Below are 72,089 nucleotides of genomic sequence, written 5' to 3' on the forward strand. Positions count from 1 at the left end.
GGTATTGGCACTCACAACATGGCTGTGATGTCTGTTCCAATCATTCACCACTATCTATCCTTGTATATCTGCAGATGGCTTACATGTTTGTATGTGTGCATACTTGTTATGTGTTCTCAATGTTGGTACCTAAAGGCTGTTCACTTAACTCTGAGCCGTGGAGCCGAGCCTCATTTGTAACGAGGCCGCTGATTGGCTGGCTGGCTCTCTCGCTCACCCTGTGTTGAAAGGCTGCATAATGAATGCTCGCGTGGCACATGTCTATGTTTTATTCGTTATATCTTGTCTCATACATAACAGACAGACCATTTTTGTTGGTACCGTTGCACTCAGCAGTGAATGCAGAAGCTTCGATACTCAGGGAAAAACTATTACTAAGCAATAATAAAGAAGTTTTAGCGAGTTGAAGCGGAAATTTTCTTGCGATATCTTTGTAACACTGTTTATTTATTATCATTTCCTGTGTAAATATTTAAAGGAATGCTGTTATAAACGATTGCGTTTCATAAAAGAATGTCTCCTGAACGGAATGCAATCATCAAATTATAGTTAGATGATAATATAGTTAGAAGGTAATGTAAGTGAATTACAAAATAATTTATGGGAAGGTATGACTCGCCACCCTTGATCCAGTCACAACTGGACTTAATTCCTGATCCAGTCACAACTGGATTATGCTCCCACCGTGACTTAATTCCTTCACCTATACCTAACCTTCTCTCTCTCTCTCTCTCTCTCTCTCTCTCTCTCTCTCTCTCTCTCTCTCTCTCTCTCTCTCTCTCTCTCTCTCTCTCTCTCTCTCTCAGAAGTAGCATTTCCTAAACGCGGGACATGACATGCTTTGAAGCATTTTCTAATTTCACGGTTCAAGGTAGGCTATATTACACACATTTTTTTTGTTTTACTCACAATACCACACCGTCCAGGCATTTAAGAAAAGAAATGGGGGGTAAAGTGTTCATGGCGTGATTTTATTTCATGTAGCTATATATGGTAACTCTTGCCTTATATGCACCTATATCACTGGAACCATATCCCACACAACCATGCTTTCCTTTAGAATTATGTAAAGTGGCACCTCCTTCCTAAAGCTGTGTGTGTGTGTGTGTGTGTGTGTGTGTGGCCTCGCAAACCTTAGCGGGAAGAAGTCTTATCTTCATGGCGTGATTTTATTTCATGTAGCTATATAACCTATATGTTCCACAGGAAAAACTATCAATCCAGTGTCAATAATCGTCAGATTAGCACCATTACTTTCATGTTGTGCCAAAGGATGCATCGTATCTATAAGTAAAATCAAGTAAGTAAAATAATAAATAATGCATGCAGGACACCCGGCCTATATATTTTCTGCTTTCCCCCCTCACTGCTGTGCTGTCTTCACTGCCTGAGCCTCCCCTCCCCCTCACCTGCAGCATGAGTCTGCCGCCTGGCCGGCCGCACTCCGCCGCTCGCCCTTTCCCGCGAGTCATACCTTCCCATAAATTATTTTGTAATTCACTTACATTACCTTCTAACTATAAGTTGACAATTGTATTGCGTTCAGGAGACATCCCTCAATGAAATGCAATAGTTTATAGCAGCATACCTTTGAATATTTATTCAGGAAATGATGATAAATAAACAGCGTTATAAAGATATCGGAAGAAAGCTTTCACTTCAACTCGCCAAAATTTCTTTATAGTTGCTTATTGCTATCTTTTTCCTGAGTATCGAAAGTTCCCCATTCATTGCCGAGTCTAAAGGTACCAACAGAAATTATCTGTCACGTACATGAGACAAGATATAACGAATAAAACATAAACATATACCATTATACACTGCCTCTCAACACGGTGAGTGAGAGAGGCCGCCAATAATCAGCGCTCTCCTTACCCCGTCCTCACCTCCCTACAGCCTTGTGTCGCTGCTCCCTCTTCCCGGCGAGTGACACATGCTCATAAATAATTCAGTAATCCGCTTATATTATCATCTAACTATAATTTGATGATTGCATTCCGTTCAGGAGACATTCTTTTATGAAACACAATCGTTTATAACAGCATTCCTTTAAATATTTACACAGGAAATGATAATAAATAAACAGTGTTATAAAGATATCGCAAGAAAATTTCCGCTTCAACTCGCTAAAACTTCTTTATTATTGCTTAGTAAAAGTTTTTCCCTGAGTATCGAAGCTTCTGCATTCACTGCTGAGTGCAACGGTACCAACAAAAATGGTCTGTTATGTGTATGAGACAAGATATAACGAATAAAACATAGACATGTGCCACGCGAGCATTCATTATGCAGCCTTTCAACACAGGGTGAGCGAGAGAGCCAGCCAGCCAATCAGCGGCCTCGTTACAAATGAGGCTCGGCTCCACGGCTCAGAGTTAAGTGAACAGCCTTTAATAATATTGTTTTGTCTTAATTTCAGATAACATTGCTTCAGTTCCTTTTCTACCTATATGTGATGCCTGTTACTAAGAACTCCCCTCATTAGGGGATGGCCACATCAGCAGTCTCCGCTTATTCCTATCCTTGCATGCTCTAATTCTCTCATTCTCTCCTTGCATTCTCTAATCCTCTCTCTCTCTCTCTCTCTCTCTCTCTCTCTCTCTCTCTCTCTCTCTCTCTCTCTCTCTCTCTCTAGCATTCTGTCCTGCCATTTCAGTTTCTTTCACTTTAAAACAGTCTTTATATATGATACTGTATTCATTCTTAGTTAACTATCCCTCATAATTCAATATAAAAGCTCTGTAGTAAAGTCATGGCTTACTATAAAAGGTACCGGAAATTACAGCGTCAACTGCAAGAGCTCTTTTCTAGTAGTGAAGATGAAGAAAACTATACTTCTTCTAAAGTCAGTAAACTTCATGATGCTAAGGAGAATACTGATATGCCTTACACTTTACCTTATCAACAATTGATTGATGACAATATAATATGCTCTTCAGAAGAAGAATCTGGCACCGACAGTGATAGTCAACCTGAACTTAAAGATAGCATCAATGATGATTCTGTTCTGGAGGAATTAGCTAAGTGGGCCTCTGAGAATAATATAAAACATCAAGCAATTGGTCAGCTTTTAGAAATATACTTGACAAAAGAGGGCTTAATCTTCCTAAAGATGCACGGACATTACTGCAAACGCCAAGGCACGTAACAACAGTTGAAAAATGTGGCGGACGCTATTCTTATTTTGGAATGGCCTCATGTTTACAAATTATATTGAATCGCAACAAAGATTTCACAGAAAACAATGATTTCATTAAATTAAGTGTAAATGTAGATGGAATTCCATTGTATAAGTCAAGTAATGAACAGTTCTGGCCAATACTGATAAAGTTTAGCAATTTCAGGCCAGCATTAGTAGCTCTGTATTGTGGGAAGACAAAGCCAGAACCGGTAGAAAGTTTTCTAGAAGATTTTTTAGGAGAATACATGAAACTTTCAAAAGATGGTTTATTTGTGGATGGGAAAAGATTAGGAGTGGAGATTATTTCGTTCATATGTGACGCTCCTGCACGAGCCTTTCTGAAATGCATTAAAGGCCACACCGGGTATTATGCTTGTGAAAGGTGTGAGATTAAAGGAACCTGGGACTCTAATGTTGTCATACTAGACTCCAAAGATAAATGTAGAGAAAGAACTGATGAAAAATTTAATCTAGGTCATTATGAAGGAACTCATCAACGGGGAATAAGTCCTCTCATTCAGTATGGAATATCCTGTGTTAAAGGATTCCCTCTTGATTACATGCATCTAATTTGCCTTGGTGTCACAAGAAGAATGTTACTTTTTCTTATGAGAGGTCCGAGAGTGTGTAAACTCTCCCAGCATCAGTTAAGCTTGGTGTCTGCTGCTTTAAAGGGCATGTCAAATAGACTTCCAAGTGAGTTTGCAAGGCAGCCAAGATCTCTTGCCTTAATTGATCGCTGGAAGGCTACTGAATTCAGGCAATTCATCTTGTATACAAGTATCATTGCAATGAAAGATATTGTTTCAGCTGAAATCTACAAAACAAGCCTGTCACTAACTGTAGCTCTTAGTATCTTATTGAATTCAAATAACTATATAAGGAATGGCTACTTGTCATATGCCCGAGAACTACTGGAGTATTTTGTGCAACAATGTCATGATGTATTTGGTCCTCATTTTGTTGTATATAATGTACATAATGTCATCCATTTAGCTGATGATGTGGAAAGCTATCAATGCTCACTGAATTCTTTAAGTGCATTCCCCTTTGAGAATCATTTATATAAAATAAAAAAGTTAGTGCGGTCAACAAATAACCCCATCTCACAAGTATTCAAAAGGCTTGCTGAAAAGGAAAGATACAGTGCAACCAAAGACACTTCTCTAGAAACATGCATTTCCACAAAGTACAAGGATAATTGTTTCCTGTTGGAAAGTGAGGACTTTGTTTTCCTGAAAGAGGTAAAGGACAATGGATACTATACATGTGATGTTTTAAGCCAAAGCCTTACTGAAAATTTTTTAACTGAACATTGAGATTCAAAACTCATCAATATTGTGTTCATGAAAATACTTCGAGGACAAAATTAAAGTTATTCATTCCAAGCAATTGTTCAGAAAAGTTGTGAAATTACCCTACAAAGACGGAGTAGTATTGATACCATTTTTGCATGACAAAACTGAATAAAGTATGTAAGATATTTAAATTAGTTTTGCCTTTGCTGTCTTGTCATCTGCTTAAAAAAATTATTTTGATAATATGAATACAGTATCTCTAATGTCTCCTTTTTCATACTGAACTTTTGAGTCTTATATTCTGGATATTCTGGCCTCAATTTTTTTTTTTTTTTTTTTTTCATGTGTGCTACATCTACTCCCTCCTGTTCTCATTTCACATCTTTATTCCCTCCTGTTCTCATTTCACATCTAAAGATGGCTGTAACACCTAGTGGAAGTCTTTATACGAGAAGATAATCATCAATGGTGAGACTATTTACTTTTGACAGGGTGTGACAAGTTTCATTTTGTAGCATTTATAAATTACTGATTTTGTTAAAGATATAATAGCTTATTTAGAATTGAGGTAAATATGTTTGCCAGCATTGTCATATTTCTATTTACACATCTATTTTTGACATAAGATTGTTTGAACCTAATCTCCCACCATTTGATGCTGCAGGGTTGTTTTACCTCTGTGATGGTATGTAAAATATATATATATATATATATATATATATATATATATATATATATATATATATATATATATATAAATATATATATATATATATATATATATATATATATATATATATATATATATATATATATGATACAGGTTATGTCTTCAAATGAAATAAAAACATCTTATTACAATAGGTTCTGAATTACTAACTCTGGTATAAATTGTCAGGATGTGGAAACGAGCAGTCTGGCTTGAGGGAAAACGAGAAGAGGAGCATACTGTACCATGTAGCTGGATCGATGAGGAAGAGCAAGTCTTATATTGGCCTCAAGGTGTAAATGCAGAGAAGGCATTGAGGTCTCAACAACACCCGGACTTAAAATCTTGGAGGAAATTCCGTTTGGTTAAAGTGAAAATATCATCAGGTAGGTGTTAATCTTCTTATATTTTTCTGCTTTTCATGTATAGCTACAGCTGAGAGTGCATAGACTCTGTTATTATATATTAATCTGAATGCAGGTGGAGAAGTTTAGGTACTTGGATGTGGACATTGAACCTGGGGGAACCGTATGGAGGTAGAGATAAGTCATAGGCTTGGAGCTATTGTTTTGGGAGCACTGAGGGGCATTTGGTGTAATCATAGCACACTTGGCTTACAACCGAGAGAGCCAGTTTCGATTCCCCGGGCGTAGAGGAAAAATTTGTGCATTTTTTCTGATACCCCACGCCCCTGTCCACAAGCAGTGAGTGAGTACCATGTATTAATGGGGGGTTGTGACCCATGTCCAGGGCTCCTAGCCACTGGCTAGCTCAGTGGTAGCATGTGCCTGCCATTTTGGTACGAGCGTGTAGTATGATCGAGTCCTGCTCAGACCGATAAAAAATATCGCTGACAACTAGAGATTACCCCCCTGTGAGCAAGATGTGGGGGGTTTTGAGTCATCCGATATGGCCTCCCAGTGTCAGCAGCCATAGCCAAGGCTGGCTTGGGTCTCAGTGGGTGAAGATGGGCCCTGGGCAATCCACCATATATGTAGTGGTTGTTACAGTGTGCATTCACACTGTTTGTGCACTGTCCCTTTGCTCTGCCACTCATTGGCAACCTTTAAACATTCAAGAGGGACCTGGCTGTGTAGGCAAAAATTCAAATGTTTGAAGGAATCATATTACCAACTTTTGTATGGAGCATGTATGTGTGAAAGTAGTTTAAGTAAATTTGGAGTTCGTGTCATGCATTTCTGCTTTTCAAGTGCCACCCCACATGTTTGGTAGAGTTCTGCATGTATGGTAAAATAATTTATTGTTTTCTGTTCATATTTCAGGTAGTTACCAAGACTGTGAAGATTACCTGCACACATCTACAGTTGAGGATACTCTGAGCAGTGCTGACTCTGATGGTGATAGTAATGGTGTATCAAGGATCAAGAGAAAACGTCCTAAGAAGATCCTTCCAGATGGCTTTGTCAGTAGCCAGGATATGCGTGGTACGTAGGCAAAGATGCAAATACTGTTGACCCTCGCTAACTCAGACTCCTCACTAACTTGGACTCTGACCGACCCAGGGACTAAAGTCCAAGTGTAAGTACAGGAAATCCCCTATATACGAAAGGGTTAGGGACTGAAAAAACCTTTCGTTTATCGATTTTTCGTATATCGAAGCCATTTCCCCCATAGGATTGTTAATAAATAGGGGGGTTAGGGACCAGCGCCAGCAAAAAAAAAAAAAAAAAAAAAAGTTAAATATAACTATGCTTAAAAGCAATTTACTACTCACAATACAATGAAACGCAAGGCTCATAAATAATTAAAAACAATTACCATTTCCTGTTCCTTTACTGTTATAGAAATGCATTACATATGTTAGGACAATCCCCTCTAACTCGTCACTACAACTCATCACTTAACATTGCCAATGTTTACTTCCCAAGCTGTGAAAGGCCAGTTTCGACTCTCGTGCCCGAAACACGTGCCAAACAGTACACCACCGCACCACTCCAAGCCCCCCCCCAACCCCTCCATCACCCTCACGTTTCCTCACGCTGGCTGGGATGTGTTTCGGATTCGAGAGTCAGCAAGGGGTTCACAAACTGGCAACGCTAAGTGATGAGCGTTGAAGTGGAGGGGACTGGACATGGACACTTGCTGCCTAATCACTGCGAGTGTGCGTGAGGCTGTTGACGGCGCGCGGCGACCGATATAGACATCGGGTACGAAACAGTGGGCGCGGAAACTGTCGTACTTTTCGTATATGCGAAGCATGTCTTTCGTGAACCGAAAATTGTCCTATATTTTTCACTTTCGTATATCCGAATTTTCGTACATCGAGCTTTCGTATATCGGGGATTTCCTGTACCTGCTTTTTTTTTTTTTCTTCTCCTTTGGAGGGGGGGGGTAAATTCATCTGTCGGACATTTGCATTTGTCAGACCAACCTTTCCCCTATTAGTCTGGAGTTAGCATGGGTCAACAGTATACTAATTTAACCCATCTGCTACCGCCCTGTGGGAAATAAAAGATGCGCTCTATACCGCCCATTGGCCAATTTTTTTTTCTTTTTGGGGGGCTAAAATTACTTAATATAGCCAAAACCAATACGAAAAGTTGTTCATTCCACTCACCGTCCCCTAGAAGTGCTGCACTCAAGTGAACGCCGAAATGCGCATGAAAGCATTCTTTCTATTGCGATTTATTACGATAATTTTCTGACGCGTCAGCGGTATATAGGAGTGGTTTAGCTTTGAACGCGTGAGACGCGTCAGCGGTAGCAGACAGGTTACAAAGCAAGTGCTGCTTTTCTTATTGTTATAATTATGTGAAATCTGGTTTACTAAATAGATATTTTTTTCCTTCAGTGTTGCAGGAAGTTACTCCAGCCAAGACAAAGAAAGGATTTCACCTCTGAACAAGGTTCCAGATCCTCCTCAACCGCTGCCTTCACTACCAAATGGGGCCACACCATCACCTCAGTCTCAAACGTCATCTACCAGAAGCAGAAGTGTAACTTCTACTTCATTTCTAAGAAGGTCAAGTTCTTCTGATTGTGATTGGTAAGTAATTCTCTATTTTCTCCTAATAAACCCTTTCAGGGTTTTCATACTAATTGAGATGCATGTGAAAAATTTGGTTAGAAGTAATTCCTACCACACAATCTGTATATCAGGTAGTAATACAATCCTCGTTATAAACATCGTTGCTGTGACTTTCCTGAGCGTCTTGAGTGTTTAAAAGAGTTCATGCTCCCACTGGTCTGTTGCAGTCACGTTAAACCAAATTATCACACATACGGCAACTAAATGAGTGTGCGTGACGAAATTTTAGTGGCAAATTGTCATTTACCCGCTCACAGCTGACACAAGGGAGAAATTTTCATGCAAACCTCCTCTCACAACCTACCCCAGACAGGCTTTCAGTCACTTACTGTTTCCGTGTATAACTTGACAATGGCTAACTGCATGACCTTGTCAAGGGAGGACACCACAACCACTACCTCCCTTTACAAGACTGAACAAACCACTCTTAAGTTATTTTCTTTTATTTTTTGGCTTGGACCCCATTTCATGGTGCACCAGTCACAGAGTTCTACTAGATATCTTGTGGGGCTTGCCAGGAATTTTTTTCTTATGTTTTGTTGTCTCCAGTGTCATGGCATACAACTGAATTTGGTGAACACTGACACCCATTTACTTAGAGGTGGCCCGAATGGTTCATCTGGCCTTGTAAGGAATGTAATGGCTGTGATGTCCTCCCTTGACAAGGTCATGCAGTGAGCCAATGTCAAGGTATGCATGGAAACAGTGAGTGACTGCAGGCCAGTCTGGGGTAGGTAGTGAGAGAAGGTACACATGAAGATTGCTCCTTTATGTCAGTTGTGAGCGGGTAAGTGACAATTTACTGCTAAAATGTCACCTCACACTCTCTGAGTTGCCAGATGTTTGATAATTTTGGTTTAATGTAACTGCAACGGATCAGCAGGAGCGTAAACTCTTAAGCATAACCCCTTCTTTACAGGATTTCAGAGATGCACACTAACATACAGAGAAAACAAAGCCTTATATTCTTATGTTGTAATATACAAATTCCAACGTTAAATTATAAAGTCATAACGCCAATATAAGCGTCACCGTAGTGAAGGGGTTAAGATGCTCAGGGAAGTTGCAGCGACAATGCTTATGATGAGGACTGTATATAAACATGAGTATGTCTATTTAAATTAATGAATTATCACACTTAAAAATCTGAATAATGGTGAATCTGTAATTAGTACTGGGCAAAATTTCAGGTTATTGAGGAAGGAACATTCTGGACAGATGAAGAAATTAATATAGACAAACTGTGTAATTGCTGTTTTAACAATGTTTGGTATGAGAATTATAAAAGAAGAAAAATCATCTGAATTCTTTGAATTAGTTTAGTGCAATTTAATATGTCAAGAAATATGCTTTTTAATATAAAAAAAATGTATTATTAGATATAGTAATCTCTGGCATTATATTCTCAGGGATGTGGATGAACGACATTCTCCAATGTCTGGATCTAGCCAAGATTATTACAAGTCTTGCAACCCTGGCCATACCAAGAAACTTAAGAATGACAGCCATAACAGCCTGGACCGACCTCAGCAACATTACAGTAAGAACCAAAAAGAACAACATGACATCAGGGACCAACAAGAACTACATGACAGCAGGAGCCAACAAGAACGCCGTTTCAGTAGGGACCAAGAACAGCATCACATCAGGGACCGACAAGAACAACATCACATCAGGGATCAACAAGAACATTACAGTAGGGACCAAGAACATCTCATCAGGGACCGACATGAACTACATGACATCAGGGATCAACAAGAACCACATTACAGTAGTGACCAAGAACATTACACCAGGGACCAACAAGAACTACATGAAATCAGGGACCAACAAGAACGACATTACAGTAGGGACCAAGAAAAACAACATCACATCAGGGACCGACAAGAACCACATTACAGTTGGGACCAACAAGAACGACGTGACATCAGGGATCAACGTACCAGACGTGATCAACATAACCCCTGCAGCCCACCCTATCACACTGGCAGGGATGAACGCCTCCAAATGCAGCTAGAACCAAAGGATCATAGTTTCCCCATGGATACAGCTAGTAAGTAGTCACATATTGTGTATACTGTATGTAAAATAACTTATATTGTAAGCATGATGATTCAGATACTGTAACAGTAGTAATTGTCAGACTTTTGATATCTTTCATGTAATACTTTTTATTGGTTAAAGTCTCATTATGATACTATAATGCGACTCCTTGAGAATCGTAGTATAGATGAACGTTTGTCACTTAAAATAATTAAAACTTTTGGGGGAGATAATAACATTTCTTTGAGAAAACAGCTGTAGTCATGCCAGCCTCCCCTTATAAGAATATATTATACAATAGCAGTACCCAAGTGTTGTCACACTGTCCGCTATGCTTCGTTCACCGGCTCCGACTTGAGAATATTTTTAGTAAAACAATATACTCATGACCTGTTCAAGCGTACAATTACTTACGAAATGTGATGAAATATTTTCAAGAATATAGATACACCCCCACGCCCACACCCACACTAACATACATTGACACGTACACGCATCACTCCCACTGAGAACGAACATCTGGCGCCCAAACATTTTGGAAACTGTGACAACACATATGTCCTACCACTGTACAAAAGACTTCAAAGAAGGTAAATTTTTCATACTTTTGTGCTGAACAGTTTCTGATTTTTTCGAGGCATCAGAGAGAAAGAAATAGAGACAATGATACGTGCCTTTAGATCAATCCACTTAACCCCTCTCGTGTTTCTCATTTGGTTATTTCCTCAATAGGGTTCCAGAAACGTGTTCTTCACCTGCTGTTAGATGTGAGGGATGAGATGAGAGATGTGAAGCACGAGGTGAGAGATGTGAAATCTGTCGACCGTGTTAGCTCATTTAGTGACAGTGGTATAGACCTGACTATCAAGCGGAGTAACACCTTAGAAGACGTTCAAACTGTAGAAAAGGAATTGGAAAATCTCACTTATTTTTTTAAAGAAATTCATAGTAAGTGTATTCGCATAGGTGATGTGAAGAAAAAAATATGGTATCAAAGTTGCTGTGTAGTTTTATGAGTAAAAGCCTTCTTTTTGCAAATATAATATGTATGGCCAAAGGGCCAAAATTGCATATAAAAACACAAAGCTGTTTACTCTCATTTGACAGTGTGCTTCAGAAATTCACAGATTCCAGTGCAGCTGAAGTAAATCATATGATTGCAACAAAACTGCGCAACGCCCCAAAAAGGAAGGAAACTGCTGAGTAGATCCTTTAGTTTGCTTCGACAGCACATCAGCTTCACAGTTCAGCCCCAGACCCAAACAGAGTAGCCAGTAATAATGCTTTTTAAGTCAGCTTATTCATTAACCATGCTTATGCATTATATGTTGCAAAGAAGATTAGTAATTGCATGTTATTCAATATCATGCATCTCCAGAGAAGATTATTAAGAGATGACAATGTTTTTCCTACTTTCATAAATCACTCTACTTATGTATTTTAGGTATTTTAAAACAATTGCAAGGCCATTGATATTGTTTCATACCTTTCCTTACATTCCATGTAATTTGATATATGTATGTTATGATTAAAATAAGATTTAATTTTTTCCCAGTATCCAAAGCCTTTTGTATACTATGTGCTTGATACCAAGTTATGTATTATTTGTCACAAAGAGGAGGATAATTGACTCTAGTTCATCATACCTCAGAAATGTGTTATAAGTTTTAATGAATGTAATGTTTTGTACAAGTATATGGCAGCTGCCATAAAGTTCACTATCATAGTTTTTTTAATTCCTTCCGTAATTTTGTGGGTTTGTTGTTACCCTAAAGACCATTAGAATTATGATGTTTACAGAAATTGTTATTTTCTTGATATTGTCATTCTTTACAGAACATGTTAATATTTTGCTGTAGTAGTCCAGCTATGTATGCATAATGTACAATACAGTATATATGCACATATATATGTTGCTTATACTGCATTGTAACTTGTGTATCAGTACATACTACAAAATATTAATATACTGGGCGGGGATGCAGAAAACAAATTGCACATTGAGGTTGGCAAGATACGGCCGCCCCACCTTGCATATATATTCTATGTTTTAAACACCAAAGCAAGTCGAAAACTCGTTGAAATTTCGCCAATAAGTGGATGTCCACTTATTGGTGAAATTTCGAGGAGTTTTAGACTTTCTTTGGTGTTTAAAACATAGAATATGCAAGGTCGGGTGGCAGTATCTTGCCAACCTTAATGCAATTTGTTCATCCCCGCCCGGATAATTAAGACAAAATCCCATCTAGATTAACACGGGTAATAGACACACAATATTCACGTCAAATACTCGTGAATCTTACACGTGTTTTAGGCGAGAATTACAACACGTGAAAATCACGTGTCACATTCACGTGAAATCATCTTGCAAAATGAACCAGATTTACTCTTCGTATCCACGTGTTGGATTCACGTGTTTTACTCGTGAATTACGCAAGCTGTGCTCGGGGGGCACCGGGCCAGGAAAAAGGAAGGGTTATGCAGGAGATACAGTTAACGGTGCAGGAGGTCAAGGAAAGCTTGAACAAGCTGGATGTAAGAAAGACGACAGGGCCGGATGGAGTATCAGGTTGGATCCTGAAAGAATGTAGTGAGCAACTTGCAGAGAAACTGCACTCTATAATGAGCGCCTCCCTGAGTGAAGGAAGGGTACCACAAGATTGGAAGAGAGCAAACATAGTGCCAATTTATATAGGAGGTAAGAGAGAGGACCCATTAAATTACAGAGCGGTATCACTCACTAGTGTGGTTGCGAAGATATGTGAGAGGCTGGTTAATACCAGGTGGTCAGATTTTTTGGAAAGTGAGAGAATTATCTCGGATTGCCAGTTTGGATTCAGGAGAGGGAGATCGTGTGTCACCAACTTGTGTTATTACTCAAGGGTGACGGATTTAATACAGGAGAGAGAAGGCTGGGGGATGGAGTGTACCTGGATTTGAAAAAGGCATTCGACAAAGTACCGCACAGAAGACTAATTTGGAAGATTAAAAATAAGGGTGGAGTTGGTCATGGACTGATTAAGTGGCTGGAGGACTTCCTAACTAACAGGGAAATGAGGACAATAATCAAGGATAAGTTTTCCAACTGGTGCCCAGTGAGGAGTGGGTCGCACAAGGTTCGGTGCTGGCGCCAATAATGTTTGCTGTTTGTATAAATGATATGGTGGACGGAGTGACCAGCTATGTGAGTTTGTTTGCAGATGATGCAAAGCTATTGAGACGAGTCAATGATGTGAAAGACTGTGAGGCATTGCAGAGGGACCTGGACAAAATATGGGAGTGGAGTGGTACATGGCAGATGGAATTCAACCTTGGGAAATGTAAAAAAAATAGTTAGGTAGGAGTGGTAGAAGATGTGAATATGATTATAAGATGGGAAGTGAGATAATATGCAGAGGAGTGGAAGAAAAAGATTTGGGAGTGACTGTCTCAGAGAACATGTCACCGGACAAACACATCAACAGGATAACGGGACAAACTATGAATTTGCTGAGGAACATAAGGACGGCATTTGTGTATTTGGACGAGGAGATGATGAAGAAATTAATAGTTACAATGATAAGGCCAAGGTTGGAGTATGCAGCAGTGGTCTGGTCTCCTCACGAAAAGAAAAATATAAGAAAGCTGGAAAGAGTACAGAGAATGGCAACCAAGATGGTACCGGAACTTAGGGATCGGACTTACGAGGAGAGACTCAATAGCATGGGGCTCACAACCCTGGAGAGAAGAAGAGAAAGAGGAGACCTGATAGCGGTGTACAGGGTAGCGAGCAGGGTGGAGAATCTGGAGTGTGTGTGGAGCGAGAGGGAAATGAGAGGACATGGAAAGAAGTTGAGGGCGACCACGTGTAGGCAAGATGTGAAAAAGTTTAGCTTCCCAAACAGAAGCATTGAGCTATGGAATGGAATGGAGGAGGAGGTGGTTTGTGCAAGAAACATTCATGATTTTAAGAAAAAGTTGGATAAGAGAGGATATGGAGACAGGACAGCGCGAGGGTAGCTCTTTTCCTGTATGTCACAACTAGGTGAATACACACACACACTCACACACACACTGCATGAGGCAATGGGACAAGCCATACAGTCAGCGACAATTAGAGGAGTTCTGTCCCCCCAAAATTGTCAGTGATCGCTAGCTACTTTAACTAAAACAGAGTCAAGGCCTGTTGATGCTATGAAGACTCGCACACTTTAAAATCTCTCACGTGATAAATCATGATGCACTGTGCCTATAGTCTACAAGACATTGATCCCAAGTGTTTATGCTAACATATTTCAGGTGAAGTGGTGAGAAACACTCTACCATTCAGTTATTACAAGCTAAATACTCGCACCCAAGCTTACACCATTCTCCCATTTTGTCTAATCTCCTGCGCATGTATAGCTTGAAACATTTTTCCAATAGATTCCACGAAGACTTACTTATGTTCAATCTGGAAAGTACCAAACAGAATCTAGTCAGTAGAACTCGTGATAATGAGATATTCAAAAGGCCGAAACCCACACAGTACCAAAAGGAGCCGCTGAGGGGCCGAACTCACTCTCACCAAGACTTCATACCTGTCAAGTCTTACGTTTTTTGCATAAGTCTTACGTAATTTCGGTGATTTTCAAGTTTTACGGCGTAAGTTGAAAATCTTACATTTTACTCCGCTGGCGATGTTTTTTTAACCCTCTCGCACACGATGACGCGTTTGCATCATCAAAGGTAAAGGTCCTGGCGCACGATGATGCGAAACACATCATAAAAGTTTAAAAAATTGATTAAAAATTAAGTTTTCAGTGGAAGTGCGTCAAATTTGGAGCGTCATTTGTTGGGATAAGTTTCTTAATGATAACATATGGCAACCTTTCTAAAGAGCATAAATGAGGAGCATGGAGCGATTTTTAGTTGTTAGGCTACTCTGATGGGAGAGGAAAAAATACAGTTTTGTTGGAGTAACTCAGGAACTAATAGGCGAATGAAGATTTTGAGGATACCATAAGAATCCTCACTTTATTCCGCTTCGAAACATATAATCGGGTGAAAAAGTTGGCCCACAAAATTTCGAGATAGCAAGTGGGGAAGAGTTGGTACTTAGGATTTATTGTCTACAATACTCTATACGGAGACTTGAAACGAGCTTCTATTGTTTATATATATTGTTTCCTCTATTTTTATTTGCCCATGTTCTAGTACAAGTCTTTATGAAGCCATTGATACCAAATTTATTGGGGTACGATATATCTGTGATGGTAAAATACATACTGAAAGGCAAGAGTTTCGCGGCGGCAAAAAAAGGCTGGTCGGGCCTGAGAGATGCATGGTGAGTGGAAGAGAAACTTACTGGAAACTTACTGTGCGCGAGAGGGTTAACATGTTTGTTTTAAACAATTTTAAATATATCGTACGCGCCATATTTAAATTCATGTGAGCATGCTGAGTAACGGTTACTATTACGATTAGTGTGTGTGTGTGGGGGGGGGGGGGGTATCTCGTGCACCCTGCTTGAGTCCGTCGGAAGTCTTTTCAACACAAACTTATGGTCTCTAACGCAAAATCTTATGGCAAGACACCACAGTAGCTTGACAGGTATGAGACTTAGCAACACAAAGGGCTGTAGCTGTCTAGGACACTGGGGAGAAAGAAACAGTGGAACACCTAATTGTAGAATGTAGCAACTACGAGAGGCAGAGAGGAGAGTTAGTACCAGAAGAAGTGATGGCCGTGATGAGCCGATGAAAAGCGATACAGGTCAAAAGAAGGTTTGTTTTGGTTTGGAATGCCAAGTGGTATAAATCTTCCTCCAAGGTATAAATACATAATGAACAAGTAAAGTCTGTGTTCATGATTTATTAATTGCTTTAGTGTATCAAGTGCCTAAAATTGAGAGTAAAGAAGTTTTTGTAGACCTCAAAACAACGAACAACAGGTCGTAGATTCAGGCTGCTTTGCAACCTAAGTTTCATAATTTCATTTATCATAACACTGCAACTCTGTCAAAGATTACTGAAGAAAATGTTCTTAATATTCATAACAATGTCACTCACCCTCTGGTTTATAGCCTTTGACTCTTTCCAGCAGGGCCTGTTTCTTGGCTTAATAATAATAATAATAATAATAATAATAATAATAATAATAATAATAATAATAATAATAACAATAATAATAATCAAGCAGTCCTACCTTAAGATGAAGCAGCTGTTGGGTGTGAGTGGCAAAGTCTGGGCAGGAGTGAAGCAGATGGTGTCTGGCTCCTGAGGTACAGCTGTGAGTGGCTGGAGCAGTGAGTGTGGCAGCCACCCTCCACAGCCTGGGTCACCACACACCTGCAGGCCATGACAGGGGTTACCAGGAGGCATATTCCCCAAGTCTGTACTCTTGAGCAGGGCAGGATAGGTGAGGTTAGGTTAGGGAAAGTTAGGTAAGGTTTGGTTGGAGTTACTTAAGGTAATTTTGGGAGGGAAGACCTTCAGAAAAATGGCTCCAATGTCGGGGTTGTAGAAATTGGTCACATGCAGATTGCACAACTGGAGTAGGCCTAGATCTGTATGTAAGTCAAAACTGCGAGTCTGATTAGGCATTACAGTATTGCTATAAATAAAAAAAATAGCAATACTGTAATGCCTAATCAGACTCGCAGTTTGTTTTGACATACAGATCTGGCCTACTCAATGCATTCATGTTTAAGTTTTTGAAAGGCATCCATAAGTGAACACTTTTGAGTTTGAGACTATAAGGAAGTTGGTGTTTTTAACTGTTTCAGATATCAATATTCATAGAAAGGACTATCTTATCACATTAATTTAATATTTAGTTCCATATATTTTTCATGAAAGTAGATGCTCCTTCTGTTACAAAAATTCAGAAGAAAGGGAAGCTAGTCTAATATTACTAGTCTAAAAGAAGGGGATACCTTTCAGAAAGGTAATTAATTGTAGTTTTACATTCTATTCATTAGGAGACACAAATATGACTGTGTTCCTATATTTCACATCGAGAGATTTATAGGCTATAGTTTTCAAAAAGGGAATACATTTTATATTTTTATAATGTGAAAAAATATTTTCCTTATGTTTCTGTGAGTTTTATTATTGTAAGCCAGAGTGGGGTAAACATAGCTGGGCGTTATCGCGATAACTTATCGCGATACTTTATCGCTGATAACAAAATCGGGTTATCGGCCATCCGCTACTTATTTAAATATATATCGGTATCTTCGTTACTTGTGTAACCAAACTAGCGATAATCGCTACTTTTTCCGCCTCAGAAAAAAAAAACGTTGTCTCCTTCCTACTGCACATGCGTGGCCCGGGCGCCTGGTGTTGTATGAAAAAACTTCGGTGAAGAGATTTCATACTTACAGCATCAACATTAAAACACTGGGTTTTTTTTATGTTAGACTCAAAAATCAATATATCAAAGAGAAAAATCATTTAACTTTGCCCCCAAAATTATTATTCACTGCCTTAAATTTGATACTCCATATTCGTTTGTGAGCATGCCATGGTATTGAAGGCTCCCGGTGTTGTGTTATTTGGTGTCCCACCGTCAAAAGCTGGCACTTTTGTTTACAAACACTGGTCTCTCGTGAACTGCACATGTTCAGACCAGTAAGCGTAGCCCTGTACAGTCTCACAAAGCTTTTTAACACATTTAGAGTTGCTGGAAGGCTGAATCATACATACAGTACCACCATCCTCGCTGTTTCTAGAACGACACTCTGTACATATAAATACAACTCGTACAGAGTGTCGTTCTAGAAACAGCTGTGGATAATGGTACCATGTCTGATTCAGCCTTCAAGCAACTCAAATTTGAGGCAAAGTTAAATTTTTAGTAAAGCTGATTTAAAAAAATATTGATTTTGTTGATGATTAGTGTTTTAGTGTTGATGATCTAATGTAGAAATCTCTTCACCGAAAGATATTTCATACCAGTTTTTTTCACAACACCAGTTGGGCCACGTGTAGGAGGAGACAATTTGTTTCTTCTGAGAAAATAGTAAAAATAGTAGCGATATCAAGTTTGGTTACCTAACTAAAAAGATACCGATATATATTTAAATAAGTAGCAACGATAACTCTGATTTTGTTATCAGCGATAAAATATAATGATAACTTAACTATGGTAGTAGTAGTAGTAGTAGTAGTATCCTTACCCTCACCCCTTCCTTCTTCTTTCCTTCCCTCCTCTTCCTTTTTTTTCCTTCTATCCTTTCCTCCTCCCTTCACTTCTTTCTTTCCTTCCTGTCTTCCTTCCTTCTCTTTCCCTCCTTTCATTCATCAATTTCTGCTTTCCTTTCTCCCTTTCTTCCTTTCCATCTCCTCTTTCCTTCCTTTCTTTCTATATAAAATTCATACAATGTCACTCACCCTCTGGTTTATAGCCTTTGACTCTTTCCAGCAGGGCCTGTTTCTTGGTTAATAATAATAATAATAATAATAATAATAATAATAATAATAATAATAATAATAATAATAATAATAATAATAATAATAATAATAATCAAGCAGTCCTACCTTAAGATGAAGCAGCTGTTGGGTGTGAGTGGCAAAGTCTGGGCAGGAGTGAAGCAGATGGTGTCTGGCTCCTGAGGTACAGCTGTGAGTGGCTGGAGCAGTGAGTGTGGCAGCCACCCTCCACAGCCTGGGTCACCACACACCTGCAGGCCATGACAGGGGTTACCAGGAGGCATATTCCCCAAGTCTGTACTCTTGAGCAGGGCAGGATAGGTGAGGTTAGGTTAGGGAAAGTTAGGTAAGGTTTGGTTGGAGTTACTTAAGGTAATTTTGGGAATGAATCACAATGAGAGTATTTTCCAGAACAGCCCGTGGTTAGCTGCCAAGTTACAGCCGAGCTTCTTCACTCAGGGACCACATGCCCGCAGACTTCAGGAACATGCGACCAGGAGTGCTCAACTAGCAGGGGACAAAACAGATGACCATTCTCTTCCTCTCAATCTTTATTTGAATATTCTCCTTCCTTCCTTTCTCTCTCTCTGTCTCCATCTTTATTTGTATATTCTACCTCCTCCTCCTCCTCCTCCTTTATTTATTTTCCTCTTGTTCCTAATCTTTTCTTTATATATATCTCTTTCCTTCCTTCTTTCCTTTCTCTCTCTGTCTCCATCTTGGTATTTGCATATTCTCCTTCCTCTTTATTTTCATTTCATTTCCAGTTTTTTCTTTATATTTCTTTCCTTCCCTTCTCTTCCTTTCTCTCTCACTCCATCCTTATCCATATTCTCCTTCCTTCCCTTCTCTAACTGACATTCCTTTTCCTTCTCTTCCTCCAAGTCCTGTCACTCTACACTTTCCCTGCTCTTAACATTGGCTGAAAAAAAGAAAGTTAACCCTTCCCTAAACTGCACCAGACACCTTAAGTTGACGGACATTCCAAACTGCATATCAAAAGTTCACTCGTTGGCAGCAGGGTAGAATAAACTGATGTAGCCTTACCTTGCTACATCATCATCCTTCTCTCTCAGCCCATCATACCCTACCATGAGATCCATCCATCAGGCTGAAGCAGTCATGGAGGGCATTACTTTGTCACCACCAACTTGTGGCACTGGCCAGCCAGCCAAGCAGTTCTGTGCAAGGCTGGACCCCATCTTGACCAGGCAGTCTTGCAGGGCAGACTGGCTTGACGGGTCCTGTGGAAGGGAGGGTTTGGGGGTCACTCATGCCATGGAAAAATAAAGAATTAAATGTTCTTAGGTCAATATTGTTATACATAATGATATCCCATTACAACTGTTTCCCAAGGCTACAGAGAAAATTATCCAGGATTTCATGGGTGATTTTCCCTTTCAAGGTGCAGGAGTCAGCTCAAACTATACCTAGCATCACAAAACAGTCCATGAAGGCCAGCAACTTATACGAGAGAGTTTCAGCTTCTACTATGACTGTTTCCCAAGGCCACAGTGAAGATTAACAGGGCTTTCATGGGTGATTTTCTCATTCAAGGTGCAGAGGGCATGTTAAAACTATTACCAGCATCCCAAAACACCCCATGGACACCCCAACAAGTACTATGAGAGGCTTTTCAAATAGGTGAACTGAGGTGCCCAGACATTTAGTACAGACCTTGTCCCTGTGATAAAATAATTTGTTGGGAGTAAAATTTAACAAAATTCAAATCCCTTTGCAAACTAATAAATAGTATATCAAATGTAGGATATATATATATATATATATATATATATATATATATATATATATATATATATATATATATATATATATATATATATATATATATATATATATATATATATATATATATAAGCCTAGGTATAACTTCCTCAAGCCCTGTTTCACTCCCCCAGCTCCTCTTTAAGCCCTGTTTCACTGTACCTTAGAAACCCCAAGCCCTGTTTCACTCCCCAAAGCCCTCCCTGTTTTAGTCACTCTGGGTAGCGTCATCTACTCACTTGGTGCCTCTGAGCAGGTGTTCATGGAGACGACAGCAGCAGCACTCACACACTCGATGAAGAACACCTGTGAGTTCTGGTCCCCTGTTCCTGCTTGTCCATCTCCTGAGAGCCCTGCACCATCCTGGAAGGGGTAAAGGGGGTGGTAACTGACTGATGGTGAAAATTATTAGGGTATAAGTAATGGTGAAGGAGGGCCAGATTCTTAAACATTTTGACGCCCAGACACACACACACACACACACACACACACACACACACACACACACACACACACACACACAATGACAAGGCTTTCATAGGAGTTGTGATTATTTCCAAGGGTAGTTTCTTAGCCCGGTAGCAGCGACGGGCCAAATGTGTGGCTTTACCGTGTGTAGCAGCAACAGGCCAAATTTTTGCCATAATATAAACCCCCAAAATTAGATGATGCATAAACTGATCACAAATGCGTTGATATATATTATGAAATGGTTTGTGTGAGTGATGATTTTTTTCTCATTTTTCTCGCTTGGAGGGACCATTAACAAACATGATCCCCGCTGCTACCACCGGGTTAAGATCCATGCAGCAGAGCTTTTCCCACTGGGCTATCAGAATGGTGAGTCTGCATGTCTGTCTGTGTGTGTGTGTGTGTGTGTGTGTGTGTGTGTGTGTGTGTGTGTGTGTGTGTGTGTGTGTGTGTATGCTAATTCATGTTCATCAGTAAGAGCATGGCACTCCAGCAATTATATATTTTTTTAGGACAAATTTTGACTAATATTATCCTTTTTGGTAGCCTGAACTTTTGGCCTAAGGAAAAGAAAATAACTGAACAGAGAATTGAAGCAAGCACTCCACCCCTTACCATGGTCCCCCTCATCCAGTGTGCTGTACTCCTCGCCCTCGGCCTTGCCCAGCGCCCACGGACACCTCCCCATGGCCGCCAGGGTCCACAAAGTCCAGCATCTGTGTGGCAAAGTCCAATTAGTATATCTGTGGGAGATTTAGCACCGGAGAGTACATCACCTTACCCTAGTGTTGGGTTTGCTAAGTATTATAAGGATTCTTAACTAACTCCAGCCATATATTTAAACTAACACAGCCATATATTTTCAACCCTAGTCATATATGTATATTTTAACTAACCCAGCCATATATTTAAACTAACACAGCCATATATTTAAACTAACACAGCCATATATTTAAACTAACACAGCCATATATTTAAACTAACACAGCCATATATTAAAACTAACACAGCCATATATTTAAACTAACACAGCCATATATTTAAACTAACACAGCCATATATTTAAACTAACACAGCCATATATTTAAACTAACACAGCCATATATTTAAACTAACACAGCCATATATTTAAACTAACACAGCCATATATTAAAACTAACACAGCCATATATTTAAACTAACACAGCCATATATTCTTTTAAGCCTAGCCATATATATTATAACTAACTCCTGACCAGCGACTCCCCAGGTTCCCACACACACATTTGTGGCTATATTTTCAGTTGTTTGGATCAGTCCACTCTTTGCTATTAGTTTCCTGGAGCTTTGAAGGAGTCCTGGCCATGTCAGCCGTGAGCCATTGAGGCCGTGACATCCAAACCAGTAACCGGACACACTGTAGGCGCCCCAAAGAACACACCTTACTATATGCTACCATCTCGACACACCATTAAGCTAGTTGTCACACACAGCCTCAGTGTCTTGTGGCAGTAATGTTAGGTAAGGTTACTGTAGTGTGCGTTAGGTTACATTAAGTTGAGTAAATATTGTTCCTTCAGCCTAAGTGTCTTGTGGCAGTAATGTTAGGTAAGGTTACTGTAATGTGCGTTAGGTTAGTTGAGTTAATATTGTTCCTTCAGCCTAAGCATCTTGTGGCAGTAATGTTAAGTAAGGTTACTGTAGTGTGCATTAGGTTAGTTAATACTGTGTCATGCCCCGGGAGTTTATTTTATCCTTTTTCTAGTTTCCTACACGTCCTCTGCATGTATCGAAACACACACCCGGTCTGGATATTCTCCGCCCCACACACTCACTTATCTGACCTGCTTTAGATTGAACACACACGTCCACGGTTCACATGATCCATCAACTTATGGGATGCCGTCACACCAGTTTTTTTGGCTCACATAGCTTTTTTGGGTAATATTCACGAAAGTGTAGCCTCCTCTGAAGCCGGCGGTCCAGCCGGTGCTGCGAGAAATACCTCCTCGCAGAAATAAGTTGCATATACATGAGGGGGTCCAGGTTAAGAGGTTATGTAACGTTCGGTTGGAGTATGTAGTTTAAATATGCTCCCCCACCCAAAACCCTCGATTTCCCACGGGTGTCCAAGTTGAGCCTTGGCAAGCTATTTTGTGGCTGCGGCACAATAGGCACTGAAAAGTCAATCATTTAGTGATTTCCGGAGAAAAGTACTGTCTTCATGATAAACAGCAGCATATTTTGTCCAGAAACAAGCAGTCAGCATCTCAAAGTTAGTAGGCTACCCTCTCGTGAATATTCTCCACTTTTTCTAATCACGATCTCCCTACTTGTGTTGATGTTGGTTAATCCTTCTACCTCTTCTCCCCTGTAGATCTGTTCTCCCTGTGGTATATCATCTAATCTTTCATTGGTAAATACAGTTAAGAGATATCTGTTTGAAGCCTCACTCATTTTCTCATCTGTATCTATCAGTGGTTCTCCTGACTTGAGCGGCCGCTTGACAGAGGCTTCGCTACCCGTAGCGTTCGCGCAAGAGGTTTCGCTACCTAACAGTGGTCCGGTTCGCCACCGAGTGGTTTCGATACCTGAACGTTTCGCTCTTTACAGATGTTTCGGTAAACAAATGCTTAGACTATAGCTTACCATTACCCTTCTGTTTTCTTGTGAGGTGGAAAGTCTGAAATCTTTAGTTTAGCCGGACTTTTTTTTTTTTTTTTTTTACATCTATGCCTTTAGCGTCGGTAGGCTTGCTTGTGGGGCCTCAATGGTAGTCGGCCTCAGCCCGTCATGGCGCAGGCAAGTGTTTATAGTGGCGCCATCTGCTCTTGGCTCATGCTGCCCCCCGGAACTTGTTCTTGATTAACTTGGACGGTTTCCTCTAGAGTCCGGGTTGATGGGTGGTCTGCAGGACAGCATGTGGGTAGTCTTAAGCCACTCGGCGGTGACTAAAAATCCGAGGTGATAGCGTGGGGATTCGAACTCACGTCGTCCATCACGCAGTGAATGTGGGCCCAGCACGCTGCCACTCAGCCACCGCCTAGACTTGCTCCACATTTGCCATGCTGCTACACAACAATCAAACTTTTAGTGCTTTAGCTGTAAATCATTATTTTATTTTGTTTATTTATTCTTTTTAGGCTGGCATTGCCGACTGAACGGTAAAGCTGGCAGAGCGGACTTGGGCTTTTACCCTTTAGTCACACTCCTTCGTGAAGAAGCGGCAGCCGTAGAGCTTCAGATGCACCTCGTATCTGAAAACCTCCTCAACAAACGCAATCAAACTATGTACGCTCGATTGCATGGCCGTCTCTTCGACCTATGGGACAGATACGAGGATGGCGACCTGTGCACTGAAGCATTTCTAAGAGCTTGAGCATCAATAGTTGGGCTTGGACCTAACCCAACGTCCGCGGCAATGAATGATTCGTAACTGAGACTAGAAGAGGTGGCATGCAGGAGCGGCATGTTTTTTAACACTCAGATTTTTTACCTGTGCACTGTTTATTATTACCAATATAGTATACATACCTCTTATGGAAGCTTTTAGTACGTATATATTCAATTCCCTTTTTGAGCCATTATATGGCCTTTAATTTTGTTTGTATTGATAATATTTGTCACTCAACATATATATAATATCAAAGCAATAAAATGAAATAATTTTTTTCTCATTTTATGGGGCAAATAAAAAATATAAGAAAAAAATGCAACCTACCATGACCCCTTTCTCTAACAAAGGACATCACTGTATACAGGTTAAAGGATGCAGGAGATGTTTTTTGTTAACATTTTTAGAATGTTTAATAGGTTTTCTTGGTGAGTAACAGAACCTCTCCTTTCAAGTGGCGAAACAACTAGCACGCGAAATCACGGAGGTGTGAACACCCACAGGTGGCGAACCGGAAAGTGTCAAAACCTCTGCAACCCGAGTGTCCCTATCTTTTCTAACATATCCTTGTTGGGTGCAGTAAACCACGGGAGTTAACACAGGTTCACCTCACTGCTGAACCAAACTATTTTTTTCTGAGGGTTTGGTGTGTCTTGAAACGGCCACAGTCACCTCTAACACTTGCCTGCTGCATCTTGACAGGCTTGGGATGACCACCATGCAGGCTTCCCCAAGAAAGCCTACCACCGCTAGAGACCACAACATAAAAATTAAATAAATAAATAAATGAATCTAATGCGGCCTCACCTACAGGGAGGTTTACACCCTTGCCTCTCCTTAGGGTCAATATAATACAGGGGAATACACACAAAACTCCTCCCTGGCACGGGGCACACCAGGGAGGAAAAGTATAGAATAACACCCAGAGAGCCAACACCCCAGTATGTGTCCCGCTCTTCACACACACACACCCCTGTCCCTGCTCCTGCCCCTGTGGTATCATCCCTGACTCTGTCCCTGCCCCTGCATGCTTGGCTCAACACACACACACGTCACCGCTGCCATCCCTCTGCCCACAGCCCCTGCCTTGACCCCTGCCAGAGTGTCCTCCCCTGAACGCCTGCCTCCTCACCTCAGGACACACACACACACACACCCTTGGGTCGCCTCTCTGGCAGGCTTATCACGACACCGCCACCCGAGGCTGTCAACCTTATTTTCCACAACAATCACCTCCTCCACGCCTTCATTAACATAGGTAACCTTCAAGAGAGCAATCAAGACACTAGTAGCCGACGCAGCCAGCTTCATCCATCACAAATTATATTTTTCATATTTTTCCAAGTTTAACGCCTTATTTCACCGTCCAGACGATTCCTAGGCCCTGAACAAGACGTCACCTCCTTTGCTTCCCTCCCTGGCACTGTAGATTAGGAAATAATAATAATGATAAAATAACTATTATTATCGCCATCACGCGCCCTGTCCGCCGCCACCCTGTCCATGTTTTCTGCTATTTATCACTTGTCTCGCCTTGATTAACTCTCCTCGCCCGGCCTAATCCCTGATAACACGACTACCTACCTTGTTTCCATCCATGGCCGTCTGTGTCGTCCTGGATTAAAAGGAAATTGGCCGACACGCGGAACGCCGTCCACCTCGGATCAGCTGACCGGGAGGAAGGAGGAGGAGGAGGAGGCGATGCAAGGCGGCCACATTTTCACCGTCATATGCCAAGTGTACACCTAAAAACTACCCCCTCAACCCCATTTATAAAATTTACTTGTTTTTCTCGTTATATTTGTTAATTGTTGATGGTTCGTTGTAATAGTTATGGGCCAGAAAATGGAGGATAGATGGTGGTGAGGATGAAGACTTGGCACCTCTGCAAGGGAGCATGTGTATAATTGTTTTTTTCCTGGCATATCTGTTTGGCGTGTTTTCTTGTGTTTCAGGCTGTGGCTAACTCTACCAAAGTCAGGAGGAAAGAAAATCAGGGAAAAGAACAGAAAAATACGACGAAGAGAAGAAAAGATGAAAAAACATGAAAGAATCTTGCTTTCCAGCTTTCCCTCCCTCCCCAACTTTCCCTCCCTCCTCCCCTTTCTTTTCCTCCCAGTCCCTCCTCGTTCTTGCCCCACGATGAAGAGGAGGAAGGTTAATTTCCCCGTACGTAGCTTATATCCTGAAATTAAATCAAATGCAGCTCTGTTCATAACAAGTTGTAGTTTCTTCAGCAGATATTTAGGAAGGCCATAATAAAGGGAGTTACAATAATCCAGCTTACTAGTTACATGATTATATATAAGCATCTTCATAGTCTTATCATCCAGGTATTTCTTGACAAATGCAATATTTCTGAGATGGTAGCCTGCCGTTCTCACCACCTGATTGATCTGTTCTTTGAATGATAGAGTGCAGTCAAGTATCACACCTAGATCTTTGACTGACTTTTTTACAGTCCTAGTGTCATCTTTTATCCGAAGAGTGGAAACATCTAGCCTCCTGACATCCTTGTTCTTCCCGACAATCAAACATTCAGTTTTATCCTCATTCAGCTTCAGTTGCTTAGAATTCATCCATTTCCCGACATCATCCATAATTCTGCTCAGCTTATCTTCAGTGTTTTCCACATCACTCAGCGACAAATAGAACTGTGTATCATCAGCATACAGTTTAAAGTCAACTTCATGCCTTCTTAGCAAATGTGAAAGACCAATAGTATAAACACAGAATAAAATTGGACCCCGTACACTTCCCTGGGGGACTCCTCTTTGCAAAAGTTTATGAGTGGAGAACGATTTACCTATTTGCGCACAGTAAGTTCTGTTCTCAAGGTAACTCCTCAGATGATCCAGCGCGCGCCACCCTCAATTCCAATATTCTTGCAATCCTGAAGCAATAGACTGTGCTCCACCGTGTCAAACACAGCACTCAAGTCTAACAAAATCAGAACACCACACTTCCCCTCTTCCATAAGCACAAGCAAGTTGTTTACCACCAAACAGAGAGTAGTTTCAGTTGAGTAAAGCCTCTTGTAGGCAGATTCATTATCCGGTAAAGCCTGCACCACTAGCAGATGCTCCATTAGCTAATTTAAGATCACATTTTCAAGTATCCTAGATAGAAACGTCAAGCTGGATACTGGTCTAAAGGAACTAAACACTGTGGGTCCAGTTTACCTTTAACGATAGGTTTCACGATCGCCGCTTTCTCACTCTCAGGGAAAGTCTTGTTTTCGATACTAGTGTTAGCCATCACAGTCATAATATTTAAGAAATCACTAAAGTTTCCACTCTCAATGATGTCACTTATCGCCAAGGGATCGTTATCACAGTACGTCAGGTTCACCTGTGTATGATAGTTTTCACCACAGCCACATCCACTTGTTGAAAATTCGTTAACTTTATTTACATAGATTTACATAGATTTACATAGAAAATCAGACCACACAGACCCCATGGTCCAGACTTGGTGGTCTGTCCTTAAACCTAAGTGATTTTACATTAATCAGAAGACTCCAAAACGTTGCATTTCTACTCTAGTTGATATTAAGTTGAAGGAAGTGACGGTCGAGCTTATTTTTGAAGGAGTCAATCGTGTTACACTGGACCACTGATGGTGGAAGCTTATTCCATTCTCGCACTACAACGTTGGTGAAGAAAAATTTGGTGCAATCTGAATTTACTTGTCTACATCTGAGTTTTACGCCATTGTTCCTCGTGCGCAGACTGTCATCGATCATAAACAATGTTGATCTGTCTACATTCGTGAAACCATTAAGTATTTTAAAAAATTCGATCAATTTTCCTCGGAGGCGACGTTTCTCAAGAGAGAACATGTTAAGGGTAGAAAGCCTTTCTTCGTAGGATTTGTTGCGCAAGGAAGGGATCATTTTCGTTGCCCGACGCTGAACACCTTCTAATTTAGCAATATCCTTTGCATGGTGGGGGGACCAAAACTGTACCGCATATTCCAAGTGGGGTCTGACTAAACTGTTGTAGAGCGGGAGTATTACATCTTTATTCTTGAATACAAAGTTTCTTTTAATGAAGCCCAACATTCTGTTCGCTTTATTTGCTGCATCGATGCATTGCTGTGAGAATTTGAGGTTTGACGCGATTTTGACCCCCAAGTCTTTGACGCATTGAACGCTTTTGAGTTTAACGCCGCGCATTTCGTATTCGAACTTCTTATTCCTCGTTCCAACTTGAAGGACCTGGCACTTGTCTACGTTAAAGGGCATCTCCCATCTATCCGACCAAGCTGAAATTTGCAAATCCTCTTGGAGGCTTTGCCTGTCTTCGTCAGTGAGAACCGAGTTACCAATCTTTGTGTCGTCTGCAAATTTACTAATGCGGTTATTGAGTCCAACATCCACGTCGTTGATGTAAATAATGAAGAGCACTGGGCCAAGGACCGAGCCCTGAGGGACGCCACTAGTGACAGGCGCCCACTCTGAGTTAAATCCGTCAATCACTACTCTTTGTTGTCTGTTGCTCAACCAATTCGCGATCCATTGGTTTACTTGACCGTCAATACCTATTTGCTTTAATTTGTAAAGTAATTTATGATGCGGGACTTTATCAAACGCTTTCTGGAAATCAAGATAGACTACGTCCAGTGATTTGGTTACGTCATAAACAGTGAAGAGGTCGTTATAAAAGGTTAATAGGTTTGATAGGCAGGATCTTTTGTTTCGGAAGCCATGTTGTGAGTCCCCAATCAATGAGTGGCTTTCAAGGTAACTCACAATTTTGTCTCTAATTATGCCCTCAAGTAGCTTACCTACAACCGAAGTTAGACTAATGGGCCTGTAATTACCTGGTACTTTTTTGTCTCCTTTCTTGAAAATCGGTGTCACGTTAGCCTTTTTCCAATCTGAAGGGACGATGCCTTGTCGCAAGGACATATTGAATACGGTTGTGAGGGAGGAGAGTATTTCGCTCTTCGTTTCTTTCAGCAGAGTTGGATATACTTTGTCAGGTCCAGGACTTTTATTTGTTTTAAGTGAATGGAGAGCTTTAAGGACTTCATCGGTTGTTATTTCAAAATTAGGCAATGCATGCTCGAGATTTGCAATAGTACTGGTGTTGGTGGTAGCGAGAGGAAGACTGTGAGTATTAAACACCGAGGAAAAGTAATTGTTTAAGAGGTTTGCAATGTGTTGGCTGTCAGTCACTAGTGCACCGTCGCTGTTTGTTAAAGGTCCAATACCACTTTTGATCGCCTTTCTGTTGTTTATGTAACTGAAGAAAGATTTCGGGTTATTTTTACAGTTGGCTGCAATATTTTCTTCATATCTACGCTTTGCCTGACCTACTAGTCTTTTTACTCGTCGCCTGGCATCATTATAGAGTCTAATGTTCTCGGGCGTGCTTTGTTCTTTCTTTAACCTGTAAAACAATTTTCTCTCATTGACTGATTGTTTAATTTCGCTATTAAACCACGGTGGGCTTTTATTAGTGTTAATTCGCTTCTCGCACAAGGGGACGAATGTGTTCTGCTGAGTGAGTAAGTGATTTTTAAGGCTTAGCCAGGCTTCCTCTACGTTGCCGTCATCTGATAGTTGTATTTCTGTTAGTTTTTGTCGAATTTCTACGAAGTTAGCTCTTTTGAAATTGGGCACCTTTACTTTATTTTCAGTCACTGATGATTGAGCTTTAATGTCGACGCGCACTAATTTATGATCGCAAGAACCGAGGTGTTCTCCTACCGTGACACTACTGACAAGGTTATCTTGGGTCGTTATAACAAGGTCGAGTATATTATTTTGTCGAGTTGGCTCAGAAACCATTTGGCTTAGATAATTTTCTTCTAGAAATTCGATCATTCTATGTGACTCGCCTTCTGTACCTGACAGTGTCGCCCAGTCGATATGGGGGAGGTTAAAGTCTCCTAATATCAGTGAGTCGTTGTTATTAAGTGACTGCCTTAAGACGCTGTACATTTCAAGGTCGTCATCGAGTGATTGCCCGGGAGGTCTGTAGGTGACAGATATATTTAAATTGACTTTTGCAATGTTTACTCGCACGCACAAATGTTCAACGTTACTGTTTCCCGGTGTTTTGTCGGTGGGTTGCAAATAGCTTTTGACATAAAGGGCGACGCCACCGCCTCTACGGTTTACACGATCATTGTTGAAGAGTCTGTAGCCATCTATGTTGTATTCGGAACTTAAATCAATATTTGTGGTGTCGATAAATGTTTCGGTTATAGCAATTATGTCAAAATTTTCTGTTAAAGCAAGACATCTCAGTTCATCAAATTTGTTTCTTAGGCTACGCGCATTGAAACTAAGGATTTTTAAGTTATCTAGAGGCTTGGTAATACAGGTGGTGGTACTTGCGGGATCACGGTTACGGGTTTGTTGCGATCTATTTACACGGGCGGGGTGGAGGGACGTGGCCGTGACTCGTTTTTTGCTCGGATGACACGCACTGCTTCGTTGAGGAGCCTTCCGAGTCTGGCTGCCCCGATGGGAGAAAGGTGCAATCCGTCCCTGTGGAAAAGTTCATTTTGTCCATAGAAATTGTCCCATGCGTTTAGGAACTCCACGTCAAGCTCCCTGCAAAGAGTCTGTAAGCGGTTGTTTAGGCTGAAGGCCTTACTGAAAAAGTCGCTCTCCGCCCAAGACCGTGGTAGAACTCCTGAAATCAAAATGTTAGGGGATTTAGTCTTATACTGCTGAATGAGCCTACGGTACTTCTCCAGGAGTTCCTCAGACCGGGTCGTGGTGACGTCGTTCGTACCTGTGTGGATAACAAACAGTGAATCATTAGTAGCCTGGGGGGAGATCTCCTCAAGAGCAGCAGTTATGTCGTCGATCCCAGCACCAGGATAGCAATAGTTCCGTCTTCGACGAGGAACTCTGCCGCAGAACTCAACGACCTGCTGGCGAATCATGGAGTCACCCACCAGGAAGGTGCTCTCCTGCTCGTCCTCCTCCTCCAGAATGGCAAACCTGTTGAAGCAATGAACAGGATAAATCGCTTGTCTGGCTGGTTTGGCTCCTCCATTCACGACGGTGAAGCCATCATGGTCGGTGCCACTAGCATCCTCCCGTTGCGTGGTGTTGTCCGCTGGTGTCGACGGTACCGCTGAGGGCAAGGGGGCGGTTGGAGAAGGGTTTGGCACCACAGCAACGTTAGCCTGGATGAATTCCTGCAAGGAGGCAACAGTGCGAGAAAGCTCTATTATTTTATTCTGACCTGCTTCCATCTTCTCTTCTTGCTCCTGCAGTCTGGTCTCGAGATGCTGCCTGGTGAGAGAAAGCTCCATTATTTTCAGGGACCTGGGCCCGTATCCTCGAGAGCTATTAACTTTTACTCTTAAAGTTACTATCAAAGTTAATAGTTTCAAATTATTAAGAGTAAAAGCTATCCTCGTCAACTTTGAGTGTAGGTATTAGCAAATCCTGGCTACTATTATCTTCTTCTTCTTCTTCTTTATGGCGGGCTCGTTGCTAAGGACGCCTGCAAAAACGTAAACATCCGACATGAATTAAGTATATATTTCAAAAGAAAAATAAAGAAAAGATGTATAAATGTACAACAAAAACATAATAAATGGCAAACACAAGAAAATACTGAGTTTTGTGGCGGATAGAAGCAGCCTCAAAGGCTGTTTTTACTCCGTCACTCGTCAATACCCTTATCTCCCCTCCTGCGGCACGACTTGCTCTGCTGAAATTACCGCACCATAACCACGTCATCTGCCCCAATGATCTACGGGCCGGAGAACCAGCGCAGAAAAGGAGTAAGTTTAATTGGTCGCCAGATGAAACGGTCTTCTTACATCAAATTCAAGAAAAAATACGTATAATCAGAGGGTGTTATGGGAAGAGTATCACCCCTGAGGATAAGAAGAGAGCGTGGACTGAAGTGGCAGAAGCTGTAACAAGGTTAGTAATCACATATTCATGGTTCAATCAGCTTACAAACTAACCTAACCTAATCAATTGGGTATTTTTTGCATAATAACACAACCACTGACCTTCCAAACAGAACATACCTTTTCATTCTGTATCTGAATAGTTTCATTATGACCATTTCTGCCACAACCCCCTCTCCCTCAACAACCTAACATAACTAAACCTAACCATGCCAAACCTGCCCTGTCCTACCGAACACATCCTAACTTAACATGCCAAGTTTGTTGGGGGGGAAGAGGGGGTTGGTATAGATAGTTATGGCATATTTGCCCTGTTTTCATTCTTTATTTATTTTTATTTGTTTATTCTTTTTTTTATTAGGGGGGGGGGAGGCTAGGCATGCCAGACTATGGACACTTTTACAAGTACTTTATGTCGAGACTATATGGGAATGGGTAGGTTTTGAGAATGGTAAAGTAAGATTAAAATAGTATATTTATAGCATTGGTCAAACAGATTATGGTGATATAATGTTAGATTGGAATGTACTCAAGATAATGAAATTAAGGTTAATGCTTTTATTTTTTTGTTACATATTCACATAATCATGATTCAAGTAACTTGCAAACTCACCTAACCTCGTCAAATGGGTATTTTTGTATACAAACACAACCACAGAGTTTCCAAACAGAACATACTTTTTCCTACTGCTTCACGTGAATAGCATCATCATGACCATTTCTGCTGCAACCCCCACTCCCTCAACAATCTAACATAACTAAACCAACTCCTGCTAAACATGTCCTACCAAACACGTCCTTACCTAACATGGTAGGTCCCCAAGTTTGTTAGGGTGGAAAGGGGGTTAGTATAAGAGAGTCAAGTCATATTTACCTGTTATTTTATTTATTCCTTATTTAGATTTTTTGGGGGGGGTGGGTGGGTTGGGCATGCCAGGCTCTCAACACTTTTACAAATATTTTATGTTAAGACTATATCGGAATAGGTAGATTTGATGAGAATGGTAAAGTAAGATTAAAATATTATTTTGATAGCATTGGTCAAACAGTTTCTGGTGATATAATGTTAGGTTAGAAGTACTCAAAAGAATGGAATTAAGATTAATGCTTTGAATTTTTTTGTATAGCTGTATTGTGTAATATCCTCCTACTTAGAGAAAAGCATTTTAGAAAAGTAGGTAATAAAAAGTAGTATTTATGGCCATGTTCATAGCAACTAAAAAGTTAATGTCTTATGATGCATGTAAATAAAATATTGGTACTGATTTAGCTTTCCATCACAGCATGTATTAAATGTTGTTGGAGAAGTTATGGGAAATAAAAAGCATGCCATAGTGAAACGATTAAGAAACTTGCTTCACATTTATACCCTGACAGTGCCTTCCCTGGGAGTGGACCCCGTACGCAGGATGACTGTGAGAGGCATTGGTACAACGTACAACAAAAATCAAAGCCTTGCATTGCCAAGTGCAAGAATGAGCAGCAGCAGACTGGTAATTTTTTTTATTTGTCATGTCTTTAAATGTAAAACATATATTAGTTAGTTTTTATGTGCTCACAGAATGCAGCTATACTGGCCACAATGCCTTTATTTCAGCTTAAAGTTAATAAGTTCATAGCAGTGAACTGCATATTTGATATAGAAATTTTTTTAATGTTCATCTGTCAATGACTATCAATCTATCTAAATACCTTGGTTGTCTTCCCCCAGTGAAGGGTTTTAGCCAAGACAGGCACACACTTACTCACACACTCACACTCATGTACACCACTCTCTCAGCTGCACAGCCCCTGAGGGAGTAAAAAAGGCCCTCACTGTATGGGGGATTAGCTGCACAGTTCAGGCAGGGAACTTCCACACCAAGGCCTCACAGCATACACTGGTTTACCCCTGCCCCTTCATAACAATGACATTTCCCCCAGCACCTGAGTGCCCCACACATGTGGCACCACAGATACGCAGGCGCCTGCCTATATAACTATGACATTAACTGTGGTAGATAAACTGGTGTATGACATCATAGGCTGCTCGTCTCATGTATTTGAAGGGGTACCAGAGCCATTCAGCATTGACATGATGTACTAGGGATAGGACAGCAGCAACAGTCTAGCAGCAGTGAAATATTGACTGGCCTGTATGTTTTTGGCAAAAACTTTTATATTCTTATTAAAACAATTTATTAATTACCCTTAAATTCATATTCTTTGTAGATGCACACTTTATCAGTATTGCTAGAGACCATCCCAGCACATTGTTCATTACTTGTGGAAAAGATACCATTAGCTGCTCCGGCAACAGCCACTGCTTCAGTATCTGCTGGCCCTATGACACCAGCCACTGCTTCATCATCTGCTGGCCCTATGACACCAGCCACTGTTTCATCATCTGCTGGCCCTATGACACCAGCCACTGCTTCATCATCTGCTGGCCCTATGACACCAGCCACTGCTTCATCATCTGCTGGCCCAATGACACCTGCCACTGCAAGGGATGACAATGAAGCTGCTCCACCAGTCACCACCTACTTCATCGGAGTTAAGAGATGCCTTTCATAGGGCAGCAGTATAATTTTTTGATGCTGGGACTGAATATTACTGCCTCAAGGCTATGATTTTGTCACTTTTTTTTTTTTTATTACTGAGGAGGTTAGGGTGGAAGGGGTGAAAAATAATTTGTGCTGTTTTTCGACAGAAATGATTAGCAAATTCATTCAAAGCACAAAATTTACCGGAAAAAAAATTGTGTGCCATTGTGAGTGGGTTCACTTGAGATTGGGCTCCAATACGCCTCCGTGGTCTAGTGGTCAGCATGCCTGGCTTCTACGTGGGCCCGGGTTCGAATCCCGGCCTGGGCAGTCGGCGTGCAGCTCACCCAGCTGATCCTCCTCCCTTTCGGGCTGGTCGATAAATGACTACCTGGGGAAACTGTGGTAGCCCGGATGTCACACTGGCCCTGTGTCCCGGGGTAATGGGCTCCCTCTCACCACAGGCTCAAGGCCCAATGTTACGGAGATGAGCACCGAGGCCACGCGCTGCTATAGCGTATGCCCCAACTTTACCTTTACCTTTATTGGCTCGACTGACAGACATGGCTTTGTATGTCGAAGGTCGCTGGTTCAATCTCCACAGCCAGCACTCTCTAACTTGGATTTTTCCGAGTTCCCTAGAGCCTAGATTAATTTCTCGGTGTTAAATGAGGAGATTTGCACCGGCATCCAGTCATGGGTGTTACAAGATGCGTTGTTACAATCAGGGGCGTCATTTGGCCTTCAAAAGTGGGAGGGACATTATATATATCTATATAAATATATATATATATATATATATATATATATATATATATATATATATATATATATATATATATATATATATATATATATATATATATATATATATATATATATATATATATATATATATATATATATATATATATATATATATATATATATATATATATATATATATATATATATATATATATATATATATATATATATATATATATATATATATATATATATATATATATATATATATATATATATATATATATATATATATATATATATATATATATATATATATATATATATATATATATATATATATATATATATATATATATATATATATATATATATATATATATATATATATATATATATATATATATATATATATATTTACCATCATTAGCTTATAACACCTTTAGGCACTGATCATATTTGCATTTTATGTAGTCTGTGATGCAGGCAGGATATTCATTAGCACCTAATTAGACTCATGCTGCTCTCCAGTGCTCTCTGATGAACTCACAATCAAAGATGTAGTATACCTATAAGGTAGCATTGAGTAATCTTAGGTCACTTGGTAAAGTGTTCACCTAAGTCCGACCCAAGCTGACAACATAAACCTAAGCGTGTTTGCAAGCTGAGTGTTTAGAATATTGGCATAACAATAAAAGATGCTGAAAACTGGATTCCACTACTTTATTGAATATATGAATAATTATATACTGAATTTGTAATGGAGCTAAGATAAAAAAAGCTATGTTTTCAGCGGTCATACCATGATCTCATGAAAATAATTAGGTTGACATATATAATTAATTACTACGTATTTTGGTATGATGACCATTGCACGTTAATACCATAGCTTTGCGAGCATTGAGTAATCTCAGGTCACTTGGTAAAGTGTTCACATAAGTCCGACCCAAACTGACAACATAAACCTAAGCATGTTTGCAAGCTGAGTGCTTAGAATATTGGCATAATAATAAAAGATGCTGAAAACTAGATTCCACTAATAGAGTAATTATATACTGAATTTGTAATGGAGCCAAGATAAAAAACTATGTTTTTCAGTGGTCATACCATGATCTCATGAAAATAAATAGGTTGACATATATAATTAATTACTACGTATTTTGTTATGACGACTATTGCACATTAATACCATAGCTTTGAATCCAATGATGAATATCTTCAAGCAAGACACAAATAGCAACAGATTGGTCACCAATTCACTCGGTAAACACAATACTCCAGAAAAGTATACACTGAATTCACAATAAAGTTGTTTTTCCACTTGGAACTTTGTAAACAGAAACCAAGTAACCTCGTTTTACTTCACTCATAAGTCATGATGTTTGCGATGTGGTCACCTCGACCTTTCGTTCCTCCTCCCTCACACTGGCAGACGTCTCTAACAAGCTTTCTTACCACCATTATCTCAATATGAATAACCGGCAGCAATAATTATAAATCATATTCTAAATGACATTTTAATGCAATTTTAATGTCATCTTTTTCATTTGCATGTGTGTACCTTTCTGCTACAAATAAAAGTTTTTTTCCCATGTTTTGTTTTCCTTAACTCGAATATTTCACATTTTAATCAATAACAAAGGCATCAAACACTAATTGTATATTCAAGCTATGTTTATTTTTTTTTTTCTGTTGACATAAACTTTTGGTGCCATTATTTTCACATGGGTACAGTCTATCACTCCCACAACACCGGCAAGTTGGTAGAATTCTGCTTGCTTTACACGGATCTCCACCCTATCAAGGGGAGACTGGATAAACCTCCCGACTACCTACGGGTCACTGAGGGCGGCCAGAGTTTCCACAATCACCCTGCTTACACTACTCTGGCTTACCCCCTAACTCATCACTTGAACACTGCAGCATTTTTCCTGTAGCCATGCATCTTTAAGTCAAAATCACTTTCAACCCCGGGGTGCGGGAATGCTCCCTTTGAACTGGATCTTGTAGCTCTCTTCTCACCAAATCAGTCACATACTCCATTCCTGCACGGTCTAATATGTATGTCTTGACAAGTTCACCATCGTTATACAGTTCCAAAGCGCCCTATCAAACTCTAAATTGCGGAGGCGGGCTGGACGAGGAAGTCCGGGGGCCATGTTGATATGGGTCTGGGTCTGGGTTTCACTATTAACTTTACTATTAAGTGTTTAGAAGTCCTCGCCAGCACTCTCAAGTTAATACCAAAGTTAAGAGTAGGTATTAGGCTAATAGTTGTTGAGGATACACTTTGAGAGTGAAGTTAATATCAAAGTCGAAAGTTAATACCAAGTTTAGTATTAATAGTTGTCGAGGATACGGGCCCTGGAGTTTCCACAGCGGATCCATGGTAACCGCGGTCGCCTCTAAAGTTCATGATAACTCTCTCAATTTTCTGGTCAAAAAAGTCTAAAAAACTTATTTGCCAGCACTTCATCCGAGAAACCATCCGGAAGCTTGTTAACCTTTCTGTTTCCAGTCAAACTGTCAAGCACCTTATATAAGTTATTGATGTTAGGCCCTGCCTCCACAACCTTATTCCGATAGTATTCTCTTTTCCGTTTTATCACAAGCCGGTTTTCTTTGTTTCTCGCCTCCTGGTATGCTCTTCTTGCCTCATCTGTTTTTTGCCTACGCCACAGTCTTTCTTTTTTCTTCTTCTCTCTTTTTGCCCACAGTATTTCCGCATTAAACCAAGGTGCATGATCTCTCAACACTGTCTCCTTTTCAATCAGAGGAGAGAGGCTGTTATACTCATCTTTAGCTAAACCATTATATAGCTTAACCAGGCAGATAGCACAGTTTCCACGTAACACCGAGCCATGTTCACAGATTTCACGACAATTAATAGTAATTTCCTGTATCACAGAGTTAATCAATATTTCTGGTTGAAAATTCTTTCGCAATCTGAACGTAATTTTTTTTCTCTGCACTGCTTCCCTCACGTATGAAATTTCAAAGGTTACCAATTTATGCACCGGGGACATACAACATATTTCATCAACACACACCCCTTGCACTAGATCACCGTCTATATCGCTGAAAACCAAGTCTAGCACATGACCCCCTAAAGAAGTCATCTCAATGAAGGCCATGGCAGAAGAATTTTCAGGATCATCAATCCATAGATTAAAGTCACCACAGATGAACACATTTGCACTCACCATATCCACAGACTCCAAAAATGTGCGAAATTCATCAATAAAGACCTCTGCTCTTGTATCCGGAGGTCGATACACTACAATAAAGGTGCATTTCCTTCTATCAATTTCACAGATGACTTGCACTAATTCAAAGGTATCCCACCTTTCTGATGCTTTTCTCCGAATCTTCTTAAAAGAATTCGAAAGAAAGATCCCAACACCACCACCCCTTCTTGTCTCCCTCGGAACATGTAGAGAGGTACGAGTTACTGGCGTCATCTCACGAATCTTGGCGACGTCGTAGTCATTTAGCCATGTCTCAGTTACCGCTAAAATGTCAAGATCCTTTTCTTTGATGAGATCACGGATATCTAGAGTTTTATTTCCCACAGACTGAACTTTTAGCAGACAACATTTTATCTTTGTATCTGAGGAATTAGTAGCCAGGATCGGTTATGTTACGAATTCTCTCAATTTCAGTCTGAAAAACTACACAACACTGGTTATTCGCCGAGTGATTAACTTCAGACTTCTTGTACCTCACACAATTTATACATTTGCTCTCAGTCCCGGGGCAGTCTTTGGCTTTATGCTCTCCTGCACATTTATAACATACTGGGTTCTCACCATTGGCCTTGGCAGTGCATTTGGACTTAATATGACCATATCTCTGACAATGATAACATATTATTGCATGGTATCTGTCTCCCACAGTATACACCCCCCATTCAAGTTTTGTTCTATCATGGTGCTTGTAGATTAGCTCTCTAACCATTGGATCACATTTCAGGATATAATGTGCTGTGCCACCGGCAGCAGGCTTACTAAAAATTTTCTCAATTTTCTCCTCAACTTGTGGAATCGAGTGTAGGAACTCATTTCTTTTAAGCAGTGTCTCAATTATCTTATCCCCAGTCTCCTCCTTGTGCACATTACGATCTTTGGCCTCAGTTTTCCCACACTTTTAGTACTGACTTTCTCCACAGATTGCAGTTTTTGGGCTGCCTCATTCCTCGTATCCTCATCATCAAAGTTCATTATAATATTACCTCCAATCGTAAATCTTGAATCAGTAATCAGTAAGCCTTTTTATCTTGTTCCGAGGCCTTGACAACAAGTAAATCCTTCTTAACTTTCCTCTTACGTTTGGTGACCTCAGCCCAAGTTGCATCTGCTGACTCCACATGTTCAGCCCGTTGCAAGACGTCCGCCACATCCTGCGCCACCTCCCCCAGCTCCTCCTTCACGCTGACCGCTTGTGACTCAACTTCTTGTTTCACTTCTGATATTTCCTTAGATAATTCCAGCTAGAATTCTTCCATTTTTTTCCACAATTTTGTTAGCCAGAGATGCTTTATGAAGGCATGGGTTGCAAATCCAATTTACTTTATATATATTTTCCGACTTAATTCCAGACAGATGAGCACACTTCACATGGCACCACTTACGGCACAGACAGCACCCTATCCGCTTATCGCCTGTGGGATCCGCACAAACGTAACAGAACTCCACCGAGTTCTTGGCTCGGCCAGCCATTTCGATTCAGCGTTTTCGCGAGCAAGGCGCAGCACCTCCGACCCGCGCGGCGACTCACTACTCACTCTGCCATAATTGTTTTAGCATCCTTATTCTTTACCCGCTTGTTGGACTGAGTAAGTGACCTTTGACCTGATGAAGTAAAGTCTGTGTCCACCTCTGCCAACCATCGCTCGTCAGCACCCCTGACCAGTCCTCCGGGACCCAAGCCACCCCGGGGACAGAGTGGCCTCAACGCCTAGCCTCGCAGCCTCAATGATTAGGTATGTTTGTGCGGCTTACTCGCATCGGACTCCGGTTTGGCCTAAAAACTATGAGACTCCTAGCTTGTGGGCTGAACTAAATCATCGCCTATTCGACTAAGTGCTTATAAAGTGCAAAAAGCAGCCTAGATTCCGATAAGTAGCAATGTTACTAGATTTACTAGCGGCTTCTCTTGTTACCGCCGATAAAAGACTGTTGAACTCTTAATTAACTTCCATAATAAGTCAAACTATCGCCTAGTCGACCAAAGCGCTTATAGAACGTAGCAAACCTAAACTCCGAAAAGTAGGATTGATAGATTTTAGCGATTAGCACTTCCTTTCACCAACGATAAAACAACAAGAGATTGGACTCTTAACATATAGTATTAGCCAAACCTTCATTTATTCGAGTAACACAGCGTAGCAGACCTTATAAATTCCCCAAAGCAGTACTATTAGGAGAGCCTAGTGATTACCAGCGCCCAGCCAATTTTTTCCACCAAATCGATAAAATACTGACGGTGACCGCGAGCCTTTAGTAGCCATCGACCTTAATCCCCCCGGAGCCTTGACACCTGTGAGACACTCTGCTGGTCTCAGCGTGTAACCTTTCAGCTTACTCTGTTAACCGTTCCTCCCGGGCTCCCTCCCTGACAACGCCCTGCTTCTGTATTCCGTCCCATCCCTCCGGCGTGGTCTCGGTGGCCCAGCGCGCGAAACTGCTTCTTGCATTAGCCACACCGCTGCTCCGAGGGGCGGCGCGAGGCGAAACTGTCCTGCTGCTCGTCCGTGTATTGAGGCCTCGCGGAAATGACGATTTTTACATCATCTTTCCGTTTTGAATTCCCCTTTTCTCTCCTTTTCCTGTATGTCGTTCATCTGTTGTCATATTCTTTCCAACCCTTTTCCGATTTTTCATTGTGTTTTTTGTTTCGTTTCCTTGCTTCCGTTTTTTTCATAATTTGTAACCAATCGACTACTTATCTTCATAATTTATCTTTCGGTTCAATGTGGAGGCGTTCTCTGGTCTTGTTTCCCTAATGCCTGGGGGCGAAAGCAAGATCGAGAGAAGTGAGCTGCATTGTATTCATATGATATTAATGTCGAGTTTAAGGTTAGATCCTCTTTACCAGTTGTGATGTAACTTGAGCCTCCCATCGCCTGAGAACGAAGCTCTATATATCTATGGCTTGAATCGAGCCGTAACTCTACGACTCATATATTTTTCCATTAAGAAGGAGGCTGAAAGTAGAGGTTCAATCCTAGCCGCAGTTAGCCGGTTCAGTGATGTTTCCCGAGTCTTCCATCACCTGAGAACCATGACCTTTATATTCCTGGATAGAGTCGAACCAAGTCTCTCCCTTACTTTTTTGACGAAGAGGAAGGAAAGCGTAAAGGCTCAATCATAGTTACCCTTGGCTGGTTCACTGATGCTTCCCGAGTTTTCCATCACTTGAAATGTACGTTTTTTTTTTATATTTCTGGATTGAATCGCACCAAATCTCTATAACCTTTTTTTTCTGAGTAAGAGGGATAGAAAGTAAGGGTTTAATGATATTTTCTCCAGGCTGGTTATGTGATGTTGCCACTTGAGCATTCCATCACCTGATACCCAGGCCTTGAACCGAACCATGTCTCCATCACCCATCTTTTGTATGAGGAGACATAAGGAGTAAAGACTCGATCTGAGTTACTCTCGCCCGGTGGAGTGATGTTACTGCTTGTTCCTCCCAACACCTGAGGTCCACATCTTTTCTTCGCCCGGTGGAGTGATGTTACTACTTGTGCCTCCCAACACCTGAGGTCCACATCTTTTCTTCGCCCGGTGGAGTCATGTTACTACTTGAGCCTCCCAACACCTGAGGTCCACATCTTTTCTTCGCCCGGTGGAGTGATGTTACTACTTGAGCCTCCCAACACCTGAGGTCCACATTTTTTCTTCGCCCGGTGGAGTGATGTTACTACTTGAGCCTCCCAACACCTGAGGTCCACATCTTTTCTTCGCCCGCTGGAGTGATGTTACTACTTGAGCCTCCCAACACCTGAGGTCCACATCTTTTCTTTGCCCGCTGGAGTGATGTTACTACTTGAGCCTCCCAACACCTGAGGTCCAGATCTTTTCTTCCTTTGCCTTGAATCGGTTTGTATTTATGTTTTCATGACTCCCTGTTTCATTTTACATCCTGGCGCTACAAAAACTGACATTTCTGTTTATTGTTTTGATTGGTTCCCCCAAGGCAGAAATAAACCGTGACTTTTTTTAAAAATATTCAATAATTTTCCCGCGCGGGGTGATAAAAAAGCCCTTGTCATTTTCATTTTTTCTTAATATGGCGGGATGAGCTAAAAACTTCCTGCACTTTTCATTAATTTTGTTGCGTTGAAGTACTACACAAATCGTGGCACTTCATATTTTTATAATAGTTTGCACCTTGAGCGTTTGCCTTAATTTGTTGCACCGAGTAGATACTAAAAACACAGCTTTGGTTTCCTAACTCTGTTCTTACTCGTTCCGTCAGAGTAGAAAACAAGTTATTTTGTTCAATCTACCTCGCTTCACGAACGACTTAATGCAAGCTTCCATAAAAAAGAAAATTCACACAAACTTTCGTCCAAAAATCTCAGCCAATACCGGACCACTGCGGGCTTCTCCTTCCTCCCTCCGTCCGTCCCATTATACGATTACGAATTCGACTAAGATTCTTTCAAATGTTGTTTTCTCTGACTCAGCATCTGTGTCTGTCTGTCAGTCTGTCTGTCTGTGTCTTTGTTAGTCAATCTATCTGTCTTTCTGTCTGTATTTGTGTGTCTGTTAGTCGTTTATTTATCCATCTATATAAAAAACATTCCAACTCACCTATCCACTTATGCATAGCCAATCTATCGATCTATATGTCTATATCTATTTATGCATCTATCTTTTTTCCTATCTCTGCATCGATTTATATATCTGTCTATTCCTTTCACATTACTGTTATTATTGTCCTGCACACACACACACACACACACACACACACACACACACACACACACACACACACACACACACGATTCCACAATAGCTGCAGCAATTAACAACACTTCACCATACTACACGTCCCTTCAAAATGATCTCAACACCCTGCTGGGCTGGGCCCAAGACTATTCCGTCACCATTAACAGGAAGAAAACAATAGTCATGCACTTCGACCTGGCCATTACACCTACTCCACCCCCAACACTCAAGCTCGGTGATCACATCCTGGAAGCTGTGCACACCACTAAACTACTTGGCATCCTCCTCGACGACAAGCTCAGCTGGGACCCTCACACCAACACTACGATCTCCGCCACCTCATACAGACTGCACATGCTCCGCACTCTCAAGAAATTTGGCGTCACTGCCTCCGACCTGACACATGTTTACACCACATTCATCCTGCTAAAGCTGTGCTACGCCTCTCCACTCTGGTCGTATCCCTCAACAACACACAAACAAACTGGAAAAAGTACAGAAGAGGGCAATTGTAAGCATCATGGGGTCGAACTACACAATTTACAATGAAGGCATCACCCAACTGAACCTTCTCTCCATTCCGAACCTCCTGACCCTTCAGCTTCATAGGCTCGGCACCAGGCTACTTCACAACCCACGCCACAGACACCTGCTCCCTCCCGAAGCCCCGAGGCCCCGTCGAGCAGTACGCCGCCCAAAGAAGCTGGTCCCCATCAGAACCTGAGCTGACCGGTACAAGAACAGCACCATACCGACAGTAGCTAGCTTTTTAAATAACTAGCAAGGATAATAACCCGACTTTTTAAGTTTTTATCATGAAGTACTTTAATTTTATGTTATTTCTATTCAAATTTATTTAACTACTGTTGTATTCCATTAACTCATCACATTCATTTTCTTTTATTCATATTCACCTATTTTCTAGTCAACATTGCCAAATTCTCATCACTTCATTAATCTTTTTTTTTTAACAACAAAGGAGACAGCTCAAGGGCACAAAAAAAGGAAACAATAATTAAAAAAGCCAGCTACTTGCTGCTCCTAAAAAAAGAATCAAAAGAGGTGGCCGAAAGAGAGGTCAATTTCAGGAGAGGTGTCCTGATACTCTTCTCTTGAAAGAGTTCAAGTCGTAGGCAGGAGGAAATACAGATGAAGGAAGATTGTTCCAGAGTTTACCAGCGTAAGGGATGAAAGAGTGAAGATGCTGGTTAACTCTTGCATAAGGGGTTTGGACAGTATAGGGATGAGCATGAGTAGAAAGTCGTGTGCAGCAGGGTCGCGGGAGGAGGGGAGGCATGCAGTTAGCAAGTTCAGAAGAGCAGTCAGCGTGGAAATATTGATAGAAGATAAAAAGAGAGGCAACATCGCGACGGAATTTAAGAGGTAGAAGACTATCAGTAGGAGGAGGAGAGCTGATGAGACGAAGAGCCTTAGACTCTACTCTGTCCAGAAGAGCTGTGTGAGTGGAGCCCACCCACGCGTGAGATGCATACTCCATACGAGGGCGGACAAGGCCCCTGTATATGGATAGCAGTGGTGATCACCGATCACTTTTTTGCTGTTCCGATCCCCGATCATCTGATCAGTTTGGGCAGCTGATCCGATTCCGATCATCCGATCATTTCTTAAGTGCTGCTGTTCTTCCGATCGTTAAAACTTATAATAATTACTACTATTTTTTAAATAATAATTACAAGAACCACCTATTTTAGGCGTTCTGTAGGTAATAATTTCAAATAAGTAATAACTTAATTATTTGCTTATAAATATCTTTATTTTTCCTCTTTCTTTTGGTATACAGGACATGGTAAAGAAAAAATGTCATCTTAACTTCTTGTTTTAGGCATTTATTTAAGTCTTCTCTTTTTATACAATTTCTGAAAGTATGAAAAACGAATTATGTTCGCTATTTTAACTTTTGTTTGAAGTTGATTTAGATTTTTGACAAACATTTTTAATTTTTTTTAATATTTTATCATCGATATCAAGGAAATATTTTTTAACTATTCTATAAAAACGAGCGATAGTGATCATTAATTATCTCCTATCCTTCCTGATTAAATAGCTTTCTGAATAAAATATATTGGTGCATAAATAAATTAGTTACTAGAAGAACATAAGCAATAAGGTTTTGATTTTAAGTGAGCCGTTGTGTTATCTGCCATCTACGTATCCTAAGACATCCCATCCTGATCTGCGCATGCGCGGAACCTGATGTTTACAAACACAGTGTTGATATCGTAGTTTGTCCAGGCAAGATGGCGGCAAGACAGCATGGCAGCCGTTACGGGAAAATGGCCAAATTCAAGAATGACATGGACCCCATAATCCAGATAGTCTTCCATTAAATGGAGAGAATCCGAGAAACATGACCATCAATCAGAAGAGAGTGTAGGTTATCTCATTTATCACATATACTGACACACAAGGGGTGTAGGTTATCTCATTTATCACATTTACTGACATACAAGGGGTGTAGGTTATTTGATTTATCACATTTACTGACATACAAGGGGTGCAGGTCATCTCATTTATCACATTTACTGACATACAAGGTTTCAGGTTACCTCATTTATCACATTTACCAACACACAAGGAGTTCAGGTTATCTCATTTTTCACATTAACTGACATACAAGGGTAGGCGGTGGCTGAGTGATTAGCGTGCGGGGCCAGCATTCATCACGCCATGGACAATGTCGATTCGAATCCCCACGCTACTACCTGGGATTTTTTAGTCACCGCCGAGTGGCTTAAGACTATCCACAGGCTGTCCAGAAGACCACCTATCATCCCGCTCTCTAGAAGAAACCGTACAAGCGAATCAAAAATGAGTTCCAGGGGGCAGCATGAGCCAAGCACAACTAGCACCACTATAAAAGTTGCCTGCGCCATGACGGGCTTGAGCCGACCACCAGGCCCCTGAAGAAAGTCTTCCGGCGCTATAGGCTGAGATGTAAACAAAAAAAAGTTACCACATTTATCACATTTACCGACATACAAGAGGTGTAGGGTACCTCATTTATCATATTTACCGACATACAAGGGGTGTAGGGTACCTCATTTATCATATTTACCGACATACAAGGGGTGTAGGGTACCTCATTTATCACATTTACCGACATACAAGAGGTGTAGGGTACCTCATTTATCACATTTACCGACATACAAGAGGTGTAGGGTACCTCATTTATCACATTTACCGACATACAAGGGGTGTAGGGTACCTCATTTATCACATTTACCGACATACAAGAGGTGTAGGGTACCTCATTTATCACATTTACCGACATACAAGGGGTGTAGGGTACCTCATTTATCATATTTACCGACATACAAGAGGTGTAGGGTACCTCATTTATCACATTTACCGACATACAAGAGGTGTAGGGTACCTCATTTATCACATTTACAGACATACAAGGGGTATAGGGTACCTCATTTATCACATTTACCGACATACAAGAGGTGTAGGGTACCTCATTTATCATATTTACCGACATTCAATGGGTGGAGGGCATCTCATTAATCACATTTACCGAGATACAAGGGGTGCAGGTTATCTCAGTTATCACATTTACCGACTTATAAGGTGTGTAGGTTACCTCATTGATCACATTTACCGACATACAAGGGGTTCAGGTTATCTCATTTATCACATTTACCGACGTACAAGGGGTGCAGGTTATCTCATTTTTCACATTTACCAACATACAAGGGGTGCAGGTTATCTCATTTATCACATATAACGACATACAAGGGGTGTAGGTTATCTCATTTATCACATATACCGACATACAAGGGGTGCAGGTTATCTCATTTATCACATATAACGACATACAAGGGGTGTAGGTTATCTCATTTATCACATATACCGACATACAAGGGGTGTAGGGATGTAGGGAACCGGCATCTACATCAGTGAAGATCTCTGCCCTGCCTCTCAAGAAATCAAGATGAAGCAACTACCTCTACTGAAGAAAGCGAGAGATGAAGGTAAAATCGCGTACTTCCGTCACACGCGATTGATCATCAAAGAAAAAACTGGCCAACAATCATCATTCTCAACCATCGCAGCTGACCCGACACATCGAGGCGCTGGTCCGACTCCTTGCAGCTCTGGCGGGGGCGGGGCGGCCCACAGTGCTGGGACTGGGACCACTGGAGGCGTAAGTTCTCCTGCGACTGGAGACTCCCAGACTAGTGCTTCGAAGACTGCTACTTCCCTGACTGGTGCTCTGCCGAAGGTGCCTAGTGGTGGTGCTGGCGGTGCCTCCTCGTTGCTGCCTCATGCTGGTGCTGACGGGATGTCGACTGAGACAGGTGTTCAAATGGGAGGAGGAATGGACATAATGAGTGGACGTACCCAGAAGAATCTGAGAGAACGCAGGAAGAAGTAGATAAGTAAAGTCACTCAACATTCTTCAACTTCGATTTCACTAGCATGATATCAGTACTCTTGTTTTCATTCATGTCACCCAAAATAGTTTATTGTTATTGTGCAACCAATTGTCACTCCTGTGACCTTTACTTAACACTTCAGGACTACCATTACCTCTACTTCAACTATATTTCTTCAACCATTAATTTACTACTACCAATACAATTACTACTACCTCTTGATATTACTTATTGCTACTATTGCCGCTTACTACTACTACTACTACTACTACTACTACTACTACTACTTCATTGCTTTCTATTACTGCTACTACTATCACCATTATCATATCACTACTACTACTACTTACTACTACTTTACTACTACTACTTTTACTACTACTACTTTTACTACTACTACTACTACTACTACTACTACTGCTATTACTCTTACTACTATCATTGCTACTACTACTACTACTACTACTACTACTACTACTGCTACTACTACTGCTACTACTACTACTACTACTACTACTGCTACTACTACTACTACTACTACTACTACTACTACTACTACTACTACTACTACTACTACTACTACTACTACTACTACTACTACTACTATTACTACTACGACTACTACTACTACTCAGCCACTGTTGTTACTTCTACCACTGCTACTACTACCATTACTGCTACTACTACTACGCTAGATAACTACATGTTTCCTTTAATAATGTTTCTGATGAAGATTTGATGGATGTTTTAATTTCGATGAAATATTCAGGCAAGAAATTTATGAAAGCTTTGATCCCTTAAATGTGCAAGATAACAATTATAACAATGATATCGATGTCAATCAGTTTTATATAAGATCTAGAAACACTAACTTTCCTAAATCTGAATATATTTTTCTTGATAATCTATCTTCTCTTTGTAACAATAGTGATTTTAATTTATTAACACTGAATGTAAGATCCATATCCACCAATTTCCAATATTTCAAAGACACTGTACTGTCTGACAATGTAATTTATGACGTGCTTGGTTTCACTGAAACCAGGCTCGACGCAGGCATTTCTACATTGTATTCTCTGACAGCATATGAAATGTTCACAAATAACAGGAACAGGTATGGTGGGGGTGGCTGTTTACGTCTCGAACAGGTACACAGGTCATAAAGTAATTGAATTAAGTCGAATGTAAACATTTATTGAGAGTGTGTCAGTGGAATTAAAATTTAATGTTAAAATATTTTATTTATATGTATATATAGACCTCCTCAAGGTAATGTGAATAATTTTCTTAATGTTCTCAATGAAATTTTAACTACTGCAAAAGACAAAAATCCTAGTGAAATATTTATTTTTGGAGATTTAAATATGAATTTATTACATAATAATGACGGTAACATTCAGGACCTTATGAATTTAATGTATAGTTATTCCCTGTTTCCACTGACAACCCTGCCAACACGAGTTACGGCCACATCCGCCACCCTTATAGATCACATTTGGTCCACATGTGTTGAGAACAACGTAGGAAATTATGTAATCAAACTGATATTACTGATCATTTTCCAGTGATATCTTTATTTAAATGTAATAATATTCCATCTCCTCCCATTCATAACGAAAAGAACGTTCACCCAGGAAGCTTTAGACACATTTAGTGCTGCACTTTCTCACACAGATTGGTCTGATGTCATAAACTGTACATGTCCTAACAACTCCTATAATCTATTTTACAACAATTTCAAAACAAATTATGATAATTGCTTCCCTAAGAAAACAATTAAAGTTAGTAACAAAAATAATCGCAGTCCACACATTACTCCAGCATTAAAGAAGAGCATTAGAGAAAAACATAGACTTGAAAAACTAGCATATAAATGGCCTTTAACTTTTCGAGAGCAATATAGGACTTTCAGAAATAGACTAACATCACTTTTAAAAGAAGCAAAGAAGAAGTATCACCAAGACCAACTATTAGCTAGCCAAGGCAACCCTAAGTCTCACTGGAAGTCAATAAATAACTTATTAGGTAGATCTACAGATGGTAAAAACAGTGAAATTGAGCTACGATCAATTTGTTATAACATTCCAGATAAATTTAATGAACATTTTTTGAAAGCAAGTCAGCAAGCAGCAGAAACTGTAGGTAATGAATTTTAAATTATTTACACAACTCTCCCAATTTTTCTATGTATTTATTTCCTGCCACAAACTTAGAAATTGAAAAATATATTACGGCATTTAAAACTTCTTCCTCCGGATTTGATGATATTTCCCAATTGTTTTGAAACGCACAGCTAATAATATATCCATTCCATTAACACACATAGTGAATCTGATGTTAAAACTGGAATATTTCCGGATGCACTTAAAAAGCCAAAGTTGTACCACTACTTAAATCAGGCAGTAGATCCGATATTAAAACTATAGACCTATTTCAATACTTCCAGCATTTAGCAAGGTTTTTGAAAAGTTATTACTTCCCGTCTTGTAATTTTTTTTAAAACAATAATCTACTCACAGACTACCAGCATGGGTTTAGGGCAGGTCGTTCCACAGAAACAGCTATTTTACAGTTCATATCTAATGTATATCAGTATTTAGAAAAGAAACATTATTTAATTGGAATATTTTAGATTTATCTAAGGCATTCGATACATTGAATCACAAAATTTTATTGAGTAAGCTAAGTCACTATGGCGTTAGAGGTATTCCTTAAAACTATTTGAAAGTTATTTAACCAATAGGTCACAAGCTGTATATTGCAACGCCACGTATTCTTCTTTTAGGGCAATCAACAAGGGTGTACCGCAGGGGTCAATATTAGGACCGATACTCTTTCTCATCTATATAAACGACATTGTTAATGTAAGTTCTAAATTCAAATATACGATTTATGCTGACGATACAAATCTTTTATTAAATAATGTAAACATTAACGATCTTCATATAAATTTAGTTACAGAACTAGAAAAAATAATTATTGGACTAAAATTAATGAATTGAGTCTGAATATTGCAAAAACTAATTACATATTTTTTCAAAATCGTTCATTACAATATAACATTCCTCCTATAACCATAGAGGGAAACACATTAGACAGAGTAAATTTCACAAAATTTTTGGGTGTTTACATAGATGAGAATATGAATTGGAATCAACATATTTCATTTGTCACAAATAAATTAGCAAGGATGTGCGGTATGTTATACAGAGTCCGCAATAATTTCACACCTGAATCCCTCACTAGTATTTATTACACACTTTGTTATCCCCATCTCACCTATTGTGTATCAGTCTGGGCCTGTACTTGGCAGTCCTTCATTAAGAAAATATCAGTAGCTCAAAAAAAAATTTTTAGGTGTATATTTTATATGAGTAGGTTTGAGTCAACACGAAATATAATTAATACACAATTTTCTTAGTTTTCCAAATATTCATAAATATTTTTTATTGTTAAGCATTTACAAGTGCCTTACACAGTATTGTGGAGGTCAACCTTTCAGACTGGTACACACATCATACAACATTCGAGGTAATGATATCAATCTCATATGTCCACAGTTCAGAACTTCTCTCTTTAAGCACAGTATATTATACTCAGGTCCCCAAATGTGGAATTCATTGCCTCTACATATTAAGACTCTTCTCAATCATATAAATTTATCCATTTTAAAAGATCTGTGAAAACTTATTTATATAATTGTCAAAGTAGTAATCAATTGTAGTGTGTGGTATGAACTTAGTTTCACAAGTGTAATGTTCATTATTATTATTATTATTATTATTATTATTATTATTATTATTATTATTATTATTATAATTGATATTGTTATTGTTATTCTCAGCAACATATTATTATAATTATTCTTATTGTTCTATACGTTAGTTAATAATATATTAGGTACCAATTTTGTGCCAATGTAAACATTAAATAAAATAATATAATTCCATGTCTGTCGGGAAGCTTCGGCTTGACAGGCTGTGCCATTGCCATGTTTTATGTTATGTTTATATAACAATATTCTTATATTTTAAAGGCAATAAATATTTACTTACTTACTTAATATACCGACATATAGAAGGGGTGCAGGTTATCTCATTTATCACATTTACCGACATACGAAGGGTGCAGGTTATCTCATTTATCACATTTACCGACATACAAGGGGTGTAGGTTATCTCATTTATCACATATACCGACATACAAGGGGTGTAGGTTATCTCATTTATCACATATACCGACATACAAGGGGTGTAGGTTATCTCATTTATCACATTTGCCGACATACAAGGGGAGCAGGTTATCTCATTTATCACATTTACCGACATACAAGGGGTGTAGGTTATGTCATTTATCACATTTGCCGACATACAAGGGGAGCAGGTTATCTCATTTATCACATTTACCGACATACAAGGGGTGTAGGTTATCTCATTTATCACATTTGCCGACATACAAGGGGTGCAGGTTATGTCATTTATCACATTTACCGACATACAAGGGGTGTAGGTTATCTCATTTATCACATATACCGACATAAAAGGGGTGTAGGTTATCTCATTTATCACATATACCGACATACAAGGGGTGCAGGTTATGTCATTTATCACATTTACCGACATACAAGGGGAGCAGGTCATCTCATTTATCACATTTACTGACATACCTCATTTACCTCATTTACTGACATACAAAGGGTGCAGAAGAAACTTTCATATTTCAAGCAATTTTCAAATTCAAAACATACGTCAACATTTACTTTTAAAAAATTAAAAAAAATAAAACTCAGGTGGGAGATATCGCGATAGGCAGTCGATAAAGTCACGGTACCGTGTCGCAGTTCATCCACTTTTGTAAACAAATCCCGCGCATGCGAAGATTAGATGGAATGCCTTAGGATACGTGGATGGCAGATGACACCACACCGGGTAGGACACGTAGCAATAGGTTTAAGTTGGATAACTTCAGGTTCAACAAAGACATTGGCAAGAATTGATTTACCAACAGTGGTGGATGAGTGGAACAGACGTAGAAGTCATGTGGAGAGCGCCAACACGATAGACACATTCAAAAAGAGGTTAGATAAGTTCTTGGATGGGAGGGGTTTGGGGCGTTAGTTTGGTGCCGTGGTCTGGGCGGCATGTTGCGCTGTTTCGCGATACCTCCTTCCTCCTCGTCCTCTTGTTGCGGGGGGATCCATTGTCGTAGTAACTCTGCTGGCTATTTTTGTGTCGTCGGCAAATTTCGATATTTTACACGATGGTCCCTCGTTAAAGTCATTTACGTACACTAAAAACAGAACAGGTCCCAACACCGACCCCTGTGGAACACCGCTTTTGACGTCTCGCCAGTCAGATGATATACCATTCATAACTCTCTGTTTACGGTCGGTAAGCCAGTCTTTGGGCCACTTACGAATATTACCAGTTATACCGTGAGCTTGCAATTTACTAAGTAGGCGATTGTGAGGGACTTTGTCAAATGCTTTCTGAAAGTCCAAATATACAATGTCTACTGATTGACTTTCATCGTACACATTAATAAAGATGTAGTTGAAGAAATCGAGGTTAGTCAAACAGGAACGCTTGTTTCGAAAACCATGTTGCGAATCCTTAATTAGTCTGTTATCTTAAAAAAAATAACTTTGCCATTTTTCCGCGAATGATCGTCTCCAAAATTTTGCACACGATTGACGTTAGACTGATCGGTCGATAATTACCTGGTTGGGACTTGTCGCCTTTTATAAAGATAGGAGTTACGTTAGCGAGTGTCATTTCCAGTGGTACTTTTCCTGTGTTTAGCGACTTTGAGAATGTGCTCAAGAGGGGCTTGCTGATCTGATGTTTTGCCTCTTTAAGAATACGCGGGGATATTTGTCTGGGCCGGGCGTTTTGTTTACTTTAATATTTTCGATAATTTGTACTATATCACTTTCTACAATATCGCTAATACTACTCAAGGATGTGTCATCAATATGTCTAGGGGCTTCCGGTTGCCTTTCGGATAAGATTTCTTTTGTAAAAACAGAGGCAAAAAAATCATTCAATATGTTAGCGATTTCCTTATCATTTGTGGATTCGCCATTTACAGTAGCTATTGGGCCAATACTGAAGGAGGAGGAGGGGGAGACTCCTTACCCAGCCTGCTACAGGAGACAACATATGAATTTTCTCTCTCTCTCTCTCTCCTGGGGTCAAAATCGCGTCACACCTCAAATTCTCACATCAATGGATCGATGCAGCAAATAAAGCGAACAGAATATTGGGCTTCATTAAAAGAAACTTTTTATTCAAGAATAAAAATGTAATACTTCCGCTCTACAATAGTTTAGTCAGACCCCACTTGGAATATGCGATACATTTTTGGTCTCCCCACCATGCAAAGGACATTGCTAAACTAGAAGGTGTTCAGCGTCGAGCAACAAAAATGATCCCTTCCTTGTGCAACAAATCCTACGAAGAAAGGCTTTCCACCCTTAACATGTTCTCTCTTGAGAAACGTCGCCTCCGAGGAAAACTGATCGAATGTTTTAAAATACTTAATGGTTTCACGAATGTAGACAGAACAAATTTGTATATGATCGATGACACTTTGCGAACGAGGAACAATGGCATAAAACTCAAATGTAGACAAGTAAATTCAGACTGCACCAAATTTTTCTTCACCAACGTTATAGTGCGAGAATGGAATAAGCTCCCACCATCAGTGGTCCAGTGTAACACGATTGACTCCTTTAAAAACAAGCTCGACCGTCACTTCCTTGAACTTAATATTAACTAGAGTAGAAAAGCAACGTTTTGGAGCCATCTGATTAATGTAAAATCACTTAGGTTTAAGGACAGACCACCTAGTCTGGACCATGGGGTCTGTGTGGTCTGATTTTCTATGTAATTCTCTCTCTCTCTCTCTCTCTCTCTCTCTCTCTCTCTCTCTCTCTCTCTCTCTCTCTCTCTCTCTCTCTCTCTCTCTCTCTCTCTCTCTCTCTCTCTCTCTCTCTCTCTCTCTCTCTCTCTCTCTCTCTCTAACAATAAAGACAGCAATACCTTCCTTCCTCTTTAGGCGTCCTTCCACTCTTTCCTCCCTTTCTCTTCCCTCTTTCCTCTCTTTCCCTCTTTCCTCCCCCCATCCCCTTCTCCTCTCCCCTCTTTCCTTCCTCTCCTATTCCTCCTTTCCCTTTCAATCCCTTCCCCTGTCTCTCTTCCCCTTTCCCTCTCTTCCCCTTCCCTTCTTGTGTTCAGCCTGAAATTGGTCACGTAATTCGCTGTGGAAGGGGCTAGGGAAGAGGAGGAGGGGAGGAAGGAGGAAGAGAAGATGCGAACAAATGTGTGAGGGAAAAGAGAAGATGAATAGTGTGTCACGGACAGGGTGGGAAGAGAAGGCTGGGGGAAATGAAGGATAAAATAGAAGAAATTCGACGAGATTTGAGGAAAAGGCATACAATGAGACAAAGCTTAAGGAATAAGGAAAAATTCATCATAAAAACAAAATCTGTTAGGTGATGGAAAGAGATGGTGAGAGTGGACTGTGGGAAGAGGCGAGGAAGAGGAGGAGGAGGAGGAGGAGGAGAGGGAGAGGAAGCAAGAATTGAGTAAAACAGAGAAACAAAGAAAGTAAATGATAATATGTGTGTTGTGTGAGAGAAAAAAGAGAAGTCCAGGAGGAGGAGTAAGAAGAGGAAGAGGAAGGAGGAGGAGGAGGAGGAGGAAGACACAGGAAGAAGGAAAAACGGATAAAGAGCAGCACGTGTGAGGGCACAATAAGAAACACATAGAGGAGGGGAAGAAGGGAGGAGGAAGGGAAGGCGAAAGAGGGAGAGAGAAAAGAGGAAAAACTTAAGAGGGAATGAAGGTCACAGAGGAGCCGAGTCGGGTCTTCTGGGATGTTATTTACGTTGATGGTGCAGAAGCCTTGCCAAACTATCACTAGGCTCATAAAACAACCCATGGAAAGTCTAATACAACCTCTAAGAAAGTCTTACCTGGAGTGGGTGTGTGCAAGCCTTGCCAAACTATCACCAGGCTCATAAAACAACCCATGGAAAGTCTAACACAACCTCTAAGAAAGTCTTACCTGGTGTGGGTGTGTGCAAGCCTTGCCAAACTATCACCAGGCTCATAAAACAACCCATGGAAAGTCTAACACAACCTCTAAGAAAGTCTTACCTGGTGTGGGTATGTGCAAGCTTTGCCAAACTATCACCAGGCTCATCAGACTACCCATGGAAAGTCTAATACAACCTCTAAGAAAGTCTTACCTGGTGTGGGTGTGTGCAAGCCTTGCCAAACTATCACTAGGCTCATCAGACTACCCATGGAAAGTCTAACACAACCTCTAAGAAAGTCTTATCTGGTGTGGGTGTGTGCAAGCCTCGTCAAACTATCACTAGGCTCATAAAACTAACCATGGAAAGTCTAACACACCCTCTACGGAAGTCTTACCTGATGTGGGTGTGCAAGCCTGCCAAACTATCACTAGGCTCATAAAACTAACCATGGAAAGTCTAACACACCCTCTACGGAAGTCTTACCTGGTGTGGGTGTGTGCAAGCCTTGCCAAACTATCACTAGGCTCATAAAACTAACCATGGAAAGTCTAACACACCCTCTACGGAAGTCTTACCTGTTGTGGGTGTGTGCAAGCCTTGCCAAACTATCACTAGGCTCATAAAACTAACCATGGAAAGTCTAACACACCCTCTACGGAAGTCTTACCTGATGTGGGTGTGTGCAAGCCTTGCCAAACTATCACTAGGCTCATAAAACTAACCATGGAAAGTCTAACACACCCTACGGAAGTCTTACCTGATGTGGGTGTGTGCCTGCCAAACTATCACTAGGCTCATAAAACTAACCATGGAAAGTCTAACACACCCTCTACGGAAGTCTTACCTGGTGTGGGTGTGTGCAAGCCTTGCCAAACTATCGCTAGGCTCATAAAACTAACCATGGAAAGTCTAACACACCCTCTACGGAAGTCTTACCTGATGTGGGTGTGTGCAAGCCTTGCCAAACTATCACTAGGCTCATAAAACTGCCCGTGGAAAGTCTAATACAACCTCTAAGGAAATCTTACCTGTTGTGGGTGTGCAAGCCTCGTCAAACTATCACTAGGCTCATAAAACTACACATGGAAAGTCTAACACAACCTCTACGGAAGTTTTATCTGATGTGGGTGTGTGCTAGCCTTGCCAGACTATCACCAGGCTCATAAAACTACCCCTGGATATACTAACACAACCTGTACCAAAGCCTCATCAAATGAGTGCGTGTAAGATCCGTATCAGACGCTTTCGACTCGCACAACAATTATTTCCCAAAGCCACAAAGGAGATTAGTCGGGTCTTTGGGGATTGTTTCTTACGTTCATGGTGCAGAAGACTTGTCAAACTATCCCCAGGCTCATAAGACTACCCGTGGAAATACTAACACGACCTCTACGAAAGCCTTGTCAACAGGGCCGGATTTACATGTTGCGGGGCCCCGGGCCCTGAAAGTATGCGGGGCCTTGTCAGGTTCACACCCCACAAGCATTTAGTAAATTTGTCATATAATAAATCATCATGTTTATACAAACTCACCAACTACTCATTAGATGTAACGTAGGAAAATCAGGAAACCAAGTTTTATAATGCATGTAATAATACAGTCCTTATTAAAGATAAGGATAAGGATAGACCGAGGATGTTTAGTGTTGAAGAAGGTGATAGCTGAGTGTTGTCAAAGAACAGGGGATAGTTTGGAAGATTGCGTCGGGTGGATAGGTGGAGAAACTGTGTTTTTGAGGCGTTGAAGGACACCAAGTCCTTCTTGCCCCAATCGAAAATAATAGTAAGGTCTGAGGCTAAGCTTTCTAGTTCCTGTTGGGTGGGTCTTCTATTAAAAGAAGTTGAGTAATGCAGAGTAGAGTCATCGGCGTAAGAATGGATAGGACAGTTCGTTTTGGAAAGATCATTATTGAACAACAGAAAGAGTGGGAGATAGGACTCAACCCTGCGGAACACCACTATGAATAGGTTTAGGGGAAAAACAGTGACCGTCTACCACAGCAGAAATAGAACGGTCAGAGAGGAAACTGGAGATAAAGGTACAGAGAGAAGGATAGAAACCGCAGGAGGGTAGTTTGGAAAGCAAAGATTTGTGCCAGACCCTATCAAAGGCTTCTGATATGTCCAGCGCAATAGCAAAGGTTTCACCGAAACGGCTAAGAGAGGATGACCAAGAGTCAGTTAGGAAGGCAAGGAGATCACCAGTAGAACGCCCCTTGCGGAACCCATACTGGCGATGAGATAGAAGGTCAGAAGTGGAAAGGTGCTTTTGAATCTTCCAGTTAAGGATTGATTCAAAAGCTTTAGATAGACAAGAAAGTAAAGCTATAGGACGGTAGTTTGAGGGATTGGAACGGTTAACCTTCTTAGGTTAACTCTAAACTCCTCTAAACTTCACCTTCTCTTCCTTACCGAAACACAGGTTTCTGAGGCTACTGACGGCAATCTTTGCTCCCTCCTACTATCTCTATCCTAAATTTCAATCCAAAGCTGGATGTTGCGCCTACGTGCGCAACGACATCACTTGCTCTCGTGCCCACAACCTTGACTCTTCTGAATTTTCTACCATCTGGCTAAGACTTCATTGTCATTCTATTACTAAATACATATGTGCTGTTTATCTCTCACCTAACTCTACCAACTATGTAAAATTCTTTGACTATTTGAATTCTAAAGTGGAGCACATCTTGGCCCACTCTCCCTTCGCTGAGATCTCCATCCTAGGAGATTTCAATGTTCACCACCAGCTTTGGCTTTCATCCTCTTTCACTGACCATCCTGGTGAACAAGCCTACAACTTTGCTATCCTCAACGACCTAGAGCAGTTGGTCCAGCACCCTACACGTATTCCCGACCGTCTTGGAGACGGGCCCAACATTCTAGACCTCTTCCTTACCTCAAACCCTTCTGCTTATTCTGTCAAACTGTTCTCTACGTTGGGCTCCTCCGATCACAATCTTATTTCTGCATCCTGTCCTATCGCTCCTGTACACCCTCTGGACCCACCGAAGAGGCGATGCTTTTGGCATTTTGCTTCAGCTCAGTGGGACGACCTGAGGATGTACTTTTCCGATTTCCCGTGGAATGATTATTGCTTCCAGGATAGAGACCCCTCTGTGTGTGCTCAGCGCATCACAGAGGTGATTGTCTCTGGAATGGAGGCATACATTCCTCGTTCTTTCTCTACTCCTCACGCTAAAAAGCCTTGGTTTAATCACGCTTGTTCTCGTGCTGTCAATGATAGAGAGGCAGCTCACAAAAGGTACCAGAGCCTTCAAACTAATGCTAATTATGAACTTTACATTTCTGCCCGAAATCGTGCCAAATCTATTCTTCGACTAACCAAAACTTCTTTCATTAATAGAAAATGTCAAAACCTTGCTTTCTCTAACTCTTCCCGTGACTTCTGGCATCTAGCCAAAAACATCTCCTCCAACTTCACTTCTTCATCTTTCCCTCCACTCCTCAGTACTGACGGCAACACTGCCGTCTCATCTATCTCTAAGGCTGAACTCTTCTCTCAAACTTTTTCTAAAAACTCCACTCTGGACGATTCTGGGCATATTCCTCCTACTCATCCCCCCTCTGACTCCTTTATGCCTGTTATAAAGATTCTTCAAAATGATGTTTTCTATGCCCTCTCTGGCCTCAATCCTCAGAAGGCTTATGGACCTGATGGAGTGCCTCCTATTGTCCTTAAAAACCGTGGCTCCGTGCTCTCACCCTGCCTGGTCAAACTCTTTCGCCTCTGCCTGTCAACATCTACCTTTCCTTCTTGCTGGAAGTATGCCTTCATACAGCCTGTGCCTAAGAAGGGTGACCGCTCCAATCCCTCAAACTACCGTCCTATAGCTTTACTTTCTTGTCTATCTAAAGCTTTTGAATCAATCCTTAACCGGAAGATTTAAAAGCACCTTTCCACTTCTGACCTTCTATCTGATCGCCAGTATGGGTTCCGCAAGGGGCGTTCTACTGGTGATCTCCTAGCCTTCTTAACTGACTCTTGGTCATCCTCTCTTAGCCGTTTCGGTGAAACCTTTGCTATTGCGCTGGACATATCAAAAGCTTTTGATAGGGTCTGTCACAAATCTTTGCTTTCCAAACTACCCTCCTACGGTGTCTATCCTTCTCTCTGTACCTTTATCTCCAGTTTCCTTTCTGACCGTTCTATTTCTGCCGTGGCAGACGGTCACTGTTCTTCCCCTAATTCTATTAACAGTGGTGTCCCACAGGGTTCTGTCCTATCTCCCACTCTTTTTCTGTTGTTCATTGATGATCTTCTTTCCAAAACGAACTGTCCTATCCATTCCTACGCCGATGATTCCACTCTGCATTACTCAACTTCTTTTAATAGAAGACCCACCCTTCAGGAACTTTACGACTCAAGGCTGGAGGCTGCAGAACGCTTAGCCTCAGACCTTACTATTATTTCCGATTGGGGCAAGAAGAACCTGGTGTCCTTCAACGCCTCAAAAACACAGTTTGTCCACCTATCCACTCGACACAATCTTCCAAACAACTATCCCCTATTCTTTGACAACACCCAGCTATCACCTTCCTCAACACCAAACATCCTCGGTCTATCCTTAACTCAAAATCTCAACTGGAAACTTCATATCTCATCTCTTACTAAATCAGCTTCCTCGAGGCTGGGCGTTCTGTACCGTCTCCGCCAGTTCTTCTCCCTTGCACAGTTGCTGTCCATATACAGGGGCCTTGTCCGCCCTCGTATGGAGTATGCATCTCATGTGTGGGGGGGCTCCACTCACACAGCTCTTTTGGACAGAGTGGAGGCTAAGGCTCTTCGTCTCATCAGCTCTCCTCCTCATACTGAGAGTCTTCTACCTCTTAAATTCCGCCGCAATGTTGCCTCTCTTTCTATCTTCTATCGATATTTCCACGCTGACTGCTCTTCTGAACTTGCTAACTGCATGCCTCCCCCCCCTCCCGCGGCCCCGCTGCACTCGACTTTCTACTCATGCTCATTCCTATACTGTCCAAACCCCTTATGCAAGAGTTAACCAGCATCTTCACTCTTTCATCCCTCACGCTGGTAAACTCTGGAACAATCTTCCTTCAGCTGTATTTCCTCCTGCCTACGACTTGAACTCTTTCAAGAGGAGGGTATCAGGACATCTCTCCTCCCGTATCTGATCTTGCTTTCGGCCACCTCTTTTGTTTCTTTTTTAGGAGCAGCGAGTAGCGGGCTTTTTTTTTATTATTGTTTTCTTTTTTTGTGTGCCCTTGAGCTGCCTCCTTTGTTGTAAAAAAAAAAAAAAAAAAAAAAAAGCACAGGCTGTACAAAGGCATACCTCCAGCAGGAAGGAAAGGTAGATGTTGACAGGCAGAGGCGAAAGAGTTTGACCAGGCAGGGTGTCAGCACGGAAGCACAGTTTTTAAGGACAATAGGACAATAGGAAATAGTTTGTGTTCAGCACTCAAAAGGGCCAGACACCAAACGACTTTCTCCCATGGTACTGCGCAGTGTCCTTGATTCTTTTTAGCTTACAAAACGATCTCTTTCCAGTGCAGCTCGTCACGAACATTGACAAATAGATACATAGAGCCATCTCCACGTTAGCGGACGCTGCAATCACATCACAGTTGTGTATGGTTGACTATAGTGTGACTGAGTCGATTTTTCCTGGCTTCCTTCTTCTAGAGCTGTCTTGAGGAATGTCTGGAAATGCACAATTTCTGAAAGCAGACAAGGTTCCAGCAGGTCGTTTGGATAGATCCTGACCAGATTGGCTGCAGAGTCCCTGAACTTGTCTGTCTGCATAGTCATGATGTTAGACAGGAATGCTGAAGTGTTTCATAGGATTGTAAGCGATCTCTGAGTGACAGTATTAGCTGATCAAGGATGGGTATGTAAGATATGGTCCTGAATCTCTCCCTGGGTGACAGCTTGGTGTCCTCTGCGCTATCTGCTTCATCGTGATGTCGCTTCTGCCTTCGCACACGTCCTCGGTCGTCCTTGTATTCATTATGGCCAGAGTTTTGGACGGCAATCTGTTCGTATCATCGAGCCGGTCCCGTTGATCTTGAAGACACTCAATCAGTGATTTGAGTAGATTTACTGCCGTGTTCTAATCAAGGCCTGGCTTCTGCAAATGCTGACTTGTTGCATTGTTAAGGATGTTCTGCCATGTTACTAAGATAATAACTGTCCCAAGTTTCTGCATTTCCTGCAAAAGACCAGATGCCTCATATCTACCATCTGCATTTAGATGTTCGTCCATTGCTAGATTTTCTAGTAGCACTATGTTATGCTCGTAGCCATTGGCTTCTACAACATCTGCACGGGCCGGCCATCGTGTGTCTGGCAAGCACTTGATAACTGGTGAGCCTTGCAGCGCATCTCCATGTTTGCGCCAACGATGTGTTGACTTGACCAGACAAACATGCAGACGTTGAATCCTAGCACCAAACATAGTCACTGCAACATTCAGCAGCACACATCGCAACAAGCTTCAGTGAATGAGCCAGCCAAGGAACAAACTCTGAAAATCCACAATGACGTTTTATGTGCGCCTGGGTGCCATTGTATTTTGCATACATGTTGCTCGCGTTATCATGCCGCGACACTCACAGATGGGAATATTGGGTTTATGCAAAAAATTCACTACTACTTCTGCAATTTCCTGTCTTGTATAATTCATTAAGGGTACAAACGTCAAAAAACGCTCTGCTGGCCCCTCTGGCAACATGTACCGAATGGTTAGGCGTTGCTGATCCATGTGAGACACGTCTGGAGGGGAAGACACAGATATGGAGCAATATTTGGCATTTTTTAACTTCTGCTGCTATGGTAGACACAACATTTTCCCCCAACACATCGATCAGCTCATTACATAGTGTTGAGGAGAGGTAGTTTACATTACCACTTCCCTGGTTGGCATGTTCCTGTAAATGTGCCGCGAGAAAAAGAGTCGTACTTGCTAATAAGCTCAAATGTTTTACGTGACTCAAGTCAGGGATTATATTGATATGACACGAAAGGATGGCAGTGGTATCCTTGAATTAAACAGAAAAGTGCTTATATTAATGTAATGGAGCTGGCGCGGGGCCCCTAAATGCGCGGGGCCCTAGCTGGCCCGCGGCCCTATGGGCCCTGCTCTAAATCCGGCCCTGCTTGTCTAGTGTGGGTGTAGGTGTGATGGGTGTAAGGCGCGTGTTCTTAGACGCTTTCGGCTCACAACAACTATTTCCGAAGGCCACGAGAGAGTCGGGTTCTTTTCTTCTTCATCATTGCAATTAATCTTAGCCTAAACAAACTCCAAAGACTGGGGAAACAAATGACGGGGGACACATGTTATTCCCTTTCCTTCCCTTCCCTTCCCTTCCACTTTCTTTCTCGTCCTTTCCCTTTCCCTTTCCTTTCCATTCCTTCCCTTCCCTTCCCTTCCCTTCCCTTCCACTTTCTTTCTCGTCCTTTCCCTTTCCCTTTCCTTTCCTTTCCTTTCCTTTCCTTTCCTTCCCTTCCCCTCCCTTCCGTTCCACTTTTTCTTATCGTCCTTTCCCTTCTCTCTCTTCCCTTCCCTTCCCTTCCCTGCTTACAAATTATTAAATTCATTTCTGCTCATTATAAAACCATTTTTTTGTAAGCATAATAAAGTGTTTCAAGTGTTTCCACTTTTTTCTCTTTTCTTCCCTTTCCTTCCCTTTCTCTTCCACTTTTTTCCCGCCCTTTCCCTCTCTTCTCTTCAATTATCTTCCCTTCCCTTCCCTTCCCTTCCTTCCTTCCTTTCTTTTCCCTTCTTTTACTTATAATTTCTTTTCCTTTTCTTCCCTTCCCTTCCTTCTCTTCCTTCCTTCCTTTCTTTTCCCTTCTTTTACTTATAATTTCTCTTCCTTTTCTTCCCTTCCCTTCCGTTCCTTTCCCTTCCACTTTTTCCTTTTTCCCTTCCTTCCTCTCTTTCCTTCTTCCCTTCCCTCGCCTGAACCCGCCTCCATCCTTACTAATCCTTCCGCCCCATCCACCTCCCTTGCTGCCTCATCCACTCCCACTCCCTCTTCTCCCTTCACCACCCTTGACTCCTCCCCTACCCTTATCACCACTCCATCTTCCCCTTCCACCTCCAACACGATCTCCTCTGCCTCGCCTCAACCACCCCACTCCTCTGCCACGCCTGAACCCGCCGCCACCCCTACCATTCCTTCTACCCCATCCACCTCCCTTGCTACCTCATCCACTCCCACTCCCTCTTCTCCCTCCAACACCCTTAATTAACTCCTCCCCTATCCTCATCACCACTCCATCTTCCCCTTACACCTCCAACACGATCTCCTCTGCCACGCCTGAACCCGCCGCCACCCTTGCCATTCCTTCTACTCCATCCACCTCCCTTCCTACCTCATCCACCTCCATCCACAATACCACTCCCCTTTCTCCCGCTCTCCCTTCCTCTCCCTCCAACACCCTTGACTCCTCCCCTTTCCTCATCACCACTCCATCCTCCACTTCCACCTCCAACACGAACTCAACCTCCTCCTCCTCCTCCACTTCTGATACCACATCTCCCTCCATCCACACCTCACCCTCCACCCTTCCCCAACCACCCACTACTGTCACCACCACCACTTCCAAACCCACCTTCGCCCGCGCTCCCTTTTGTACCTCGCGCCCTGCCAAAAGAAACCACAAGACCATTCTCCCAGCTGTCACTTGTACGAACCAGACGCTGTTTCCTGGCATGGGCAAACTGACTACTAGAGTCAACTTCAGTTTTTTTTTCATAATCATCTTTTACTTTTTCTTTCTTATTCTTCATCTTTTCCTCCTCCTCCTCCTCCTCCTCCTTTTTCTTCTTTTTCTCTTTCTTCTTGCTCCCTTTCATCAACATCATCTTTTTCTTCTACTTATCCTCTCTTCTTTATCGTTTCCTCCTCCTCCTCCTCCTTCTCTTTCCTCCTGTTCTTCTTCATCAACATCATCTTTTTCTTTTAACATATTCACTCTTCTTCACAACACACTGAGATGACTCCCCTGCCAGTGCATCGGGTTTCGAACAAGCGGCCGCGCAGCCCCGGCAAGGGCGAGGCGGTGAGGCTGGTGCTGGAGCCGCCGTCGGTTCCCGCCAGGAAGAGGCGGCGGCTCGGCAGCCACCCGTGTCTTCACGTGGATGACCACAATCGTGTGCTGGGCTCGGTGAACGGCCACGCGTGCCTCGTCCAGCTGGACTCTGGGGCCCAGATCACCTTCCTCTTCCACACCATGGCCAAGAGGCTGGGGCTGATCACCGGCACGGAGCCCACCGCCAAGCAGGAGATCCTTCTCTGGATCGGCTCGCGGGTGCTGGACGTCATAGAGCTGAAGGCCGTCCCCATCAGTCTGGGGGGTGGCGTGATGGTCGTCCCGCCACTGTGTTCCCGGCGTGGCTGGAGGACATGCACGACGCAGACGAGGTCGTGCTGGACGCCCACCACCTGCGGCGCGGCCGCATGGTGCAGGTGTTTCGGCCTGACGGCAGCGACCTCTTCGTCTGCCGCCCGCAGCAGCTGCGGCGGAGGCCGAGGAAAACGGAGCGCTCCGTGGAGCCTGACGTCCTCTGGGTGCGGCGGGAGGGCGGCGCGGCGTGGGCTAGGCCAATGACGGTGCTGCTGGACACCGGCGCCCAAGGCTTCCACGTGTCAGAAAGGCGCCGCAAGCTGCTCCTCGCCAGCAGGAAAGGCCGCAGGCTGCCCAAGCGCGTCGTGCTGGACTTGGGCGACGGCTGCCGCATGAACGCCGCGCCGCTGGAGGAGGTGGCCTCCAACGACTATGACTTCATCATGGGTGTCTCCCTCCTGTGCAAGTACGGCGCCGTGCTGGACCACGCCCGCCACACGCTCGCCTTCAAGACCGGCTCCCAGTGGCGGGAGGTCAGCACGCAAGGCCCCCAGCAGGCGGTGGTCAGCACACAAAGGTTCCACTAAGCGGCTCGTCGGGAACACGGTGGTGGAGGCGAGAAGGATAACAGTTACATGGCACATTAAACACCAAGGGTTCACAGGGAAGGGTGTGGGCAGCATACTTGCAAGCAAAGGCCAGATAATTATGTTCATGGATGGTGAGGTTGTGTGTGGTTAGGTTAACAGGAGCTGCCTTGAATAAGGCCATCGGCCTTACAGACTCCTTATGTTCTTATGTTCTCATTTTCGCTATCTCTCTGTCTCTATCCATCTACCTCTAATTAGTTTCAGGTATACATTAGGAGAGTTTTCGGAGACTAGGAGGCTGTGTCTGAGGAAACTCTAATGTCTTTGGGGGTGGACGCAATAAGTCTATATTTCTTTGAACGTGTCGTCTGGCTATACTAAACGCACAGCGGACTAGACTCTCCTTGGCAAGGTCCTCTTGCTCTTTACCAACTCGGCGTGAATTAGCCACAAAACAGTTCCTCGTGCGTGAAGCCACGGCACCCAAGCTGTTTTTGCAATGTTTTTCTCCTAATTTCCTAGATGATGCAACATTGCCGCGAAAGTTAAGAGGCAAAAGACTGCTCGCAAGAGGGCGGGATGTGATGAGATAAACAGCCTTAGACTTGACTCTGTCAAATAGAGATGTGTGTGTCGAGCCCCTAACATATGAAATGCATACTACATGCGAGGGCGGACAAGGCCCCTGTATATTGACAACATTTGTGAGGGGGAAAAGAACTGGCGGAGAGGGTGCAGGGACCTGACATCGAGGAAGCTGATTTAGCAAGAGATGAGATAATATTATGAAGTTTCCAATTAAGATTTTGAGTTAAGGACAGACCGATGAGTGTTGTCAAAAAATAGGGGATAGGTGTTTGGAAGCTTGTATCGAGTTAATTGATAGGTGAAGAAACTGAGTTTTCAGGCATTGAAGGACACAAGGTTCGTCCTTCCCCATTCAGAAAGGATAGCAGGGTCTGAGATTAAACATTCTGCAGCCTCCAGCCGAGACTCCCGTACTTCCCGTTGGGAGGGTATTTTGTTAAAAGGTGTTGAGTAGTGCAGAGTGGGCTCATTGGCGTACGAATGAATAGGACAGTTTGTGTTGAAAAGAGGATCGTTACTGAACAACAGAAAGAGGGAGGGAGACAGGACAGAGCCCTGCGGGACACAACCGTTGATAGGTTTACGGATAGAACAGTAACCGTCTACCACAGCAGCGATAGATCGGCTGGAAGGAATCCGTAGGAGGGTAGTTTAGAAAACAAAGATTTGTGCCATACTCTGTCAAAAACTTTCGAGATGTCTAAGACAACAGCAAAAGTCTCACCGAAACGACTTAGTGAGAATGACCAAACGTCAGTCAGGAAGGCCCTTGCGGAACCCATACTGGCGATCAGGGAATAGGTCAGACTTGAATAGATATCTAAGAGATGTCTAAGGCAACAGCAAAAGTTTCACCGAAACGGCTTAGTGAGAATGATCAAGAGTCAGTCAGACAGCCCCTTGCGGAACCCATACTGGCGATCAGAGAGAAGGTCAGAATTAGATAGATGCTGTGCTTCCGTCCTGACACCCTGCCTGGTCAAACTCTTTCGCCTCCGCCTGTCAATATCTACCTTTCCTGGGAGTATGCCTTGGTACAGCCTGTACCTAAGAAGGGTGACCGTTCCAATAACTCAAACTACCGCCCCATAGATTTACTTTCTTGTCTATCTAAAGCTTTTGAATCAGTCCTTAACCGGAAGATTCAAAAGCACCTTTCAACTTCTGACTTTCTATCTGATCACCAGTATGGGTTCCGCAAGGGGCGTTCTACTGGTGATCTCCTAGCCTTCTTAACTGACTCTTGGTCATCCTCTCTTACCCGTTTCGGTGAAATCTTTGCTATTGCGCTGGACATATCAAAAGCTTTTGATAGGTCTGGCACAAATCTTTGCTTTTCAAACTACCCTCCTGCGGTTTCTATCCTTGTCTCTGTACCTTTATCTCCAGTTTCCTTTCTGACCGTTCTATTTCTGCTGTGGTAGACGGTCACTGTTCTTCCCCCTCCTCCTCCTCCTCCTCCTTCCTCTTCCTCTTCTTACTCCTCCTCCTGGACTTCTCTTTTTTCTCTCACACAACACACATATTATCATTTACTTTCTTTGTTTCTCTGTTTTACTCAATTCTTGCTTCCTCTCCCTCTCCTCCTCCTCCTCCTCCTCCTCTTCCTCGCCTCTTCCCACAGTCCACTCTCACCATCTCTTTCCATCACCTAACAGATTTTGTTTTTATGATGAATTTTTCCTTATTCCTTAAGCTTTGTCTCATTGTTTGCCTTTTCCTCAAATCTCGTCGAATTTCTTCTATTTTATCCTTCATTTCCCCCAGCCTTCTCTTTCCACCCTGTCCGTGACACACTATTCATCTTCTCTTTTCCCTCACACATTTGTTCGCATCTTCTCTTCCTCCTTCCTCCCCTCCTCCTCTTCCCTAGCCCCTTCCACAGCGAATTACGTGACCAATTTCAGGCTCAACACAAGAAGGGAAGGGGAAGAGAGGGAAAGGGGAAGAGAGAGACAGGGGAAGGGATTGAAAGGGGAAAGGAGGGAATAGGAGAGGAAGGAAAGAGGGGAGAGGGGAAGGGGATGGGGGGAGGAAAGAGGGAAAGAGAGGAAAGAGGGAAGAGAAAGGGAGGAAAGAGTGGAAGGACGCCTAAAGAGGAAGGAAGGTATTGCTGTCTTTATTGTTAGAGAGAGAGAGAGAGAGAGAGAGAGAGAGAGAGAGAGAGAGAGAGAGAGAGAGAGAGAGAGAGAGAGAGAGAGAGAGAGAGAGAGAGAGAGAGAGAGAGAGAGAGAGAGAGAGAGAGAGAGAGAGAGAGAGAGAGAGAGAGAGAGAGAGAGAGAGAGAGAGAGAGAGAGAGACAGAGAGAGAGAGAGAGAGAGAGAGAATTACATAGAAAATCAGACCACACAGACCCCATGGTCCAGACTAGGTGGTCTGTCCTTAAACCTAAGTGATTTTACATTAATCAGATGGCTCCAAAACGTTGCTTTTCTACTCTAGTTAATATTAAGTTCAAGGAAGTGACGGTCGAGCTTGTTTTTAAAGGAGTCAATCGTGTTACACTGGACCACTGATGGTGGGAGCTTATTCCATTCTCGCACTATAACGTTGGTGAAGAAAAATTTGGTGCAGTCTGAATTTACTTGTCTACATTTGAGTTTTATGCCATTGTTCCTCGTTCGCAAAGTGTCATCGATCATATACAAATTTGTTCTGTCTACATTCGTGAAACCATTAAGTATTTTAAAACATTCGATCAGTTTTCCTCGGAGGCGACGTTTCTCAAGAGAGAACATGTTAAGGGTGGAAAGCCTTTCTTCGTAGGATTTGTTGCACAAGGAAGGGATCATTTTTGTTGCTCGACGCTGAACACCTTCTAGTTTAGCAATGTCCTTTGCATGGTGGGGAGACCAAAACTGTACCGCATATTCCAAGTGGGGTCTGACTAAACTATTGTAGAGCGGAAGTATTACATTTTTATTCTTGAATAAAAAGTTTCTTTTAATGAAGCCCAATATTCTGTTCGCTTTATTTGCTGCATCGATCCATTGATGTGAGAATTTGAGGTTTGACGCGATTTTGACCCCCAGGAGAGAGAGAGAGAGAGAGAGAGAGAGAGAGAGAGAGAGAGAGAGAGAGAGAGAGAGAGAGAGAGAGAGAGAGAGAGAGAGAGAGAGAGAGAGAGACGAGAGGGCAGAGAGAAGAGAGGGAAGAGAGAAGAGAGAAGAGAGAGAAGAGAGAGAGAGAGAGAGAGAGAGAGAGAGAGAGAGAGAGAGAGAGAGAGAGAGAGAAGAGAGAGAGAGAAGAGAGAGAGAAGAGAGAGAGAGAGAGAGAGAGAGAGAGAGAGAGAGAGAGAGAGAGAGAGAGAGAGAGAGAGAGAGAGAGAGAGAGAGAGAGAGAGAGAGAGAGAGAGAGAGAGAGAGAGAGAGAGAGAGAGAGAGAGAGAGAGAGAGAGAGAGAGAGAGAGAGAGAGAGAGAGAGAGAGAGAGAGAGAGAGAGAGAGAGAGAGAGAGAGAGAGAGAGAGAGAGAGAGAGAGAGAGAGAGAGAGAGAGAAAATTCATATGTTGTCTCCTGTAGCAGGCTGGGTAAGGAGTCTCCCCCTCCTCCTCCTTCAGTATTGGCCCAATAGCTACTGTAAATGGCGAATCCACAAATGATAAGGAAATCGCTAACATATTGAATGATTTTTTTGCCTCTGTTTTACAAAGAAATCTTATCCGAAGGCAACCGGAAGCCCTAGACATATTGATGACACATCCTTGAGTAGTATTAGCGATATTGTAGAAAGTGATATAGTACAAATTATCGAAAATATTAAAGTAAACAAAACGCCCGGCCCAGACAAATATCGCGTATTCTTAAAGAGGCAAAACATCAGATCAGCAAGCCCCTCTTGAGCACATTCTCAAAGTCGCTAAACACAGGAAAAGTACCACTGGAAATGACACTCGCTAACGTAACTCCTATCTTTATAAAAGGCGACAAGTCCCAACCAGGTAATTATCGACCGATCAGTCTAACGTCAATCGTGTGCAAAATTTTGGAGACGATCATTCGCGGAAAAATGGCAAAGTTATTTTTTTTAAGATAACAGACTAATTAAGGATTCGCAACATGGTTTTCGAAACAAGCGTTCCTGTTTGACTAACCTCGATTTCTTCAACTACATCTTTATTAATGTGTACGATGAAAGTCAATCAGTAGACATTGTATATTTGGACTTTCAGAAAGCATTTGACAAAGTCCCTCACAATCGCCTACTTAGTAAATTGCAAGCTCACGGTATAACTGGTAATATTCATAAGTGGCCCAAAGACTGGCTTACCGACCGTAAACAGAGAGTTGTTATGAATGGTATATCATCTGACTGGCGAGACGTCAAAAGCGGTGTTCCACAGGGGTCGGTGTTGGGACCTGTTCTGTTTTTAGTGTACGTAAATGACTTTAACGAGGGACCATCGTGTAAAATATCGAAATTTGCCGACGACACAAAAATAGCCAGCAGAGTTACTACGACAATGGATCCCCCCGCAACAAGAGGACGAGGAGGAAGGAGGTCTCGCGAAACAGCGCAACATGCCGCCCAGACCACGGCACCAAACTAACGCCCCAAACCCCTCCCATCCAAGAACTTATCTAACCTCTTTTTGAATGTGTCTATCGTGTTGGCGCTCTCCACATGACTTCTACGTCTGTTCCACTCATCCACCACTGTTGGTAAATCAATTCTTGCCAATGTCTTTGTTGAACCTGAAGTTATCCAACTTAAACCTATTGCTACGTGTCCTACCCGGTGTGGTGTCATCTGCCATCCACGTATCCTAAGGCATTCCATCTAATCTTCGCATGCGCGGGATTTGTTTACAAAAGTGGATGAACTGCGACACGGTACCGTGACTTTATCGACTGCCTATCGCGATATCTCCCACCTGAGTTTTAATTTTTTTAATTTTTTAAAAGTAAATGTTGACGTATGTTTTGAATTTGAAAATTGCTTGAAATATGAAAGTTTCTTCTGCACCCTTTGTATGTCAGTAAATGAGGTAAATGAGGTATGTCAGTAAATGTGATAAATGAGATGACCTGCTCCCCTTGTATGTCGGTAAATGTGATAAATGACATAACCTGCGCCACTTGTATGTCGGTATATGTGATAAATGACATAACCTGCACCCCTTGTATGTCGGTATATGTGATAAATGAGATAACCTACACCCCTTGTATGTCGGTAAATGTGATAAATGACATAACCTGCACCCCTTGTATGTCGGTATATGTGATAAATGAGATAACCTACACCCCTTGTATGTCGGTATATGTGATAAATGAGATAACCTACACCCCTTGTATGTCGGTAAATGTGATAAATGACATAACCTGCACCCCTTGTATGTCGGCAAATGTGATAAATGAGATAACCTACACCCCTTGTATGTCGGTAAATGTGATAAATGAGATAACCTGCTCCCCTTGTATGTCGGCAAATGTGATAAATGACATAACCTACACCCCTTGTATGTCGGTAAATGTGATAAATGAGATAACCTGCTCCCCTTGTATGTCGGCAAATGTGATAAATGAGATAACCTACACCCCTTGTATGTCGGTATATGTGATAAATGAGATAACCTACACCCCTTGTATGTCGGTATATGTGATAAATGAGATAACCTACACCCCTTGTATGTCGGTAAATGTGATAAATGAGATAACCTGCACCCCTTGTATGTCGGTAAATGTGATAAATGAGATAACCTGCACCCCTTCT

General features: G+C 41.7%; 1 long non-coding RNA gene across 3 annotated transcripts; it reads right to left on the minus strand.

Annotated features, from left to right (window-relative positions):
* Positions 1 to 13,912: 13,912 nt before the first annotated feature.
* Positions 13,913 to 25,997, minus strand: LOC126994893 (uncharacterized). Of its 3 annotated transcripts, XR_007749671.1 has the most exons (7): positions 25,887 to 25,997; positions 21,545 to 21,645; positions 20,698 to 20,821; positions 19,721 to 19,917; positions 18,782 to 18,924; positions 16,446 to 16,588; positions 13,913 to 13,997 (listed from the first exon to the last, which is right to left on the minus strand). It is a non-coding gene; the product is annotated as an uncharacterized LOC126994893 (long non-coding RNA). The 3 variants fall into 3 exon arrangements; XR_007749672.1 differs by lacking the exon at positions 25,887 to 25,997 and having other exon boundaries at positions 19,765 to 19,917; positions 21,545 to 21,799; XR_007749670.1 differs by lacking the exon at positions 25,887 to 25,997 and having other exon boundaries at positions 21,545 to 21,799.
* Positions 25,998 to 72,089: the final 46,092 nt, after the last annotated feature.

The sequence above is a fragment of the Eriocheir sinensis genome, unplaced genomic scaffold, assembly GCF_024679095.1.
Source record: "Eriocheir sinensis breed Jianghai 21 unplaced genomic scaffold, ASM2467909v1 Scaffold91, whole genome shotgun sequence".
Lineage (NCBI taxonomy): Eukaryota > Metazoa > Arthropoda > Malacostraca > Decapoda > Varunidae > Eriocheir > Eriocheir sinensis.